Source organism: Acinonyx jubatus, chromosome A3, assembly GCF_027475565.1.
Source record: "Acinonyx jubatus isolate Ajub_Pintada_27869175 chromosome A3, VMU_Ajub_asm_v1.0, whole genome shotgun sequence".
Lineage (NCBI taxonomy): Eukaryota > Metazoa > Chordata > Mammalia > Carnivora > Felidae > Acinonyx > Acinonyx jubatus.
This window is the reverse complement of record NC_069388.1, coordinates 46,029,827-46,101,915: the sequence shown is the minus strand read 5'-3', so window position 1 is coordinate 46,101,915 and position 72,089 is coordinate 46,029,827. Positions and strand designations below refer to the sequence as shown.

The window sequence follows — 72,089 nt, the reverse complement described above, 5'->3', positions numbered from 1 at the left end:
CAATCAGTCCAGTCACAAGTTTAGAGGCCACTCAGGGGGTGATTATGACTTCTTGCCGACTCCGTCATGAGTGTAGGCTTCTTGGATTGTGAACCCACATCAACTTTCACCATGGAGTCTCTGAATCTTTTATCAATATATGTAGAAACACTAATGTTTTTGGAAGTGATGGAAATGCCAGTTATTCTGTGAGAGAAAAGTGATTCTCCACTTTTTTTCCAGACCCTGACATTTTCCAGCCCTAAGAAGCTATGATATCATGCAGAACCCCTTTTGTTGGGGATCACACCATTATTTTCTGCTCAGAATAACACTGACTTATGTTTTGATCAAAGTTGTCTGTTGGAGAGAAGAAGTTCACAAACCTTTAAGGATGAGATTGGAGATAGCACAGAATGAATCCAGGGATGCTGGCATCCAATGATGTCTTATACTAGTATTATTTTTTCCAAGTAAGGAAGCCTGAGCAAAGTACATTGTACAAAACTCTGTGCAGCGATAAGAAAATAAGAATGAGTTATCGTTGAACAAAGCTGATGTTCAATTCACTATCAATAAAGCATGATCTAATTCTTTTGGAAACTGTCTTACTATATGTTAACATTCTTACACACTTGTTCTATGTGCTTGCTTGGCATCTGTCCAGAGCAGGAAAGCGCACACAAGAGGTCTGGTTTGGGGCACAGCAGTCTATTTTTATGAGGTGAAAAAGTTGCGATAAATTTATATCAAGATTCAAATTGTGTCTTTGTCTCATGCCGCTATGGTCAAAAGAGGCCAACCAACCAGAGCCAGCCCTGCACCTTTTGCTTCTTGTGAGCAGGGCTGTGCTCACCCATTCAAAGGAGTAACTTCATATTGCCCTAACCAACACTGTGTTATCCATGGAGACAGCAGGTGGGAACACCTGGGAAAGATGATTCTTGTTTCCCCCTGACCTATGTCTCCTCTGGGTGTGACAACTCAGAAAAGTGGTCTACAGTTTCCCAGGGGTGCCCTGCAAGTTTGCCCACAACAGAATGTTCTGTTGGCTTCCTCCCCTTCCCTCACACTCCTCCCTGCTCCCTCATCCCTCACATTACCAAGGATAACCTCCCAAGAGTTATTTGTACCCAAATCCTGTCTCACAGTCAGTTTCTCAGGGATTCCAACGTCAAGACAGAACTTAATTCATCTTTTTCTATGTTTGTCCCTCTTTGTCTTTCCCCAACCATCAGAAATGTTCTCTAATCTTCTGACTGGTCTTAGTAAATTCAAATTCCATTCAATGACATGGACATTCATAATCACCTGATTGCAGGGATCTTGTGATGTAATTTCTGAGAAGTCGACTCTCTAATTCTAGAATGTCAGGCAATTTGGAAAAGCATGTGCATATTCCTACTTTATGCCCCAGCTCTGAGCCAGAGGCAGTAGGGTGCATAAAGGAAGATGCTTTTTCATCCTGTCACTGATTTTTATGGGGATTATCTCGGATAAAATGTTTCGTGCTCCTCATGCTTTCGTTTTCAATTCATTGCCTATAGTTATCACTTTTAGCCAACTTTTTCTAAAACTAATATTTCTTTGCAATCAGAAAAATAACACAATAAAAAGAATGCATCCCGACCTCTTGGATTTCCCCCATAGAGTTTCTATCTCCAAACATTTTGGAAATGACTTTCATATTTCTTCCCTTTATAGTCAACCATGACCAAAAGCACACTTGTAACTCTGTGTAAGACACTTTTCCCTTTTCAAGTTTCAGTCATGCAACCCGGTCATACAAACAAGCTTCAAGATTTATAATCAATTTAGCCTTCGTATCCCATTTCTGGCTTTGTTTATGCTAGCTTAGTCTTCATCAAAATGATGTCTGAAAAATGGGCATTTGCCTTTACCCTCCCAATGACTTCATTCTACTGTGGATATGCATCTAATGTACTTATGACATACACACATGAGCTGTGTTTTTGTTTTTTGTTTTTTGTTTTTCCTGAAGTGAGCCTGTATTTTCCCTTTTTAATAATTATTTTTGGAACTTCTTTTTGAAAATCCACTTATTCATCATGTTCTAAAACCACACCCTAATGGAATACCACAATGGCTTTAAACCAATATCTGGTTGGAAACTTACCCCTGATAACACACTAGCTCTGACAATTAAGGGAGAAACTGGAGGAAGATGCCGTCCAGAAACCACATGATTAGCCTGAGCCTGTCCGCACCATCCCCTGTTCTTCAGTGCTGTACCTCTCTGCTCGAGTGGGTCTGTATCCCATGCTTCTCAAAGTCCCCTGCCCCCAAATAAGGAACAGAGGCAGTTAAAATGTGGAAAATTGAGAAAATGCAGAACACATCATTAACTCATACACTCAGGAAGCTGTGGCAATCTTTACTTCTCCTCACATAAGGCCCACTATAAATGAAATATATATTTTAATTATTTCCAGTTTAGATATTCCCAGTGCGCAATTCGCAACCTCAACTGTTCGCTGTAGAATAAAGGAAAATTGGGCGGTAAGAAAGCGAGAAGAAAGTTGCAGCTAATGCAGAACAGTTGCAAGGCATCGTCACATCGCCCTGAGCAAAAGTCTTCTTTTTATTTTGCAGAAAAAGCAATTGATTTCCCCTACGTGCAGCGTCTGTATTCAGATTCTGTTTACTCATGAGCTCTGACAGGTTTACCCGAAGCAGCTTTGCAAACCAGCTGCTCCTTCACGATCTCTGTGGTTATAATTCTTTTAAGTTGCGGGGATAACTGAAAATGTACATGGCTCTCCAGGATGCAAGGCAGGCAGCAGGAACTGTTGACATATTTTATTTTTTACATAGCATTTTCAATTACAGAGAATGGCATAGCTATGAACTTTCATTGGGTGCCCCCCCCACCTCCACTTGACATTTGTCAGGCAACATAAAGCATGCAAAGTCACTTCAACTCAGCCTCTCTGGAAAACTCTGTGGATTGCCCAGTAATGTCATTCATGACTCAATGAAAGCCAACCCAGAGTCCCTTCAGTGCACTGAGTATACGTCTTTTCCAGTAAATCACTGGGGGAGCTCACCCGGGAAATGGAATCTGTAGAAATAGCAAGGCAGTGTGCAAGATCACTTTTAAAGTCTTTTGGCTACTCAGCCAATCCAGAAAAAAAATCTAATTTCCTCAAAAGTTCTTGTAACTTGTTATTGTTTTTAGTAAGTCTCTACTCTAAAACTTTATCACAATTGCTTATGTTTAAGAATTTTGACATTGGCTTCAGCAGCAGAGTAGCCGGGGGAAGTTTAAAATTGGTCTTGCATAAGACAGGTTTAGTACTTCCAAGAACCAAAGAAGGTTTTCCTTTTTTTTTTTCTTTTGTAGAAGTGTTTATGAGCCCTGCTTTGGCCTGCAGCCCATATATGATTATTAAATAAAAGTATACTAGTATTATATCTAAATATGCACTCGGGTGAAAAATATCCTAGAAAATTAAACTGTCAGGGAGTAAGGAAAAAAAATGGTCACGAAGTATCCCAAAATGTTTGGAGAGAATTTGTTTTTAAGACTGAGGTTTGATGTTGTAACCCCTTCCCCCTCAAGAGTGGTACTTTGTGACTATTAGAACCTCTCAGGGTTTCCCAAATTCACATTTTTCTTTGTGTATCTGAGCCTCTGCAATATTGTTCCAGTTGCCCAGGGTGCTCCACTGTCTCTTCCCAGCCTGAGCACTCATCCTTTCAGACATGGACCAGAAAGCCCAACCTCCCAGACACCCCCCTCCTCCAAGGACCAGCAGTACCCTCCACAGCTAGTATAAAGGACACATTATATTAGGCACCTATGCCTTGGCTTCCTGTGGCTCTGTGCATGCATCTTTTCCCCAGTGGCCAAGTTCTCAAGGGAATGAGTTAATCTACAACTTAGTGTCCACAGTATCACTAGCACCCTGAAAAGTGCCAGGTTAAAAAAACATTTGTTAAATGAATAAAAATAAAGTAATAGTGGAAATACAGACATACATATTTATATACCATTTTTATTAGGTAAATATTTTCAAATCAGTTGCAGGAAGAGACTCAGCACACAGCTCTTAATTCACTGTGAGAAGCTCACATTTTTCATTTTTTTAATTGGAAGACCAGTGGTTTTCTCAGAAAAAAAAATTGTTTCAGAAGTAACCATTATAGTGTCAAAATTATTATTATTATTATTTTAAGTAGGCTCTACACCCAGCATAGAGCCCAATGCAAGGCTTCAATTCATGACCCTGAAATCAAGACCTGAGGTGAGATCAAGTCAGACGCTTAATTGGCTGAGACTCCCAGGCACCCCTCAAAGTTATTTTTTAAATACACGTGTTTTATCATCAATTTCCAGGCTCCATTTGATTGTTTTCTTGTACCTTTTTTACTTGGCTTACACCCTCTCTGCTGGAAAAATGTTCATTTGAACGTGTGTGTGTGCGTGTGTGTGTGTGTGTGTGTATGTGTGCGTGCATGTGTGTGTAATCATCAGCACTCCTACATAATTTGTCCTAGTACAGATGGGTCAGATTTCACAGAATAATTAAAAATGTGACATGGAAGTTAATACTCATGTCTCTCATTATAGAAGAAGTATAGGAAGGAGAGGGAGAAGGAGCAGGGAGAGAAGAATGAGAGCAAGAAGATGGAGGAGAAAAAAGAGGAGGAGGAGGAGGAAGAAGTGGAGCAGCAGGAGGAAGGGAAGGGGAAAGGAGGAAAAGAAAGACAGAAGTCTCCTCTGATCCCACATATAACTGCATTAAGTGCTAACATTTATTAAACCCTTGTAAGTCAGGCACTGTTTTAAGTACTTACCATGTACTGTCTTATGCAATCCTTACACTCTGTATGGCAAGTCCTACATTGTCCTATTACTACTTATGAGATAATGGAGTCATTAATAAATGGTAGTGTCAGAATTTAAACTTGGGCTCTTGGCTCCAGTGTCTATGTCACCCTTACTCTTTTGAAAGAGTCCTCCATACTTGCTCTCTCAATGTCCTCACTCCTATGCACCATTCACCAATTCCACACTCCCTCTGACCCTATTATTAAAATGAAACAACCCTTGGGATCAGTGGTAACCTCGAAGTCACAGGGGGTACTGCTCAGGCCTCATCAGAACCAATTTGTTGACCAAACTCAACACTGCTGACTTCTTTGTCCTGCTTCTATTTATTCTGGGTCATAGTTCTTTCTTGTTTTCCTCCTACTTCTCGGCCAGCTCTTTCTCTGCCTCTTTGCATACTCTTCTCAAAGCAGCCATTTAGGTGGTATAGTCCCAGGGGCTCCTTTTCCTCTTCTTACTCAATGTTATCACCTTAGAACCCAAGACTCAGACCATCTCATTTTCATCCAGTTTTGATTATCATGTACATGCACATAATGCACAAATGTATAGTCCCAACAGAGATGTCAGACCTACATCCTGAGCTCCATATAATATATGTCCAAATGACTACCTGATATGTCCAAGAGGATGTCATGAAGATACTGAGAACTTGCTCATCAAATTATGTATTGCTGAATCTCTAGGGCCAGCAACAATGCCTGATACATTGCACACAAGCAGCACATTTTGGCTGAATGAGTTAGTAAGTAAATGGATGAAACTCCACATGTCTAAAACTAAACTTGTAATCTCCTATCTCCCTGAATGGTACCACTTTGAAAATTCTGTTTTCTGTTATCATAACACTGACTTCTCTCAATTTTATTTCCTACAAATGTTTAAAATCAATCAATCCACTTTTGAGTTACCTGGGTGGCTCAGTCAGTTGGGGGCATCCAACTCAATTTTAGCTCAGGTCATGATCTCCAGGTTCATGGGATTGAGCCCCATGTTCTGCGTTGACAGAAGGGAGCCTGCTTGGGATTATCTCTCTCTCTCCCTCTCTGTCCCTTGCTCACTTGCACAATCTCACTCTGTCTCAAAATAAATAAATAAACTTAAAAAAATAAAATAAAACCGGTCCTTTCTCTACCTACACAACCATCTGTACATGCTACCTCCACTAAACCCACATCCACTCACACCCTTTCCAATCATCTTACCACAATGCTGTCAGAGTGGTCTCCTTAAAAGATAAATTTGATCATTTGCCAACATGTTTAGAACTCTTCAGAAGTTTTTGATTGCTCTTATTACCAGGATTAAAAATCATTAACATGAGCAACAGAACCCTGAGCTACCTGACTCTCCTGCCCAAGTCTCCAGATGCTTTTGTTACAAAAAAGTTTGTGATTCTCTATAGAAGCCAATGTTCCCTGTGCTTAAGGGTCTTTACATACAGAACTGCTGTAGCCTAACACCCTGAGCATCCCCCACTACCCTACTTCAATGAGTTGATTCCCACTCATTTTTCTTTGTTTTTCCAGACTGGTACCATCCCCCCATTAAAGCTGTAAGTGATCATATTACATTTATTTGTGTGATTATTTGATGAATATCTTTCTTTCCCACTTGACTGTAAACTCCGTGAAGGTAAGGAATGTCTTTATTCTGCTTAATTTTATCCTCATTTCCTATTACAGTGTTAGTTCAATAAATAATTACTGTACTATTGAAGGAATATGTTGATGAGTAAAACCAAAACATGAGTTGAAAAGTTACTGGAGCTTGAGAGATGTGGAGAGAATACAACGATCATATGTAAAGGGAAAAGCTTCCAGATTTGGCTCGTTAATGTCTGGAAACAGTTTACACTAGAAGATATTATAATATTTTAAGCTTTGAGGAAAAAAAATTCACCCAAAGAGATACAGTGAAGATTCCATTACATTATTAAAATATAAAAACAATAGAAAGCCTTTCTTAAATATATGAAACAGAATCATGTTTATTATTGTTCACTTTTCATGATTTATTTTGTGCCTATACTACCTAAGAGTTGGAAAAAAAAGCAGAATGGCCAAGAAAACAGAAATATACAAAAAATAAAGTAACAAATAAAATTCAGCATGTCTTTTATGATGGTAAATTAAAAAATGAATTGATTTAGGCAAACAAGTATTCTCAAGTTGAATACAGAAACAAACCCTATTTTTCAGTCCACAGATCAGTAGCATGAAGTACATGCCACTAAATGATTAGAAAAATTTGCAAGCAAAATAAAAGGAAAAAAAAAGATGAAAGATCCAAATGTGAAAACTAAAGCCATAAAGCTCTTAGAAGAAAACACAGGAGAACAATTTCATAAAATTGTATTTAACATTGGTTTCTTATATATGATACCAAAAGAACAGGCAACAAAAGAAAAAAAAAACCAGAAGTCAGACTACATCAAAATTGTGCATCAAAGAACACAAAGAACAGATTGAAAAGGCAACCTATGGAATGGGAAAAATATATACAAATAATATGTATGGTAAGGGATTCATATACAGAATATATAAAGAATTCCTACAACTCAACAACAGAAAACAAACAATATTATTAAAAAGTGGGCAAAGGACTTGAATTGACACTTCTCCAAAGAAGATGTACAAGTGGCCAATAAAGCACAAGAGAAGATGCTCAGCATCACTAATTATTAAGGAAATACAATTATAAACCACAAGATACCATCTCAAACCCATTAAGATGTCTAGTATCAAATAAACAGAAAAGAGCAAGTATTCATGAGGATATGGGGAATTTGGAATCCTTGTGTATTATTGGTGAGAATGTATGGTGGTACAGAGACTATGGAAAATAGTATAATAGTTCTTCAAATAATTAAAAATAGAATTACTGTGCGATCCAGTATTTCCATTTCTGGGTATAAAACCAAAAGAATTGAAAGCAGAAACTCACAGGAGTTATTTTGTACACACATGTTCATAGCAGTATTGTTCAAAATAGTCAAAAGGTAGAAGCAACCCAAGTGTCTATTGAATGAGTAAACAAAATGTGGTATATACACACAAGGGAATATTTAGCTGTACAAAGAAAGGAAATCCTGACACCTACTACAATGGGGATGAACCTTGAGGACATTATGCTAAGTGAAATAAGTCAGTCACAAAAGGAAAAATACTGATTTCACTAATATGAAGTAACTAGAGTAGTCAAGTTCATAGAGACAGAAAGTAGAATAGTGGATGGATGGTGGTGATTCACAGAACAATGTGAATGTACTTTATTGCCTCATTTTAAAAAAAAGTAAAGATATAACATGTAAATTGGAAGTAAAGAGAAAGTAAAGGTCATGAAATGAATATCAGATAAACCCAAGGAAAACTGATTTAAATTGGAGAGAAAGGCCTGTTTTGTAATCATGATAGTAGCAGTCCTCTGCAGTGAAGAGAGAACTTGGAAATTTCTATGCACCAAGTAACCTGACTTCAAAATATATATGTAAAAGCTGCAGGAATCACAAGGAGAAAAGAAAAGAAACAGAACTTTAAACCAATAATGGGAATCTTTTTTTTTTTTTATTGTTCATTTGTTTCTGAGAGAGAGATACCATGAGCAGGGGAGGGGCAGAGAGAAAGGGAGACACAGGCTCCAGGCTCCAAGCTGTCAGCACAGAGCCCAATGCGGGGCTCGAACTCACAAACTGTGAGATCAAGATCTGAACCAAAATCGGACACTCAACTGACTGAGCCACCCAGGTGCCCCATAAACCAATAATGGGAATCTTAAACCTTTTCTTGTTCTTGGAAGACCAAGTAGATAGAATATAAGAAAGGATAGAGAACTTGAGATTTTTTTTAAGACAGACAGAGAAAGAGAGAGAGCAGGAGAAGGGCAGGGAGAGAGAAGAGAGAGAGAGAGAAGCCCAAGCAGTCTCTGCACTATCAGCACAGAGCGCAACATGGACGCAAACTCATGAACCATGAGAACTTGACCTGAACCAAAACCAAGAGTTGGACACTTAACTGACTGACCCACTGAGGAGCCCCAGAGGACTTGTTTTGTTTTGTTTTCAATTAAATTGAAGTATAGTTTGTGTACAGCAAGATACACAATAAATCATTACTGATTATATACATTTATGTAAACTCTACTCAGGTAGAGGTTACATGGAGACATTTTCACTTCCCATAATGTTTCCCTGTGTTCCTTACCAGTCAATTTCCAAGGTAATTATATTGTGACCTTTATCACCAGAGAATAGTTTTGACTGCTATTCACTTTCATATAAATAGAATTATACAGTATGTAGTCTTGTGTGTATTGCTTCTTCTAGTCAACATTGTTATGTATATAAACTATTCATTTTTATTGTTGTATAGTATCAGCTGTATGAAATATAAGATTGTTTTGTGCAAGGCTTTTGTGAATGTACGTTTTTTTTTTTTTTCATTTCTCTTTGTGTATACCTAAGAGCCAAATGGTTGGGTGTTCAGGTAAGTGTCTATTTGTCCTTATTAGAAATTGCCAAATAGTTTTTCAAAATGTTTGTTCCATTTTAAACTCCCAAACATCAAGCTACGAGAATTCCATCTGCTTCACATTTTTGCAAACACGTGGTATTATCTGTCTTTTCCAGTAGATGCATATACTATTTCAGTGTGTTTTACTTTGTATTTCAGTGTGTTTTACTTTGCATTTCACTGATGAATATGACATTTGAACATCTTTTCATGAGTAAACTAACTATTTGGATGTTATAGTCCTTTACCCTTTTCTTAAAAATTGGGTTATTTGTCTTTTCCTTGGTTTATATTTCTCTATTCTAGAAAAAAATTCTTTGGTAAATATATGTATTGAGAATACTTCTTTTGGTCTGTGGCTTGCCTTTCACTTTCTTAAAGGTGTCTTTTGATGGCCAAGTATTTTCAGTTTTGATAAAATCAAATTTACCAATTTGTGGGTTTTTTAATGGTTAATGCATTTGCTTCTGTTCCAAGTAATCTCTGCATATCCCAAGGTCTTAAAGATAATCTCCAGTATTTTCCTCCAGAAGCTTTATGGTTTAACCTTATATTTAGAACTATGATTCACTAATATTTTATTTATTATAAGCAAGTGAGCCAGGAGGTAAACATATCAAATTCTCTACTTGAAAAAAGGGGAAATAAAGGTTTTTGTACATCAACAAAAAATTTACAAAATGACCTTAATTTAGACCACTAAAAATCCCTCAATGCTGAAACATGAATAACAAAACCACATTCTGCATCTTCAATGCAATAAAATAAGAAATAAGTTTTAAAATGTTTAAATCTACTTATAAATCTAAAACATGATCTCTTATTTACATTGGGTGAAAGAGAACATCAGTATTCCAAAAAGAAATATCTAAAACATAATGACTCAAATTTTAAAAAAATCCCTGGAACAAAGTCAATTTTGTACTCAGATGAAAGTTTGTCTAAACTAAAAAAAGAAAAAAAAAAAAGGAAGGAAGGAAGGAAAGAAGGAAAGAAGGAAGGGAGAGAGAAGGGAAAGAAAAAGTGAAGGAATTACTAACAGTAACAAAAAAAAAAACAAACCTGTGAACTTGAAACTAGAACAGCCCTCTCTAAACTTTTCTCTCACACTATGTATGAAATGTAGAGAGCTACCATAAAATACAGAGAGTTATCTGAGCATCCCTTGAAATTAGAGAGAGCCAGGAGACCCTACTTTGATTCATATGATGGGGTCAGAGCCTGCTAATGATGACCCTGCCCTCTTTCTTCCAGTTTCTTGCCTTGAACAGGACACAATGGCTATCCTGTCACCATGTTGAAAAAGCGAAAAGATTCAAGGTAAAAAAAAAAATGAACTAAAGAGAGGGCATGAACAACCACCTTCTTCTTGACTCTGTACCTCTATAGTTGGCCAGAAAGCATTCTTAACTGACAAGAGTAAGCCATGAGATGAGAACTGGGGCCATATCCATGGGACAGAATGGGGTTAACAAATAGAGGCAAGTACAAATGGGGGTTTATTTTATGATAAAGCAGTTGTTTCAAATTAATGGTGTTAAATTGGGACAACTTCCTAGCCAGGTGGTGTGAAGAAAATGCTAATAATGTCATATTTTGCTTCTTACCACAGAATATAATCTAATGGATCTGCCTGGAATTTTGTCATGCAAACATTAGTAAATGTTATTTTCTCCTAAAACACATCTCTCACAACATTTAGAAGAAAATCCCTGGTTTAATGTCCATTGTTTAAACAATTGTAACTGCTTTCCAAGTATAGAAGAGGTCAATGGAGAGTATTATATTGGCTTATTATGCATTTAAAATCAGATGATTTTACTTAAACTCTATTAACCACAAAGATGATTCAGTAGTCCTCTGAAGTGAAATCAGCAAGGAAATGTGCTGTTTTCTTTATATTTATAGTTTTGAAACAAAGGCATTCATACTTGTGTTTCTCTTTTCCAATTTTCATAAGAGCATACTTCAACCTTACAAAAATGACTTCTGTGGCTTCAATTTTTTCTTTCAGAAACAGTTAAGATATAAGGAGAAATACATTTCTTGAATTTTTGCTAAAAAGTTGCTAGAAAAACCATCATAGCCTGATGTTTTTGAGATGAGATATCATGCACCACCATTTTGATAAGCATTATTATTTACTGATCATGAGCCTTCTTTGTTGTCTCCAAGACCAATCTTGTTGGGGTGCCTGGGTGGCTCAGTCGGTTAAGCGTCCGACTTCGGCTCAGGCCATGATCTTGCAGTCCGTGGGTTCGAGCCCAGTCCGTGGGTTTGAGCCCTGCGTCGGGCTCTGTGCTGACAGCTCAGAGCCTGGAGCCTGTTTCAGATTCTGTGTCTCCCTCTTTCTCTGACCCTCCCCTGTTCATGCTCTATCTCTGTCTCAAAAATAAATAAATGTTAAAAAAAATAAGACCAATCTTGAAATTTATACTTTCTTAGAAAATTGTTCATTTCATGAATTTTTAATTTATTAGTATAAAGTTGCTCATATTGACCCTGCATTTAAAAAAATACACGTCAGGCTCTGGGCTGATGGCTCAGAGCCTGGAGCCTGTTTCCGATTCTGTGTCTCCCTCTCTCTCTCTGCCCCTCCCCCATTCATGCTCTGTCTCTCTCTGTCCAAAAAATAAATAAACGTTGAAAAAAAATTAAAAAAAAAAAAGGGGGCTCCTGGGTGGCGCAGTCGGTTAAGCGTCCGACTTCAGCCAGGTCACGATCTCGAGGTCCGTGAGTTTGAGCCCCGCGTCAGGCTCTGGGCTGATGGCTCAGAGCCTGGAGCCTGTTTCCGATTCTGTGTCTCCCTCTCTCTCTCTGCCCCTCCCCCGTTCATGCTCTGTCTCTCTCTGTCCCAAAAATAAATAAACGTTGAAAAAAAATTTTTTTTAAATACTTCTGCATATGTTTGTATCCATTTTTTATTACTAATATTATTTATTTGCTTACTCTCCCTTTCTCCTTCTTTTTTTCTTCCTACCTCTTTCTTTCTTTCTTTCTTTCTTTCTTTCTTTCTTTCTCTCTCTCTCTCTCTCTCTGTGTGTGTGTGTGTGTGTGTTTCATCTCTCTTTTAAATTAATATTTGGTCTTGGGCACCTGGGTAACTCAGTCAGTTAAGTGTCTGACCCTTTGTCATGATCTTGTGGTTCATGAGTTCAAGTCCCACATCAGGCTCTGAGCAGGCAGTGCTGAGCCTGCTTAGGATTCTCTGTCTCTCCCCCTCTCTGTCTCTCTCTGTCTCTCTCTCTCTCTCTCCATCACTCTCTCTCAGAATAAATACATAAACTTAAAAAATAAATAAAACATTATATGGTCTTATCAATCAACTGTACTTTTTGTTTATTTGCTATTTAATTAACTTCTGCTTTTATTCCCTTCTTGCTATTTGATTTAAATTTTTGTGTTTTTCCTTTTTCCACCTTTTGAGTTTGAGATCCTAGTTCAGTCATTGTAAAATTTTCCTCTAAGTCCAGCTTGGTGCATATCACTTGTTTTTATATAGGGTGCTTTTGTTTTAGATATTTTATAATGTTTCTTTACATTTACTCTTTAATGAAAGATTTTTTTTTAGAAATACACCTTATAATTTCTCAAGGATATTTTTGCTATTCTTTGTTATATTCTAATTTTGTGTATTTTGTGGTCAATGTTCCGTCTCCAAAACCCCAGTCTAACCATGAGAAATGACCCCAGTCCCATCATGAGAAAACATCAGGCAAACCCAAATTGAAGGATATTATACAAAATTCTGACTCGTATGCCTTAGAACTGCCAAGGTCATCCAAAACAAGAAAAGCCTGAGAAACTGTTACAGTCCAAAGGAGGTTAAATTAAGGACACGTGACAACTATATATAATGCAGTCCTTAGATGGAATCCCAGAAAAAGGACATTAGGAGAAAACAACTGAAATTCAAAGTAAGGGTGGAGTTTGTTAGTATGACTACACTAGTGCTAGTTGCTTAGTTGTGACAAGCATACCATGGCCAGTGTAAGATGTCAACAATAAGGAAAACCAGATGAATGTTATATGGAGCTCTCTGTACTATCTTTATCACACTTGAATAGATTTAAAACTATTCCAAAATTTAAAACTTATTTTAAGAAAGCTAGACAAAACAAAACAAAACAAAAATCCTCTTGTAGTTTGCTTCCTCCATCAGTCTATAATACCCTTACATCATTAACATGGCTCTTAGGACCCCAAATGGCTTGTCCTTCTGTCTTTGACTGTATTGTCCTCCTCATACATTACCCATCCTTCAACTCATCCTACATCACCCCACCCACATGGAGGGTACCCCTTCTGCTTGTTCCTCCAGCATGCCAATCATGATCACTCTCCAGGGTGTTCACACATCCTGTCTCTTACTCCCTTGTCCACTTATAATTTTATAAAAATGTTGTCCTTGAAATGATGGCTTTCTGACCACTTTATTTAAAAATATAATTCCTTCAGGCTTCCCCCTCCTTATCTCTTTTCCCTTGTTTTTTCTCCATAATACTAATCACCTCCATCTAACACACACACAAACACACACACACACAATTTTCTTTATTGTCTGTCTCCACTCATTAGAATGCAAGCTTCATTAAGGCAGAGATATTTTTGTGTTTTATCCACTGATGTATCCCCAATACTTATCACACATCTGGCACACAGTAAGAACTCAGGGTATTGACTGAATACAATTAATTAGGCAGGACCCTTTGGCAGTCGCCCAGTGAGAAATGGTGGTGGATTGCACTTGGTTTATAGCAGTGGAGATGAAGGGGAGCGGTCTGCTTTAGCATGTATTTTGGATGTGGAGCAAACAGGACTTCTGGATGAGTTAGACACAGGTGTTTTGGAACTGAGAAGACTAAAAGATGACCGTTGAGTGTGATAAAGGTGGCACCACTTAATGAGAGAGAAGAAATTTCCAAGAAGTATTCAGAAGTACAGAATCCAGAGCCAAGTTTGAGACATGTTGGATTTAAGATGTATCTTATACATCCAAATGGGGATATTCAGGATGAGTTTGGGGTTTGAGGAGACTGGAGATAGAAATACTGCCATGGGAGTCATTAACATGTAGATTATGGTCTTTAAAGCCATGATTCCAGGTAATATAACATAGGGATAGAACATAAAAGAGTAGAGGACCAAAGGCAACGCCCCAGGCACAGCCCACAAATTTAATTATGTAATTAGAGGAAGAGTTAACTGCAAAAATACCAGGAGGTAAGACAATGAGAGTGGGGAAAAAACTAGATAGAAGTAGCACCATGAAGATTTTCAGATTTTTGAAGAATAAAGCAGTCAACCAGTCAAATGCAGCTAACAAGTCACTGGTATGAGGACTGGAACACTTCTCTTGGCTTGACAAGATGCAGATCACTGATGTGAATTATGAGGTTTGTTTCACTGATTGGATAAGAAACCTAACTGGCACAGATCAGAAAGAAAATGAGAAAGATGCAGAAGTGCTGGCAGGGATTATATCCAGGGAGGACAGAGAAACACAGCACACCTAGAGCTTCTATGTTCTCCTATTGAAGAGGCTGGCAGATGGTATGTTTTGTGACAATGCAGTGGTCAAGTAGAGAATAGAGTCTAGGGACACAGAAGCATGAAACTTGGGAGATGTTATGGCGGAAAGTTAAAAAGCTATATTCTTGGGGTGCCTGGGTGGCTCAGTCAGTTGAGAGGCCAACTTCGGCTCCGGGCATGATCTCGTGGTTTGTGAGTTCGAGCCCCGCGATGAGCTCTGTGCTGACAGCTCAGAGCCTGGAGCCTGCTTCGGATTCTGTGTCTCCCTCTCTCTCTGCCCCTCCCCCGCTCATGCTCTGTCTCTCTCTCTCTCTCTCTCTCTCTCTGTCAAAAATAAATAAATATTTTAAAAAAGCTATATTCTTTGTAGTAAGAGAAGAAACAGAGAGAAAGAAAACAAATGATTCATCAAAGAAACATTACAAAGAGATTTCAGATTAAATGAGAGACAAAATTAGTAATTTATATACAGGCCAAAGTGAGTTAAATACTTCCACTAATACAAAAGTTTCTTGGTTTGGATTTAAAAACGGCTCTACTCAATTTTGCTGTCTATAAAGGCAATACTTTATACAAAATAATGAAGCTGTTATAAACAAAATGGTGGATAAACGATAATCAATACAAAAGCAAAGTAACAGGAAGCTGGAATGTCAACAGTGTCCTCCCCAAAATTTTACTTCTTGGTTGGAGTTTGAGACAAAGGATAACTGAAAGAAAAGTACTAACCTTGTTGGACTCCACCCCCTCAGATACAATGGAATCCACGTGGGTGGGGCATGCTAAGGCAGTGGGGGTGGAAGGACATACCCAACTTAGCTCTTGCCAATGTCAGCCCCAGCCCTTTTTGATTTGGGGTGCTATAAAACCCAAAATCAAGGCACAAAGAACGCTCCCTGGGGCTCTGGGGTTATAAAATATACACGGTAAGAAATAGAGTTGGGATGTGTTTGGGAGATAGAATTTGCAAGAAATATGGATATATTGGATATATATTTGTAATATCAAACCCAGGACAAACTTTTATTTCAGTGTCCGTGAAACATTACTGAAAATTGAAAATTACAAAATTCCCAGGAAGAATGTTTATGGATTCCTAAAAGTATCAACTTATAAGCACTTGTTTATAAATGCAACCAACTCAGAAATTGATGCAATCAGTAATGACAACAAAATCTAACCCCTTGGAAATTGGAAAATAAAATATCCAAATTAAAGCAAGGGTCAAAAAAGAAGTTAAAAATTCAATTATAATCCCCTTAGAAATAATAATGTTTGGAAAACAATAAATCTCAAACCATGTCATGTGGTAAAATAGTACTCAAAATAAAATTTATAGCCTTAAGTATTTTTATTAATAAAAAATAAGAAGAAAGATAAATGACATGAAAATGTACCTTAAGAAACTAGAGATCAACAGCCAAATGGAAGTTAAATGAAGGAATCAATGAAGACAGATGCTGAACTTAGTGAATTTAAAGGACAATCAAGTTCATAAATTAGTTCAAATGTTTTGGGGAATTAGAAGAACCTGACACCAATCTAATGGGTACATGAAGATGTACGTGACTGTGGGAACCAGGGCACCCCAATGAGGCAGCTGGTGAGGTGAGCTGTATCTCATCATGGCTCTGAGACAGGCCCAGACCCCATGTGCCTCCCTACCCCTACCACAGTCCTGAGGCCATAATGGACCTCACCTCCAAGAATCTCAGGTACCATCCCAAGAAGAAAGAGGAAAGTGTAGAACTTGAGTAGAGAGAATTTCAAACAAGAATGGACCATGTTTACATTAGTGAATTGAAGGGAGAAATTCCTGGATTGGGCTGATTTTTAAGCCTGAAAATAAACAGAATCCTTCCATTGGGCAATAGGAACTAGGGAACTAAATTAAGCCCAGATATATATATACTTGGTTTTCATAGCTGGGTTAAAAGATACATGAGTATCATACCCGCCACAGTTATGAGACTAAACGTTGAACTTCTATAGTAATAAAGGAAATCCAACTTACGGTTTATGAAAGTCACAATTGTCTTCCCCACTTGCCTGTGAGCTCCATCAGGGCAGGAGCCATATATCTGTTTTGTTCAACATGGTAGGTGAGGTGTGTGGAAGATAGTGGTGCTCAGTAAGCATATGTTGAAAGAAGCAAAGAAATCAGGTAATAAAGAGGGAGAGACAGAGAGGAGGAGGCAGGGAGGGGAAGCAGAAGGAAGAAAGGAAGAGAAGGAGGAAGGAAGAAATGGAGGAAGGAAAGGAGAAGAGAGGGAGGCAAGTGAGTTGGTTGGTTCTGTGGAATACCATTTGGAAAACATGGATTGTGTTTTCTGAAGTCCTTTGCCCTATAAATATTTATGTTGGAACTCTCACATGTGTGTAACACCCAAGGGAATTTGGGGTGGGATACAGAACTGGAGTTCAGAGTACTGGAATTCTTACTTAAGCATCTGGGGTAATGGCAGGAGTTAAAGCTTTAAACCTTGACAACCGCAAATTATGGGTTGCACCCAGATGACATTTACAGTGGTGAGGCCGTCACAAGGCGTATGTATCTGCTTCTCCTAACTTCCATATTCTCAGCCCCTTTCACAAATTTTCTTCTCTCCTTTTAAGCTTATTCATCTCCACTTCTGAAAAAAAGATTCTCTAAATCATAACCACATGTCATCACTTTATGTGCTTTCCTCATTCCTTCCCTCTCTCCCGACCTCCTTTCTCCTCTAGTCATTCTGCTTCTCCCCCTTCTTTTCTTGAACAAATATTTATAGCAAATCAACTCTGTGTCCATTCCTGTTCTGTTTCCCCTCATCTGCACATTCTTTTACTTTGTCTCCAACCATCCTAAATATGGGACTTACGGAGGTACTACTCCAGACGTGGTCAACCAGCCCATACAGTGGGGTGGTCAGATTTCTGAATTTGACTGTTAGGTATTTATTAATTCAGGCAAAAGCACACTTGCATTGGGGCAGACCATCACATTTTTGGCTCAAGACGTGCTCACAACCAACGGAACTCTCTTGGATGTTTCCGGGACACCAGTGTTTCCATTCTGGACTCACAGGACCAACTCACTATCGCCATTATGTTCTGACAGCCTATTGATCCCTGTTACAGTTCACCTTGTAGTTTTCTGTCTTTCTGAAGTCAATGAAACCCTTTGTAATATTACAAAGTTTATTACAGTTTATAATATTATAGTTTATTTTCCAGATGACAGAATGGTGTGAGAATTGAGTTTTGTAGGCTGATAAAACCAGGGCGTAGAGGGTTGGAATATTTTATTCATATCATTCCATCATGGATGCCATTAGTTTTCTAATGCATTTGTGGTAACTCCAGGCTTTCGAAGGGGAAGCATGGGCCACTTCAAGGCAGGAGAGGCTAAAGATGCATCTTCTACTCACCTTAACAGAAACAACCTGGATCCCATTTTTGTGTACTTCAGCATTCTGCAGGAGATATGATATAGAAAAAAACAAGGACTGCACCAAGTGAATTTTACAATGCACTCCCTTATTTACACTTAAAAGTCCAAATCCCTGCTGTCTTTTCTTGCAGGGCTGGGATGAGGGCATGTCTTTTCTTTTTGATTGTCCCCTGCTCCATGCCCTCCAGCCTCTTTTGCATCTGTGATTTCTTTCTCTAAGCATCTTCTTCTCAACCACTCTGTGTCTTCACCCAAGTGCACCATATCTATTTCCCAACACTTATTTTCCTAATCCCTCTGTAGGACCTCTTAAAATATGTAAGTAATGAATCACTAAATTCATCTCCTGAAACCAACATTACACTATATGTTAATTAATTAGAATTTAAATAAAAACTTGGGAAAAAATCCAGCCACCAGCCCTGCTGCCTGCTACTAGATCTTTCTTGAAACCTCTCCTCTCCCACAACATACATGCACATGTATTACTGCAGGAGTGGCCCATGTTTCAATGTCATCACAGGTACCTGAATGCAAATTTACAAATTTAGGATATATCCACATAGTCTAAGCCAGCCAAACTTGTGATTTGGGGCATCTATCTATAATGTACTACATTGGACCATGTAAAAATTACCATTATGTAGATAAAAAATGCACTATAGTTTTGTAAGATGTACAGATAAAGGGTAAAGGTATGATTAAAGTATACATATAATCTTTATTAATTCTCACAATAGCATGTTGTATAAAAATGTATATTTTTTCAATAAAAATTTTAATTAAAAATCATCAAATAATTTCACATGATCCAACCTAATAGCATCTTAAAATGTTCAAAACAAATGAATTTTTTTTCTCCTTGTGGATTTTTCCATGTCCTATAAAGTCCTAATTCAGACAGCCTGACTTTACGAACTCTAAATAATTTATAAAGATAGAGAATTTTTCTAGGAATAAGTAAACCTGATCATACAGTAATTAAGTTTAAACATTTAGTAGAAGTATGGAATTTACTCAGTGCCAAATTCTTTTTACAAAGAGCTTCCCTTAAAGGATTTTCATTTTGTTTACAGATATGTTTTTCTCATGTGTTACATAATTTGTAGGACACAGGAATCAAATGTCAATTGCATGACCCTAGCTTGGTTTTGGATAAAAGAATCTAACCAATTTGTTTTTATTGACTTATTGTTTGTAAATTTAAAGATTAAAAAATTGACTGTGGATTGGGTCAAGCCATGGATCAAATGTTCAAGGCAATTACAGGTCCTCAGTGTAAATGGGACATTAAGGTCGTATAATCTGACCACACATACCTTTCCTACAACACCTCCAGAGCATCTCAAACCATCCTTGGACACTTTCAACTGCTAGAAGTATGCTTTATTCCTCATAATAAGGGTAGTACCTATCACCATAAAACTTTAATTCGCTATTAGCTACTCCTTGAGTAGCTAAGGAAGTTAAGTTCAGAACTCTCTCCCTATCAGGCTTGTGAATAGTCCTACACAGCCATCCTGTTCCCTTTATTTTAACTCTTGGCCAAGTCCGGGGCTTCCTAAGTTCCTAATCATTTCTAATATGGCAGGACATTCAGTTTCTTCTTGTTTTGCTCATTCTTCTGGGATTGGTTCCTGTCTGTGTTTGTTCAGTTAAATGCACAGCCTGGAGTCCCAGCTGTGGTCTAAGCAGTGCACTGGCCCCTCCATTTGCCTAGACACTATTTATAATTAATCAAGACTGAGATGATCATACCTGATATTCTTGGCTTTAGCACTCAAATTGCAAATTAACTCTTCCAAATATAACTTTAAAACCAAGATCACCTCCCCTTTCCCCTCCTCTCTTCCATTTTCAGGCCTGCTGTGAGCTCTTGATAGTTAAAAATGATCAATAACAAGAGGAAACAACTTGGTCCAAATTTGAATGTCACCAGTACATCTCATGCCCTTATACACTTCTAGGAATATTGCACACATAGGCAGTTACACAGAACATATCAGACCTGGACCCTCCTGTTTATCTTCTATGATTTTCAGGTTCAGATTTCTGATTAGTATAGAGGAGATCAAAAAACTCTTTGAAGAAAACAGTTTAGTCAGTGACCAGCATGATTGCAAGATGATAGAGATCATTCCTGAGCGTTTTCCATGGTAGGAGGGGAATGCCAGCCTTTCTCTCAAATTATATAGCGAGACAAACAGTTCTTATTATTTCCAGACAAACAATGAGGCAAACACTGGAACAAGTTAAGGTTCCTAAATAACTACGTTATAGAGATGAAAGGACATTAAGCAGCAAGATGATGGGCCAGGCAGTTCTGGTAGGGCCAGTGGGTGCCCGGTGCCCTGGGGCACTGCCCACCCTGACCTGCCCAGTGGGATGCTGGATGTTATGGTGGAGCCTGATCACAGCTCTGGTGCTTTCCATCCCTGAATTAGGAGTTCCAATCTCAGGTGTTCTTAGGGGTTGAACTCCTCGGACCCATGCAGCCCTGCTCTTCTTCAGATGCTCCCTAAAGTCCTCACCCCAAGCTTCACTATCTAACCAACTCCATCTCTGGAAAGCTTAGATTTAACTTTCTGTTAAGTAACATTTGGAAGGCATCAACATACAAACCGTGTCTGGGGACTTGAATTCTAAGGAAAGCATTCCCTCTTTTTCAGCAGGTGGCACTGTTGCAGTAAGGCTGTATTCCTTCTGGTTTCCTGAGAAACCAGGGGAAGCAGCAAGTCTTAACCATATAGCATATTTAATTCAAAGATGTGATTTAAAAGTAAAAGTAACTGCCTTAACCAAATGATGAAATTATTTGCACCCAAAATGGGACAAACCAAATTCACGTGCCTCTGGGTAGGATGTGCTGGGGCAAGCTACCTCATGTGGTATTGTCAAAAATGCATAACTTGAACCTAATCTTAAGGAAACAGACAAACCTAAAGTAAGGAACTTTCTACTCAATAACTGGCTAGAACTCTGTAGGACAATGAAGAATCGTTAAGGTATTGTTCCAGATAAATGGAACTAAAACACGTAATAACTAAATGTCATGAATGATCCCTGATTGGATCCTGGACAAAGAAAATAAAACCGCTGTGCAGGGCACTGCCAATTATTGGAACAAATGGCAAAATCTAAATGTGGATTATTCTGACCATAGGACTGTGAGCAGTAAGAGAAAACCCCTGGTTCTTAAGAAATGCACACGGAAGTAAATGGAAGAATAAATGTCATAAAATCATGTCCTCAACTTATTCTCAAATGTGTGGGAAAAAATATATGGTTTTGTATATTTTGTATGTATTAAGATTTTATCAAAATTTAAATTACAGGGGTGCCTGGTGATTCAGTCGGTTGGGCATCCAACTTTGGCTCAGGTCATGGCCTCAGAGTTCATGGGTTTGAGCCTTGCATCAGGCTCTGTGCTGTCAGCGTGGAACCTGGAACCTGCTCAGATCATCTGTCTCCCTCTCTCTCTGCTCCTCCCTCACTCATGTGTGCCCTCTCTCTCTCTCTCTCTCTCCCTCTCTCTCTAACATAAATAAACATTAAAAAATTTTAAATGACAAAAAAGTCACATTTTCCCACCTCCTTACTGACTTTCTCCAACCTACTGAAACATGCATCCCCAAAATCAGTCACACTGAGAATAACTGTCATGTCAGTCTTTCAGCAAGTGTGTGAATTGTTTTCCTTACTTACTGTTCCCCTTTGGTTCTCCACGTTGTCAGTATCTTCAGAACCAGCCCCTGGGATGTGGTTTGTTCAATGATGTCATCCACTGCTAAATCTTTTACTCTTTTAAATACTTTTTGTCAATTCATTTCCAGTAATAGTTGTATGCTCAGTTTACTTAAACATGAGAACATATTTGTAAAACATAAGCAGAGTATATCAAATCATACAAGTTATGATTAGAATGATTAGAAATTATCACTCAAATATTGTCCCATCCCACCCCACCCCCACCTTTTGGCTGATGAAGAAAAGGAAGAAAATAGAATCACAATGAATACTTACTCAAATTCCCAAGGTTCCAAATGTGCAGACCAGGTAAAATGCCCCCAATTCGTGTCCTGGGTCCTCTACATTGTCCCTTACTTTATTTCTCACACTTGGGAAATAAAATGATACAAGGTCAGTTGCCAAGGACATGAAGCCATAGAACAATATGATGTAAGTCCTATTTAATGACATTTGAAATATTGTATTATACTAAAATTAACATACACAAAATTTACCTAAGTTTTCAAACATAAAAAGAACCGGCTTGAAAGACAGTTCAAACTTGTCAGGGTAACCTGAAACTGTATGTACCCTCAGTGCCCCAGGAGTAAAAGATCATTGTCCTTCTCTGCCCTAAAAGTTCTCAGTTAGAAACACTAAAAGGCCCTGGGACCATATAACCAACAGAATGGGACTTCAACCAATGATTCAATCTGCAGAGCTCCTCTTTGGAGGGCAGCATGCTAAGCCCTCCTGAGTCTCCAGTGCACCAGCAAGAGCCCCCCATGCTACTAACAAAACCAGATTTTCAGTACTTAGAGGCACTGCCTGAGTGGCATTTTCAGGAGTTTGTGTGACCAGGAATGGAAGGAAGGGCCTCTTCCACGACAACTAGCTTTGTGTGTAAAATGCCTGCCATCACCACACACACACACACACACACCTGCGCTATATTTTCCCCTCTCTGGTCTGAGGTATTTGAAAACCTGGAGCTTGTCAGGCCCGGCATGTTGGAAATCCAGAGGGGCTTCCCCTGCTAATCTTTAGGCAAATATTTTCTCTGCTCTGCTGACTTCATGGTGAGTTACCAACCTTGTGCCTCTGTGACGAATTGAAGCAAGCCAACTTGGGCGGCAAGGGCACCAGTGCTTTCCATTAGCAGGGAGCCTTTCCATGGACTGTGGTGGGGTCTGCCCTGGTCTCCGTCTCCCTGCCCCAGCTTCCCAGATGGGAAAGGACAAAGAGCTCCTGCCACCTTCAGGGTAAACTAGGCAAACACCATGGGAGAAGGGCAGTCCTGTAGAATGGATGATCTCCACTCATGCATCAGAGAAGGCTGGTGCTCGAGGCATGCTGTTCTTACTTGTTCCCTGCCTGCCTCTTAAATTTTGAATATAAGAAACAGGAAACTGCTGGCCCCTCATGGTTTCTGCAGTTACTCTTGGTATTTATGGCTGGCCTACTCACTGAGTTAGACCAGCCAGGCTTCTGAACTGGAGAACCTCACACTTCGGCTTCTTGGGTGTTTTGACTTAGCTCTCTATTTGAAATGGTCTCTTGTATTTCCACTATGAAGTGCCTCTATACACACAGACACACACACACACACACACACACACACACACACACACCTGTCCTGCCTCCGCTCTCCCACCCCTGCCTGGGTTACTAACTGACAGAGACTCTCACTGCCTCCTCCACCCCCAAAATCATCCTACCTTCCAGCCATTAGGAAGCATATCTTACAATGCCAAACAAATTCTTTCAGGTGTTCTGGTAAGCAATTTTGTTGCCACCGTTACCAACACTTTGCTAAATCAAAGGTATGGTTTAATCTGGCATTGGCAACCTCTGTTTCTACCATACCACTCCCACAGGTACCAGCCTGAATTCACGTTGTAATACCACAAATGGGGGTGGGGAGGGGGGTGTTGGTGGCATGTGTTTGTAAGACCCCAAAGTGGAAGAGGCTGTGTCTCAAATTGGGTAATCCCCAAAGCAGTCCTAAAGCAGGGCTTGGGGGCAGGTATTGATTTGAGAAGTGATCCCAGTTATCTGGAGTGGGAGACTTGGGAAACATGACAAGGAGACAATGCCAGTAAAGAGGGTATTAATCATAGTGCTGCTGCTGTGAGCAGTTGGGGCTCAAGCCCCTCAGGATAGGACATACCTCAGAATAAGTAGAACACAATTCAGTTGTCCCACCAGGAGGCTTCAAGGAAGCTAGGGGTGTTATCCTCAACTACCATCTGTTAGTGCCTTAGTGTTGTTCCAGGGCTGAGGTGGGCCCTCCCTACAAACCAGTGGAGAACTTGCCGGTTGGCAGGGAAGAGAGATCAAGAAAGACAGAAGAGACAGAGGTCAAGAAAACAGAACAGCCTTGTCTTGGGGGCCTGAATAGGTGGCAAGACCCAGAGTTCTTCTGATTCTTTTGGCATGATATGAAATTAGCAAAATTTAAAAAGGCTTCCAATGGTATTTAGATAGATGAGCTAGTGAGACCGCCCCCCACCCCCCCGCCACAGAGCCTCGAAGCACCCCAGTGGTCCTGGTAAAGGCCAGTCACCACTTCTCCAGGCAGCTGAGGACATGTGGAAGTAACTGATAGAAATGAACTTTAAGAGTCCTTAAAGGCATGAAGACTAGAACAGAGCCAAACCTATGTGGCAGGAGGCTTGAAGTCATCATGAGGCCATAGGCATATTGTTGGATGTTGCTAGAAGGGATGCTGACAGTGAGGGTACAAACAGGCACTGTTGCTCAGCAACTGCAGTGGACAGGCGCTTGCCATTGGCCAGGTCCTCACATCCTGCCCCTGGGAATTGGTGCCTTGTAAGTTTCCTGGAATTTAAACACAGCCCCAGAGAGACAAGCAGAGGTGGGAGAGGAGAGGACCAAATCAATGTAGATTACCTAAAATGGGTTGAGATTAAGCGCTTGTTACTTGATAAAATGAGGTGTAAAATCAAAGTTAAACTTAGTACTAGAAAAATAAAGTTCCCTTTTTTTCAGACCTGGATTTGGGGCCTGAAAAACTCATTCCTGGGGCACCTGAGTAGCTTAGTTGGTTGAGTTTCTGGTTCCTGATATCAGCTCAGGTTATGATCTCACAGTTTGTGGGATTGAGACCAGGGTCGGGCTCCGTGCTGACTGTGCTGAGCCTGCTTGGGATTTTCCCCCTTTCTCTCTCTCAGTCTCTCATAATAAATAAATTAACATTTAAAAAGTTACAAAAAATTCATCCTTACTATACCTGAAATGGTACTACTTTCTCTCTTTGGTCGTGAATTTTACCAGCTCAACTACATTTGAGTTTTTTTCTTTGAATTTGGTTGGCAGTTAGGTTAGATTCCCCTACCTTGAGACAAGGTGGCAGTACTTAACTTGGGAGTGATCCCTGTAACCACTCATAAAGTAGTATGAAAATGAAACAGAAGGGAAGATAACAAATAAAGGGTGTAAATCAAACCTGTTTCTACATTAATCCTGCTGAAGACCTCTGAGAGACTGTGTCAAACGTGCCTCAGCACTGCCATATCCACCAATCACATTGGCAAATCCACTTATTCCCAGAAGTTATTGTCTGAGGGCTGCTCCTGGCAGACAAACGTGAACTCCACAGCCTTTCTGGCCTGCCCCAAGCATGGGCTAAGAAGCTCTGGTGCAGTTCCAGCACTTGAGGTAAGAAGCCAGCAATGATGCAGAAGGAGCATGTGTCAAGGGGGTGTGGATGGAGCACTGGCAGTATCAACACTAGTAAGGCAAAGCATATCCTATTAAAATGGCAGAGCACATAGAGGTCATCCCCTGGATGGCATAGCATCAGTTTACTCTAGGTGTGTTTTCTCCCCACCTTCAGATTCAATGTGGAAAAATGAGAAAAAAAAAAAAAAGAAATCACCAGGGTAACAAATCCCAATCCACTCTGCATAGTCTTATATGACATTTTATTCCACCAATGAACCGTGTGGCCACAGTGAGAAATGGTACTTGGAACCTGATTCAGGGAACATGAGGAGGCCACTTTTGCATTCTAAGGGGTAAATCACTAGAGTTACAGAGCAAAACATTTGGAAATACACAAGGTTAATAATCCCCCACTTAAGGCTTCCCTTGACCTAGGGCACCTTCATGGCTCAGTCGGGTAAGCGTCAACTCTTGACATCGGCTCAGATCATGATCTCACAGTTTGTGAGTTTGAGCCTCACTTTAGGCTCTGCACTGACGGTACCTGCTCTCTTTTCCTCTCTGCTCCTCCTCTCTTCTCTCTCTCTCTCTCTCTCTCTCTCTCTCTCTCTCTCTCAAAATAAATGAATAAATAAGCTTAAAAAAAAAAAAGACTTCCCTTGGCTGGCAGGACACAATCCACTAGAGGTATCCCTCCAATGTAAATGGAAGATTCAAGAAGTCACACTCACTGAACTTGCCCAGCTTGAAGTCTCAGGAGAGACTTTATCTGATAATTTATCTTTTGTGCTTATGACACTAAACATAGCCTCCATAAGGTCTATGTAATGCAGGGCTGTTTGTCATTGAGTCTCAAACCCAGCCCCTTTGAGGACTCCTTGTCTTGCTTGACCAATCTGCAGAATATAAAACTGGCCCCATGTGTCTTAGAGCTTTCTCTGCTCTTGCATTTGGGACTTTATTCTCTGCTGGCTTTCCTCTCTATGTGCCACCCTCTGATGGCTTTCTGAGTTTCTCCACCACCTCAGCCTGATCTTAGTACTGTCTAAGACTTTGTCCCCAAGCCTTGTTTCTTTTCACTTGACTTTTTCTCTTTGGTCTGTTTCCCTCATCTATACTCCAGATTATAACCATTCCCCTAGACTAATGACCCCCCCCACTTTATCCTCAGCTCAGAATTATGTTCCAAACTGTCTGCCAACCTTCCTAGCATTGGCACACATCTCATTTTATTACCTTGCCCTCCACAGCTTCCCTTCCCTCTATCCTTGTCTGATCAGCAAGAATGGGGCATTTTCCCCCATGCCTCCATCTCTCCACCCAACCACTCGGGCCCTGAGCCCCATGATTCTATTGCCATGAAGTTTTTCAGTGCATCTGCCCCAACTCACTTCTCACTGTGATTACTGTGATGACCTCCAAAGCCATCTCCCTCATCTGGCTTCATCTTTGCTCCACTCCATTGTCCACACATCTCCAGGTTCTTTCTAAAATGTAAGGATAGAATTCACCTCTTCTGCTTAAAACTGTTGGTGGCTTTGGCTTTCTGGCCCCAGTCTGTCTGCCTCCTCCCCATTTACTATATAGGATTGGGAACTACCTCTCTGCCATCTCTGTCTGTCTCTTCCTGTCTCTCTCACTCTCTCTCTTTTCCTGTGTCTGTCTCCTTCTCTCTCTCTGTCACACACACACACACACACACACACACACACACACACACCTCCACACCATTGTCCCTGAGGTTTTCAGTCTAATGTGCTGGTCCTTCTCTTTGCCCTTATTCTATATCCAAACCTCAAGGCTGATCTCACTTGTTGCCTCCTGGGGAAAGCATTCCCAGACAAACTCTCTAACTCTTCCAGACTTAATGAGATGCCTCTTTTCAGTGCTTCCATAAGATCCTTTACATATTTTAAGGAATCTCTATGACATGCTACTGCAATTGGCTGTTTAATTGTGGTCATGTTGTGATTCCATCTCAATTTTCCCAGCCTATAGCATAGCACTGGGCACAGGGTTGGAGCCTCAAAATGTTTGATGAATAAATGAAAAAAAAATCAATTAATGAATGCCACCCGATAGTTCCATGCATGGACATGCAGAGACTGACAAGGGGCTACATGCATGTTCCTCACCCCTTTTCATTCCTGCTAGACCCTGCTCAAAACATCTAAGACTCAGGACTGACCCAGGCCTCTGGAGCGCCTCCCAAGCCTGCTCTGAGTAAGAATCAGCAGGAATGCTGTCTGCCTCGACTATGGAAGACTTCACAAGTTCCAGAAAATTGATTTTTCCAGGCCTGCATGGCTTGGCATAAAATCCAGACAGATTTTTATTGAATCTGGCCCTAGAAGGCTAGATTTTTGACCTTAGCAATGTGGCCCATAGATTCAACCATGAATACTTTGTCTTTTCTCATTTTCACCACACGGGCTGGCTTTCACAGATTGGCCAGTAGGTTCAGCCATCATTGTTTTCTTCTCCGGGCATCTGTTTCCCTGTTCCTGTGGCATCTATAATTGTGAATAAGCTGTGGGTGCATTTTTGAGGAATGGCACGGTGGCATGTGCTGCAGGAAACGAGTGCCCGCTGGTGCTGAGTTGCTGTTTATGTTTGTCAGTGGTCCCTGTAATTGGAAGGCTGCATTGCCTTGCAATTATGCAAAGGGTAATAAAAAGAAAATTAGGGAAAACATGTGAGTATAACATCAGATCTAGACCACTGATACTTTGTAATTTTACACAAATACAATACAGATTTCCACCCCCCCAAATCCACTCAACTGTAGTGAATACCAAACAGAGAGAGCTCAGAAAGCTTAAAACCAGGCACAAATGAATATCTAATCTTTCGGTCTTTGAACATGATACAGTCCACCATAAGCACCAATTCAATTAAAACAGAAACCATAGGTCATCATTTCTTTTGATGAAAAGCATTAATTAAGAGGACTCAGAAGGCAGCATGCTTGCTACAAGGAAAGCAGATACCTTTTAGTGCTGTAGGGATTCCACCACATCTTATGATTGTCTCTGCAGTATACCTCATGCGTTCAGCCTCCACTGCTCAGACACTACCTACTGTAGAAAGGAAAGAAAAGAAACTCTCTCATTCTGAGAAGATGCAAGGTTCAACTTTTTAAAAAGGAGAGAACAATCTGAACATCCATCTTATCAAAATAAAAAATGAAAATTAAGGTTTTAGCTGACAGTCTGTCCCCTGTGGATTCAGCAAAATAATATCATTGAAAGAGGTTATTTCTTGGCAAAGGCCTGAATCTTATTAGCAAATAAGATGAATTATAAATTACCTAGCATTTCTTACAGTAGGAATTTTGTGAAAATTTATTTGTTTAATTTAACTTAGCTCTCTTTTATATTATACTTTATGATATGAAATCCCATTGGAGGAAAAAGATATACCTATAAGTGTTCTATTAAAAAAAGTTGTTTGTTAGACAGCATCTCACTGCCTGCTTGTATGCTTACATACATTTCCAACATTCCTACAGAATTTTTTTTTTCTCTTGCTGTACAATTGTACGATTTTCAGGATAGTTCCATAGCTAAGCATAAAAAACAAAAGCTATTCATTACGGTCCTTTTCAGTGATACTGGTCAAGGTTTTAATGTTCTCATTTATTATGCTGATGGGGCAAGAAGTGCCTCTGTCATTATCTATGCATTTGTTTATACTTAAAATATTTATTTTTACTAAAATAGCAAATATTTATTTGTACTGATTTATTGCTCTGGTGGCTTTCTCTCCTCAACACTGTCTTCAAGGGTAACACATGGAACTCTGAAGAATGGCTCTGTCCTGAGATGGTGGGCTGCTTCCTCTGGCTGTGATGCTCTCCTTTCTGGAGGAGGCATTCTTGACCTCTTTGACTCCCACCCATATCTTTTCCAGAATTTTCCTTCTATGAACCAGAATAAGGAGAAGGGGCCAGCCTCACTGGGCTCAAGCCTAGTTCTTGAACTCTACAAGCAAGTTAGTTGCCTGCCCCTAGAACCAACTGGAAACTAACCTAGATGAAGTGCAACCCTAACATTTTCTTGGCAGTCTGTAGGGTTTCTGAACTCCTTTAGACTTAACGTTCTTAGCATCTGGACTGGTTTAACTTTCTCTCAGCAATGTTTTGGATACTTTAATGGATAGGAAGTGCCTTCTCATTTTCTCTCCTTTGGGGAACCAAGACTCACACACAGATTTTCCTCTCAGGTTTGAGTGAGAGGCCTCAAGTCAAAGCCAGGGTTTCTCTTCCTCTGAAGCATGCACAATGCCCAAAGTCCAGGAATGTGTCTCTGGTGAAGGTGGAGGACAGCACTCAGCTCTGATGTATGTACAGCATTTAGGGAAATGGGCGCCCACCTTCCACTCACAAGGCCCCTGATACAGGTGTCAAGGGGAGAGGGGAGCATGAGATTAGACTTCCTGCTTCATTATAATTATTTTTAAATTTATGATTCTTGTCCCTTTCAGTTTTGAAGGGGTGTTCTTAAAAGTATTTTTCTTGGCTACCAGCTAAGGTTTGTTGAAAACCAAAGCCAAAGTTAGGGAAAAATTTAGAGGATAGGGAAGTATATGTCCTCCTGGGGCCAGTAATACTCATTTCCCGCTCTTGTGTAGAGGCTAAAGACAGAGGACATTTCAGAGTTGATCGTCTTCAGCCATCAAAGATGGCCAGCGTTGGCAGATGGATTAAAACATCTAACAATGATTTCAAAAATGGACAGAGGACCTGAACAGACATTTTTTCAAAGAATAGATACAAATAAATGGCCAACAGTGACTTAAAAAGATGCTTAACATCACTCATCATCAGAGGAATGCAAACAAAAACCATAATGAGCTATCACCTTACATCTATCAGAATGGCTAAAACCCAAAACACAAGAAACAACAGGTTTTGGCAATTTTGTGGGGCAAAATGAACCTCATGCACTGTTGGTGGGAATGCAAACTGGTGCAGCCACTCTGGGGAACAGTATGGATGTTCCTCAAAAAGTTAAAAATAGAACTATCCTACTATCCAGCAATTGTACTACTGCTATTTACCCAAAGAAAATGAAAACACTAATTCAAAAATATATTTGCACTCCTATGTTTATTGCAGCACTAATTACAATAGCCAAGTTATGAAAGTAACCCAAGTGTCCATTGATAAATAAATATATAGAAATGATGTAGTATAAATGTATACATAATGGAATAATATATAACATAATATAAATGTAATATATAATATATAGTGAATATTACTCAACCACAAAAAAAGAATAAAATCTTGCCATTTACACCAACATGGATGGACCTAGAGAGCATAATGCTAAGTGAAACAAGAGAAAGATGAATACCATATGATCTCACTCATATGTAGAACTTAAGATACAAAACAAACAAACAAAGAAAAACATGCAAACAAAAAACAAACTCTTAAAGACAGAAGAAACTGGAGGTTGCCAGAGGGAGGGTAAATGGGGGGATCGCTGAGATTAAGAGTACACTTATTGTGATGAGCACTGAGAAATCCATAGAATTGTTGGGTCACTGTATTGTACACCTGAAACTAATATACCATTGTATGTATGTTAATTATACTTCAATAAAAAATAAATAATAAAACTCAAAAAAAGAAAGAAATCTCACAATGAAATCAACTTCAATCAAATGCAAAGAGGATTCTCTCCCCTATTTTATGTGGAAATAACCCCAGAATGAGAAAGAAAGGCTGCTCAATAAGGAACATGAAATCTAGTCTCTTGAAGGAAAACAAAATCCTGAAGCTCCAGGACCAATGGTCAGTGTATGTTGGTGGGGCCTCTGATGTGGAGAGCTGACCCACAGCAGGGTCCCTTCCAGGGGAGAGCTTCAGCCTTCTGAAGCTTCTTTAACCACTTCTTTGCATAGCAGATACAGCTCAGAAACCCAACGGGACTTTTTTTTTTGGAAAATGACTTCAGCTTTGTTCCTTAATTTGTCTGCTTCAACATCAGTAACAGAGCCAGAGAGCCCAGTGTGACAAATGCCACTGAAAGTTTCTCTCCCCAGGGGGCCACCTGCTCTACCAGATGAAAGCAAGGTCTAGTGACAAAGGGCATCCCCACTCTGGAGGATACTCAAGAAATTCAAAATACCCGGGGATTTTGACAGAGGACAGAGAGAAAAAAAAAGGAGCAGAGTGGTGGGAAATTCATTTCCAGAGTAAGTAGAATTGAATGGAAGTCATTTCAAAAAAGAATGACACATGCCTATACATTGTATAAAACAAACATAGACTGACAGAAACATGTTTGGCTTGCTTGCTGGAACACCTTTTATTAGACTCTCATGTAATAATTAGTGGTCGCATACAAATTTAGTCAAACAACTCATACCAATTCCCATTTCTGTTATTTTAAAGGTACAGTCTTGACCATATCCATCTAATTTTTAAAAACATTTTTCTTTGAAAAATAGATGAAATGAGTTTCATAGTTATATTTTTAGATGAACTAATTCCATACCTGAGAAACTTCTCAATGCATGGTTATGAAATTTTATGTTTACTTTTATACAGATAAATATCTAATTTTAAAAGTATATTTAGATTAATGGAGGATGAGTTCAATTATTTGAAATTCATAGATTTTTGTAAGCTTAAGAAATACCTCCTATCTAGAGGTTGCAACTTCATTGTAACTGAAATAGAAGAGAAAGAAAAAGTGCAAAGTAGGAAAAAGAAATCTTATACTGGGGGTTGGGAGGATTTGAGGGAATTTTCTAGGTACAGGACGTGATTTGCTCCAACACAGACATACTCTGAACTCAGACTTTGTCCAACACATTGATGAACTTAGGTGTCAAATCTTTTTGTTTTGTTTTGTTTTTTGTTTTGGGGTTTTGAGGGGGGTTCTGTTTATTTATTTGTTTGTTTGTTTATTTAAATTCAAATTAGTTAACATACACTGTACTATTGGTTTCAGTGATTCATCACTTACATATAACACCCAGTACTCATCCCAAGTGACCTCCTCAATGCCCATCACCCATTTAGCCTATCCCCTCACCCACCTCCCCTTCAGCAGCCCTCAGTTCGTTCTCTGTATTTAAGAGTCTCTAATGGTTTGTCTCCCTCTCTGTTTTCATCTTGTTTTTCCTTCCCTTCCCCTGTTCACCTGCTGTGTTTCTTAAATTCCACATATGAGTGAAAAGATATATCTTTCTCTGCCTGACTTATTTCACTTAGCATAATACACTCTAGTTCCATCCACATTGTTGCAAATGGCAAGATTTAATTCTTTTTGATCGCTGAGTAATAATCCACTGTATATATTTGCCATGTGTTATTTATCCATTCATCAGTCTATGATGGACATTTGGGATTTTTCCATAATTTTGCTATTGTTGTTAGCATTGCTATAAGCATTCGGGTGTCCAATCATGAACTGACTTTTAAATATTAAGTGAGTAGCTCATGAAAGTGTAAAAATTTGCCATAATGGCAGTTAATGATTACAACAAAGATTTATTGATCTCAAATTCTAAATTTCAATAATACTAAATTAACTGGCAAAGGAAAATAAAAATTCCAAAGATAAAATTTCCAAATAAACAAAGATGGACATTATTGCTAAAAATTTCCCTTTAAAGAGGAAAAGTTATTTGGCAATATTAGCTATATTTCATCCTCGTGATGCAGTGCTTTCTTTTTAAATATATTGTTAAATTTGTTTCCATAAAACACCCAGTGCTCATCTCAACAAGTGTCCCTTCCTTGATTGGAATACTGTAAGGTGTCCAACACATGAAAGAAATTAATGTGAACTGCTGTGGCTGCAGCAAGATCCCAGAGACCAGAGTCCACACCTCAATGGCTGAGGTCCCCAAGGGACTGTATTCCAGTCACCTCCACCCCAGGAGTCAATTATGCAGGCACATCTCATTTTATTGCACTTCCCCTTATTGCACTTCACAGATACTGCATTTTCCTACTAATTGAAGGTTTGTGGCAACCTTGAATCAAGTAGGTCTTTTGGCACCTTTTTTCCAACAACATTTGCTCACTTGTATCTCTGTGTCATATTTTGGTGATTCTTGCAATGTTTGAAACTTTTTCATTATTATTTTACTTGTTATGGTGACCTGCGTTCAACGATTATGATTCACTAAAAGCTCAGATGATGGTTAGCAATTTTTATTCAGTAAAGTATTCTTAATTAGAGTATATACTTATTTTTAGACATAGAACTATTACATACTTAATAGACTATGGTGTAATATCAACATAACTTTGGTATAAACTGTGGAAACCAAAAAGTTTTGACTCACTTTTTTGAGATATTCACTTTATGGCAGTGTTCTGGTACCAAACCCACATCTCCGAGGTATTCCTGTATTCAAAATTATTCATGAATATGGAAGGAAAAATCAATTCCAGCAAATAAGCCATAATAAATGAAGGTTATGTCTATATATTACTATAGACTGTATTCTAGGATGTATTAATAAAAAGGAAAAAAGCAAAGTACAGAAAAAAAATGTATTTCATTCTCATGATACCCAGAAAAGTAATATGAATACATGTGTACGTGGACTTTCTTTTTTAAGAAGCACTAGAAAAATAAAATGAAATAAGTTAAATGTCAATCTATGAAGAAGGAAGAGAATAAGGTGGAGGATACAGGGTTACCAATTAAACTATTCCAGGGGCGCCTGGGTGGCTCAGTCGGTTAAACGTCCGACTTCAGCTCAGGTCACGATCTCACGGTCTGTGAGTTCGAGCCCCGCGTCGGGCTCTGGGCTGATGGCTCCGAGCCTGGAGCCTGCTTCCGGTTCTGTGTCTCCCTCTCTCTCTGCCCCTCCCCTGTTCATGCTCTGTCTCTCTGTTTCAAAAATAAATAAACGTTAAAAAAATAAATAAATAAACTATTTGAATCCTTTTTTTTTTGTAGATTTGATTTTGAAACCATTTAAATATTTGTATATAATTTGAATAAAGAAATAAATTAAATGATCCCTAAAAATCAAAGGCAATTGTGTAATTAGTGGTATAAACACTCTAAGAGGAGGTATTGCTACGTTAACACATTATTTGACTGTACATCAGTAGTTGGATATCACCTAAGGACAAAAAGAACTAAAAAACAATATTAAAGAGATTTATTTCTATTCTGGTATTATTGGTGATAACGATGGTGTTGTGTGTGTGTGTTGAGGGATAAAATACATTGTTGTGTTAGTCTTGTTGAGAATAAGTCTTTCCAATATGGCCTCATGATGTATTTTACCTTAAAAAAAAAGCATTTCCTAGTTGTATAAACTGCAAAGGACCAGATATAATAATATGCCTAAGAAAAATTAGCAAATCTGTCAACCAAACCATGATCTTTAGATACTGTTTCTAATTAAAAGGAACAAGGACTCCTTTGGAAAATGAGTGCAGGTCTCGTAAAAGAACTGTACCAAATGAACCTGAGATACGCTATTATATTAAAAAGTAAGAATGTAATCAGAGCTTCTGGAATGACTATATGAGGACTTCTACACATTCTCCCCAGAGTGAAACTATTTAACTTGTAAAAATCATAAATCACAATCATTTAGAGTCTCTGGAAATTGACCTAAGGTCATACAGCAAATTGAAAAGCACTTATTCAATAAAAAATACTAAACCTTGGAAAGAAGGCTGGGTGTCTATGGTGTTTGAGTCAGGACCTATTTCCACCAGCCACCCCCAACCCCACCTGTGTTACTGAAGCTCTACTCCTGGTAGGTGTGACCAAGAGGACGGGGTCTCCTTTTATCCTTGTCCAGCTCCCAAGTATATAGCTATGATTTCACCCCAACCGGGGTTGCCAGAATCTTCCTCCTCTCTATTCTAGGAGGGGGCAGCCAAGAAGACTGAGGTTCCCTTATCCCAGCCAACTCCCAATCCTCTGATGGAGAATGGATCCAAGCTTTTGTAGACCAAGAATACTGGAGCCCTCATCACTGCCCCTCTTCAGTTTCTGCTTGTAAGACCTAGGCTCCATTTGAGAAGGGCAAGCTGAGAATACTACTTGTCCCTCCCAACTCTCATTCCTAAAGTGAAGGTATCATTCTGCAAGAAGTGGGACACTACCTATATATCCAGTTCTGATGCAATAATGCACCAGAGGTTCTGCCCAGGGACAGAGGCAAGATAGCTGTTGCTGGTAGTTCCACAGATCTGTTAAGGAAATTATTTTATTAGGTACAAGATCTGGAAAAACAAGTGGAGGGAACTGAGCTGTGAAATCACAGGCAGCCTACATTGGAAGAAGTATGTTTCAAGAATTCGTCCAGGCAAACACTATACAAATAAAATAACAAAACCCAGAAACATCAACAAGCCTCTGGTGAGAAGAGGGCAGTAATCGGAATCCAGAATTGCTACCATATATTATTTTAAATGTCCACTTTTCAGAATAAAAAGAGACATGCAAATAAACAGCATAGTGTGACCCTTATAAAGGAAAATGGTGGTTAATAGAAACTGCCTTTGAGAGGGTCAAAGATGTTTAGTGGAGCAAAATTTTTTAAAGTAGCTATTATAATAAGTTGAAAGAATGAAAGGAAACTATGTTTAGAGAATTAAGGGAAGTTGTGACACTGATGACTTATCAAGTAGAGAATGTCAATAAAGAGGAACTATTTTAAAAACAAATGGAAATTCTGACATTGGAAAGAATAATATCTGATATTGAAAATTCATAGAAGATATCAAATGATTTGAGCTGCTAGAGGAAAATAAAAGAATCAGAATACTAGAAGACTTATCATTTGAGATTATTAAGTTTGAGTAATAGAAAGAGAAAAGAATGGTTAACAAGGAATCAATCTCCTGAGAGTAATGGGAAACCTGTCAGCACACCAATACACATGTATTGAGAGCATCAAAAGAAGAAAGGTAAAAAGGGACAGAAAAAAATATTTGAAGAAATAATGCCTGAAAACTTCCACATACAAAGAAAACCATTAATCTGTACAAACAAAAAGCTCAACAAATTCCAAGGAGGATGAACACAAAAGGATCCACATTCAGATATATCACAGTCAAAATGTTTCAGGACAAAGACAAAGATAAAATCTTGAAAGCAATAGGGTAAAAACATAGCTTCACTATAAGCGAACCCTAAAAATATTAATAAGTGACTTCTAATTAGAAATGATGGAGGTATAAGGCAGTGGGGCAACATACCCAAAGTGCCGTGGTCAGGGTGCGGTGGGGAAAATTTATCATCCAAAAATCCTACATCCAGCAAAATTATCTTTAGAAAAATAAAGGCCAGGGGAAATCAAGTTGTGGCATGACAACATGGGGAACTCTTGTGACCTGCTCCCCCAGAGAAAGTGATGAAAATTATTTTTTTAAAAAACATATAGAGTTTCTAGAAATGGCCCTAAAGGCAAATAACAAAAGAAGAAAATCTATGAAAATTCAGTAAGATATGTGAGAGTGTGTGGTGGATGAACCCTCTTTGCCCCATTCCCATTTCGGGAAGGCCAAGAATATAGAATTTCCTCTCCCCCAGCTCCCAGTCACAGGGCTTTCTTCCCAGAAGGAGCAGGACTTCATTTCTCAGCCCGCCTCCAGCTTCTTATGGCTGAGGCTAAGGCCCATGCAAATGTAGTGGAGAAGTGGGGGCTCCCTTTTTGCATCCACACCCCACTTATAGAAAGAAGGCTCTGTCATAGGCACTTCATGCTGAGAATACAGGGAACCCATTCACACTTTATCTGGCTCATGAAGTGGTGGCTCCATGACAGGAGGGGCAAACTCAGAGGACCTCAGGCTGCTGTCCCCCTCCACCTAGTGCCAACTTGCTGTAATGAAGGTGTCACTCAGAAGGAAGATTTCCATTTCTGCCTACCATCAACTTCAGACCACTGGCACAGAGAACTTGCATGGGGAGACAAGCAAACTATAAAACAGGTAGCTCCTAATCTCTTCCCAAAGAAAATGACTTCATTGGCTACAGAACATGGAGAAGCTCAAACCTAAGATCACCTACTCTCAGAACAGTGGAGGCTGTGGTGAAAACAATTAAGAGAACAATCTTGGATTTAATGTAAATACAGCCTAGACTTCAGGCCAGTTAGTTTGCTAGATAGAAACATAGAATAAGACAACTGAGGTCAGAAGTGGGGTCAGAACAAAGATCACACATGGGCACTGGAAAACATTCCTTCAAAGGATCAGTCCAATCTGTAGAGTGATTGCCCCAAGGCATTATTGAAAACAATAAAGAAATCAGCCAGCATTAGTGGAACATAACAGAGAAAGAGGGAAAGAAAACCCAATTAATACCACTGTCATCCCAGATGACTGTATACATACCCCCAACTGACACCTTCCTGAGAAGAAACAGCATTTACAGTGTGAGTAGTAAATAGACTTTCACAAAAATAGCCAGTCACTAAAACATGAACAAGTAAATAACAATAACAGGCCTGGGGTTGGGAGAGGATTACTATCCAGATTTCTTACAATATATTATCTAAAGTGTACAGTTTCCAACAACAACAAACTGAGACAAGCAAACAGGAAAGGATGGTTCATGTACAAGAAAAAAGCAGTCAACATAAAAACTTTTAACAACAAAAAAACTTTAAAACAGCCATTATAAATATATCAAAGTATGAAGTAAAGAATGAAAAAAGAATTAAAGGAAAGTATGATGAGAATGTTGTATTAAAGAGAATACCAATAAAGAAGAAAAAAATTCTGAAAGAGAACCAAAAGGAAATTCTGGAGTTGGAAGTACAGTTAACTGGAAATTTTAAAATTCATTGGAGGTTTAAATGGTAGATTTGAACTGGCAAAAGAAAGCATCAGCAAACTCAAAAACACATTGAGAGAGATGGAACAAACTGAAAAACAGAAAGAGGAAAGAATGAAGAAAAATGAACAGAGCCTGAGAAAAATGTGGGACAACATCCATTGCACCAACATAAGTGCACCTGAAGAAGAGGAGAGACAAAAAGGGGCAGAAAAATATTCATACAAATAATGGCAAAAGATTCCCAAAATTTATTGAAAATCAATAATCCACATATTTAGGATGTCAACTAGGATCAACAAAAAGATCCACAAAATAATATAGTAAAAATGCTGAAAGTCAAGGTCAAGGAGAAAATCTTGAACACAGCAAGAAAAAAATCTCATCACTTATGATGAAACCCCAATAATATTAATGGATGACTTTTCAGCAAAAATAATGGGACACAGAAGGCAGTGGCATAATATACTCAAAGTGTTTTGAAAAAAGAAGTCAACCAAGAATCCCGTATCCAGCAAAGCAAATGATATCTTATATCATTCAAAAATGAAGGTGAGGTAAAGACTCCCCCTGTTTTAAAAAACAAACTAATAAAACAAAATTGGGAGAAGTTGTTGCTATCAGACAGACATACAGGAAATGCTAAAGGAAACCCTTTATAATGAAAACAAGTGACACTGAACATGAATTTCAGCTGATATGCACACACACAAAAGAGCAGTAGTAAAGGTAATTTTGTCATTATATGAAACAGAATAAATGCATATTTTTCTAATTTCTTTTTACATGGGATTTAAAAAGCAATTATATGAAGTAATATGTATATAATATAATAATGGACTTATCACATATAGAAATGTGACATGTGTATAATATATTTGCCAGTAAAACACAAAGGAGATGAGAGGGAGCAAAGTTGTACTGTGCCTAAGGAAGTGACCACAGATAATAAAGGAATAACTATAGTGTATTTTTTTACTTTTAATATTAAACATATAATACACATAAAATATCACAAAAAGAGGAGATTGAATCTATACAGACTACAATAATGCAACTGTAATCTGAAGATAATTCCAATACATTAAGATGTATAAACTGAACCTAATATAAAGTTTAGTTTTTAAAAAAAAACTCCAAAAATATAATGAAAATATCACTTACTGAAACTGAAATGCTATATCAGAAAATATTCACTTAACAAATCAGTGAAGGAGAAATAGAAGAATAAAAAAATATGAGACAGAAAACAAAAACTAAGGTGGCAGATATAAACCCAACTGTATAAATCATAGAATTAAATATGAATGGGTTACATAGTCCAACAAAAAGTCAGAGCCTGTCAAACTGGATTTAAAAAAATGACCCAGCTCTATGCTGGCTACAAGAGACATACGTTCAAAGATAAAAATAGATTTTAAAAAAAGAATAGAAAAAAGATATAAAGAGGTATAGAAGAAGATTAAAAAAATTCTTGTGTACCTTATGGGATTAAATATTATATACTTATTATTACCAATTATTATCTTTAAATATTAAATAGTAAACAGTACTACCCTTTGGTTGAGCAAGAGAGATCACACTTTAGAGGTCCTAAATATCACAAACAAACCAGGACAAGTGAACATATGCCACACATTGATCCTTCCATCTTGAGATGAACAAAGTTCAGGCCCCAGGCAAATGCTTCTCTACATTTCTTGCCTTACACCCTCAAAACAAAGAATGACTGATGTAAAAGTCATGAAGGTTTGTGGGTCGTGCCATTGCCAACATCTGAGGTTGAATAGACTTCAAAGTATAGGGCAGATTTAATCAGTGGAAGCACAGAGCCAATATAAGTAAGTAAATAAGGACCAATTAATTTTCTCTCAGAAAGCATGAACGCAATAAATTCTCAGATAGCAAAGCATTATCTCCCAATGATGCCAAACACTCACTTTCTTCCTTCTGTCTGTGTTCCATTTGTTTCCAGAAGTATCCATGAATTTTCATGCTATTTGCCACACTTGCATTTTTGTTGAGGATGAGTTATAATATTAAAGAATTCATGACTTTTAAATGTATATATATATAAAATGTGTATGCATAAAACATGTATGTATAAAATATATATTATACACATCTATACATATATACATGTATGTATATATGTATACATTTGTATATGTACATATTTATGTATGGATATAGCACATACGATTCTTTATATTTAGGAATTATGTGAACATTGAATGTATCTATTCTAGGAACTGAAAATAACACAAAGTGGTCCAAGGATGCATATGTAATCTGCTGTTTTGCTTAATATGCTAGAATGAACATTATCTCTTACAACATGACTAATATATAACTAATTCCGTATTTCTGGACATCTATGTTTTTTTTCCAATTTTTGCTTCCATAATCAGGGTTCTGATAAATAACATTACTGTCAAAACTTTGCAAACATTCTTGGGATAATTTTCTAAAAATTACTTGCTGAGTTAAACACAAAATTTTTAATATGGACTATGATACTTTACAGTGATTAGTACTTGTTTTAGTTAAGTAAGTTTAATAGACATTTGAGTAATAGTGTCTTCATTATAAAAAGTCTTGTGCATGACACTCCATCATCTTTTTTGGATTTTTCACATAAATAACCATATTTAATTCATCACAGAAAAAAATCACAAAAGCCAGAGAATCAAATTATATCCCCCCAAAAATGTCTCTCCCAGACAATCCTAGATTCCTGGGGTGGCTCAGTTGGTTCAGTGTCTGATTTTGATCTCAGCTGAGGTCATGGTTCCAGAGATCATGCCCCAAATCAGGCTTTGCATTGATGGCTCAGAGCCTGGTTGTAATTCTGTCTCTCCTTCTCTCTGACACTCCTCTGCTTGTGCTCTCTCTCTCTCTCTCTCTCTCAAAATAAATAAACTTAAACACACACACACACAATTATGGGGCATCTGGGTGGCTCATTCAGTTGGTTAAGTGTCTGACTTCAGTTCAGGTTATGATCTCAACATTTGTGACTTCGGACCCTGCATTGGGCTCTGTGTTGACAGCTCAGAGCCTAGAGCTTGCTTTGGATCCTGTGTCTCCCTCTCTTTCTGCCTGCCCCTCCCCTGCTCATGCTTGCGCTCTCTCTCTCTCTCTCCCTCTCAAAAATAAACATTAATTAAAAAAAAACCACAATATTAAAAAAAAGATTATCTCTCCTACTCCTTCTGCCCCTCCCTTTTCCTCTCTCTCCCTCTCCCCCATCGCTCAAAAAAAGAAAAAGTAAAAATAAACAAATAAATAACCATGGACAATCCTAATAAACTTGGAATCTTCTAAAAGATGTCACACACACTTGGACAGAATAAGTGTGCATATATCTACATGTGCATGTATTTGTATTTGATATTGCACTGATATATTTTATCTATTCATTTAAATGACCATTACAATACATATGTCTTATAAAGACATTTGAGTGGGCAGCTACACACAGAAATGAGCTGTGACTTGGAGCATTTCTCTCATGTGAAGCTTCTGTAGTTCAAAGAGAAATTTTATGCTTTGGATAAATATTTATTTACGAAAGGAAACTAACAGCAACAAACTTCTTACCACTTCTTTTTAAAATCAAGCTTACTTTAAGTGAAAACACAATAAATATTCACTAATGGAGAACAGAACCTAAATTCCTAAATAAAAACTATTTAATACCAGATAACAAAACAGTCATTCAAAGGAAAGCTCATCTTAAACTATTTATAGCATAACCATCTTGGGTTGTAGGAAGGCTTTTATGTGTTATTTGGTTCTTCGGGTTATTTCCACCAACATATGTATAATCCTTTTGTGTGATTTTGAAGGGAACTCTACAACGAAATAAATATATTGGCTATTAAACTTTAATATTAAACTTTAAAGTTCATTTACACAAAATATTTACACAAAAATATTATTGCCATATTGGCCAAAATATGGCTCATCATCTATAAGCATCATCTATATTTTGCTACTATGTTTTTTAACAAGAAAACAATTAATACTTGTCTTCATGTAACACCATACTAAAAACTAGTGACCATTCGCTCATTAATTAGGAGTTTCAAACAAAAGCATACCTGATGCAAAACTGCATTAAATAGAATTCCTGCAAAAATGGACACATTTTGGGATGAGCACTGGGTGTTGTATGGAAACCAATTTGACAATAAATTTCATATATTGGGAAAAAAAATGTGCTGATTTACAGGTCGTATAGTTTAAATATTTGCATACTAATTTGGTACTCATCCTTCTGACTTAAGTATGATAAACATGCAGAAATGATGCATAGTAGACAAAATGGAGATGTCATTTTTCCTCATGCCCCCACAGCTCACTCTGCTACCTCTTTTCTTCAAAAATCTCTCTGCTAAGGTCTGAATGTATGTGTCCCACTAAAATTCCTCTGTTTAAATCCTATGATGGTATTCAGAGGTGGGGCCCTTGGGAGGTGCCTTAAGCCATGAGGGTGGAGCCTTCATTAATGGGATTAGTGCTTTAGAAAAGAGACTCCCCTTCTACCATGTAAAGACACAGCAAGAAGGCACCTTCTATGAACCAGAAAAAAGGGCTCACATCAGAATTTGACATGTTGTTGCCTTGATTGTGAACTTCTCAGCCTCTGTAACTGTGAGAAATAAAACCGTTGCTCATAAGCCACTATCAGTCGGTAGTGTTTTCTTAGTGACCCAACCACACTGAGAGACTGACCCTATGCTGCTCACTGAGAAATCCTCTGGTTAAATGAAGTGGTAGTAAGTTATTGAAAGGGGACTTCCATTTGCCAGACCATGTCGTGACTTTTAGCCTCATCTTGGACTGTTTCAAAACAATGCTCATGGTGAATCTAGTCCAGGTTAGGCCACACCTCACACATCAGTAAAACCCATGAGCTGTAACTTCAGTCAAGAAACCCTATAATCAGAACCTAACAACTAATCTAATGCAGGCACACTTGGGGTAATAATTATCAGAGTGAGGGTGAGTATGTGAGTGTGTGGCAGGGCAGGAGTCTTGATTTTAGTAAGAAAAGCTATCTGTGAATATTCTGTTCTCAGATTATTCAGGATTTTCTCTGAATTCTAAGACATTTCTCTGCTAAAGCTTTGGCTTCCCAAAACAGTGGTTGTCCTGAAAATAAAGACCCTTTATATCCTGGCTTCACTGTGACCAGAGCTACTTACACTTGTCCTTGGCCTTTTTTTTTTTCTCCAAGTTAATTTCATACTACACTAAAATCAGAAAAGCACACTGAGTCTAGATGCCTTCCACCCGCATTAGTGGTAGCTGGACAGAAATGTCACCACCTCAAAGAAATGGCTCTGCCAGAGCATCTAGCAAGGTTTCATATAATGTTTTAACTAGGCAGAACTGTACAAAAAAGTATTTTTTTTAAAGCAGAGCATTAATATAAAAAGCAATATTTTTAGGAACTATAATTATTTTTTGATTAACTTCATACTATTGCATTTGAAGTAAAATGGTCCAATAATTACATCCCTAGACATTTCTAATCTATATTTTCATAAAGCACATAGTGCTTTTGTTCCCCTCCTAAAGTAAGGAAATCATACTGCAGAAAAAGTACAGATTAAAAAAATGGACACATTTAGCTTCAACTTGTTACAAACTGAAAACATTTGATGCATTGTAAACTTGTCTATTAGGAAGCAAAGGTTTTTATGGCCCTCTTGACATGCTTTGAGTTTCTCTTTAGACGTGTCCTCTCATAGCTAAGAGAAGAAAACGTGTTTAAAATTTAAATGGCTATTTATTTGTTGAAACTAAGATGTGCTGTCCAGTTTCAGCAAGGATGGCAGACTGAGAATAGAAGCTGAAACACTGACTTGGTTTCATGGGGTCACTCAATCCATTTTCCTTTGCGTTGCTTTGGATTCTCTATGAAATATGGAAATAATTACATTGATCAATGTGAAAATAGTATGAGATCACATTGTCTCATCAGAAGATCAGTAGAATAAGAATGGTGATAAAAGCCTAAACTGTCCTTCCTTCCACATGACTGTAGATAGATGAGCCACTTTACAGTGAGGCGTCCCTATTTTTTTCTCAGTAAAATAAAGAAGTGGAACTTAACATTGACCTTCACCCCACATTTTTCAACTGCTGGCAAAGTGTGGCAATTATGAGGTCCTGGGACAAGTCAACTTTCTTGTACTTGACCTTTACAGTCCTTCCCAGCCTAATAATTGTATAGTGTTTATGACAGCCAGACTCTGAGATGATCCTCAGTGATCTCTACCTCTTGGAATTCATACCCTTGTGTAGTTTCCTTCCGTCTCATCCCAGGATTGGTCTGTGTCAATAATGCATATGACAGAAATGATTGCCTATTATTTCTGAAATAAATAAGGTTATGAAGGATTATCCCTTCTCTCTCTTCTCTCTCTCTCTCTCTCTCTCTCTCTCTCTCTCTCTCTGTCTTTCATGGATCTCTTGCTCTGGAAAAAGTGAATGCAGCTACCAGAGCAGAGACTCACAAGTGGAAACTACCATGGAAACTACCATGGGAAACTACCGGGGATGGAGAACCTGAATTGTAACTGAAGAATTGCAGAAAGTTTAGCGCAAGACAACTCTGAGAGTTAAAAACTCCAGGGGAGGGGAGGCTCACTCAGTTAAGTGTGCAACTCTTGATTTTGGCTCAGGTCATGATTTCACAGTTTGTCACACTCTGCACTGACTGTGTGGAGTGTGTTTGGGATTCTCTCTCTCTGCCCCTCTCCCCCCCACCCAAATAATAAACTTAAAAAAAAAGCTTCAGGGGACCTAGTCATAGAGGTGACTCACATATTATAGGATTTAACTCCACGAGTTAAACCAGGCTCCCACAGTAAATATCAGAGAAAAATCACTTGGGATTCTGGCAGGAAAAGTGAAGGAGAAAGAAATTCCTTCTCAGATAAACAAAAATTGAGGGAATTTTTTTCCAGTAGACCTGCCTTGAAAGAAATGTTAAGAGAAATTCTTTAGAGAAAAGGAAAATTATATAGAATGGAAATTTGCATCTAAAGAAAGGAAGAACATCAGAAAAGAAATAAGTGAAAGTAAAATAAAAACTTTCATTTTTCTTATTTTTAATTGAGCTAACAGATAAGTTTCTTCAAAATAATAATAGCAACAAAGCATTCAATTATGTATGCTTTTGCATATATCAGATATACACAAGATATATGTATAAGTATATATATGTGTGTGTATATATATATATATTCACATATACCTAATACACAAATATACACATATGTCATATATACACAAGATATATATAATATTTCTATATTAGAAGTATATATATACACTTAATACAGAAATATACATATGTATGCTTATATATAAGTAAAATGAATGACAGCAATGATACAAGGGATGGGAGGGAGGAATTATGATTATTTTGTTATTATAGGGTACTCCCACTTCCTATGAACTGATATAGTGTTATTTCAAAGTGAACTTGAATTTGTTATAAATGTATGTTGCAAACACTAAAAAAAAACTATTAAAAGTGTTTTTAAAAGAAGTATAACTGATAAGCTAAGAAAGGATAACAATATATGTGTCAGAGAAGAAATATCAAGAGTAATTTTAAAATAAAGAAAATATGGGGCGCCTGGGTGGCTCAGTCAGTTAAGCGTCCAACTTCAGCTCAGGTCACGATCTCGCGGGTCCGTGAGTTCGAGCCCCGGGTGGGGCTCTGGGCTGATGGTTCAGAGCCCAGAGCCTGCTTTCGATTCTGTGTCTCCCTCTCTCTCTGCCCCTCCCCATTCATGCTCTGTCTCTCTCTGTCTCAAAAATAAATAAAACGTTAGAAAAAAAATTTTTAAATAAAGAAAATAAAAACGGAACATCAAAATTTGTGTGATGTAGTGAAAGCAGTGCTTAGAGGGAAATTTATAGCATTGAATAAATATATTAGAAAAAAAGAAAGATCTAAAATCAATCATTTAGAAGTTTCTACCTTAGGAAACTAGAACACGAAGAGTAAGTTAAATAGAAAATATAAGTGGAAGAAAAAATAATTAGAGCGGAAATTAATGAAATTAATTTTGAAATTGAAAACAGGAACTCCATAAAGATAATAAACAAAATCAAAAGCTGTCTTTTTAATTTTTTAAATGTTTATTTATTTTTGAGAGAGACAGAACACGAGCAGGGGAGAGGCAGAGAGAGAGAGGGAGACACAGAATCCCAAGCAGATTCCAGGCTCTGTGCTGTCAGCACAGAGCTCGACACAGGGCTCGAACTCACAGACAGCAAGATCATGAACCTGAACCGAAGTCAGCTGCTGAACTGACTGAGCCACCCAGGCACCCCAAAAGCTGTCTTTTTAAAAGATCAATAAAATTTATAAACATCAGCCAGGTTAACTAAGGAAAAAAGGGAAAGGACAGAAATGTTATGAATGAAAGAGGGGATGTTACTACAAATTCTAAAGACAATAAGAGGATAATAAAGAAATACTACAAACAACTCTATGCCCATATATTTAATAATCTACATGAGATGGACTAATTCCCTAAAAGATCCAATTTGCCAAAATTCACAGAATAGAGTATCTGAATAAGCATATATCTATTAAACAAATTGGATCAATAATTAATAATCTTCCAAACAGAAAGCAGTAAGCCCAGATGGATTTACTGGTAAATTCTACCAAACATTTAGGAAACAAATTATATCCATCCTCTACAATCTGTTTTATAGAAGAGAAGCAGAATAAATAGTTACTAATTCATTATATAAGGCCAAGATTATCCCCAAACCAATACCAAAGACATTACAAGAAAAGAAAACTACACGCTAATATCTCTCATAAACATAGATGCAAATATCATCAGCAAAACAGTAGCAAATTTAATACAACAATATATAAAAGTAGTTATATACCACAATCAAGTGGAATTATCCCAGATATGGAAGGGTAGTTCAACATTCAAAAATTAATAATATGTAATCCATTACACCAGTAGGCTAAAAAAGAAAGCTCATGGTCATATCAATAGATGCAGAAAGAGCATTTGACAAACCCAATACTCATTAATGATACATACTCTTGGCAAAATAAAAATAGATGGGAACTTCCTCAACTTGATAAAGAATATCTACAAAAACCTATAGCTAACATCATATTAATGATGACTAACTTGAAGCTTTCCTGCTAAGATCAGGAACAAAGCAAGGATATCCCCTGTCACCACTCCTTTTCAATATCATACTGGAATTCGTAGCTAATGTAATAAGATGAGGAAACAAAAAGTATACAGATAGAGAAGGAAGAAATAAAACTCTCTTTATTCACAAATGAGAGAATTGTTAATGTAGAAAATCTGAATCAACAAAAAAGCCTGCTTCAACTAAGTGATAATAGCAAGGTTTCTGCATATAAAATTAATATATAAAAGTCGAAAGCTTCCCTAAATACCAGCAGTGAACAAGTGGAATTTGAAATAAAAAAACAGCATCACTTATATTAGCATCTCCCCAAAATGATATACTTAAGTATAAATCTTGTACAAAATATGTACAAGATCTATATGAGAAAAACTGCAAAACTCTGATGAATGAAATCAAAGAATAAATAAATAGTTACTCTATGTTCATGGAAAAGAAAATGTCGGGTGGCGCCTGGGTGGCTCAGTCAGTTAAGTGTCCAACTTCAGCTCAGGTCATGATCACATGGTTCATGGGATTGAGTCCTGTGTCAGGCTCTGTGCTGACAGCTCCAAGCCTGGAGCCTATCTCAGACTCTGTGTCTCCTCTCTGCCGCTCCCACTCATTCTCTCTCTCTCTCTCTCTCTCTGTCTCAAAAAATGAATTAACATTAATTTTTTAAATAAAAAAAGAAAAAGAAAGAAAGGAAGGAAAAAAAAGGATATCAAGATGTCAATTCTTTCCAACTTGACCTATATATTGTGTTAAATTTCAATCAAAATCCCAAAAAACTATTTTATGGATATCAACAAAATGACTAAAGTTTATATAAGCCAACACAATGCTGAAGAACAAAACTGGAGGATTGACATGATCTGACATCAAGCCTTATAATAATCAAGACAGTGTGATACTGGTGAAAGAATAAACAAATAAATCAATGGAACACAATAGAGAGCCCAGAAATAGACACATCTAAATATAGTCAGATCTTTGACAAGAGAACAAGGGCAAAAAACAATGGAAGAAAGATAGTCTTTTCAAGACTATCTTTAAAGGTCTTGAAGCAACTGAACATCCACAAGGAAAGAAAGAAAAAGAAGAAAGAAAGAAAGAAAGAAAGAAAGAAAGAAAGAAAGAAAGAAAGAAAGAAGAAAGAAAGAAAGAAAGAAAGAGAAAGATAGAAAAGAAATAAAAGAAAAGAAAAAAACCCAGAAATCTAAAGACAGATTTTACCCCTTCACAAAAGTTAATCAAACTGAATCATAGACTTAAATGTAAAACACAAAACTATAAAACTTCTAAAAGATAACATAGAAGACCTAGATAACATACCTATAGCACCTATATAGGTGTTTAGATACAACACCAAAAGCATAATCTATGAAAGAAATAGTTGATAAACTGGACCTTATTAAAATTAAAAACCTTTACTCTGTGAAGGACAATGTGAAGAGAATGAGGGAAAAAAGCCACAAACAGGGAGAAAATATCTGCAAAAGACACATCTGATAGAAGATTGTTAGTCATAATATGCAAAGAACTCTTAAAAGCCAACAATCTGATTGAAAATGGGCCTATGATATTAATAGACACCTTATCAAAGAAGATATACAAATGGAAAGTAAGCATATTAAAAGATCCTCCAGACCAAATGTCACCAGGAAAGTGAAAATTGAAATGACTATAAAGTACACTAATACCCCGAGAATAGCCAAATTCTAGAACACTGATAATATCAAATACTGGTGAGGATATGGAGCAGCTATTTCCAAATGTTGGTTCAGTCATGCTTAAATTCTTCTGTCATTTTTATCAAGTCTAATCTTAAAGACAACCCCTCCAGGTAGGTAGTCCTTTATTATTTTTCAAACTGAACCATCATTCATTAAGTGCTTATAGTATGCCCTGGACAGTTCTCAGTGTCTATGTGCATTTTATAATTTAATTGTAAGCACTCAATGAAGTATATGTTCTCACTGTTCTTATTTTACAATTAACTTTATGAGCAGTAACTCTGAAAATCACATAACTAAGAAGTGCCAGAGCTAAGTGGGCTTGTGGCCAGAGCCCATACTATTTAGTTGTATGCTAAGAAGCAACCCTCAGTGAATGTAGCCACAGAAAGGATTATGTCACTCTATGCAATGCCCAACAGTTTTGCAGAACATATGACTTTGAGTGGAAGAACTCTATCACAAGTACATAAACAACTTACAAAGGTCAACACCCAAAAAACAAATAATCCAATTAATAAATGGGCAGAAGACATGAACAGACATTTCTCCAAAGAAGAAATCCAGATGGCCGGCAGACACATGAAAAGATGTTCATCGTCACTTGCCATCAGGAAAATGCAAATCAAAACTACAATGAGATATCACTTACATCTGTCGGAATAGCTAAACTCAACAACACAAGAAACAACAGGTGTTGGCAAGGATGTGGAGAAAAAGGAACACCTGTGCACTATTGGTGGGAATGCTAACTGGTGCAGTCGCTGTGGAAAACAGTGTGGAGATTCCTCAAAAGGTTAAAAATAGAACTGCCTACAATCTAGCAATTGCACTACTGGGTATTTACCCATAGAATACAAAAACACTAATTCAAAGGTATTCAGCATTATTTGTAATATCCAAATTATGGAACTAACACAAGTGTCCATACATTGATGAATGGATAAAGAAGATGTGGTATATATACACACAATGGAATATTATTCAGTCATAAAAAGAATGAAATCTTGTCATTTTCAACAATATGGATGGAGCTAGAGAGTATAATGCTAAGTGAAATAAGTCAGAGAAAAAAATACCATATTATTTCACTCATATGTGGAATTTAAGAAACAAAACAAATGAACAAAGGGAGGGGGTAGGGAGAGAGAGCAAGACAGAGACAGAGACACAGAGAAATCAAGAAGCAGACTTCAGAAACAAACTACAGAAAACAAATTGATGGTTACCAGAGGGGAGGTGGGGGGGGGGTGTGAAATAGGTGATGGGGATTAAGGAGTGCACTTGTGATGAGCACCAGGTAATGTATGGAATTGTTGAATCACTATATTGTACATCTGAAACTAATATAGCACTGTATGTTAACTACAATTTAAGTAAGAACTTTAAAAAATAAGCCCTACCATGATCAAGCAATAAAGAGGCTTTAGTGGTGAGATTATTGAGTAGGAAGGAGGGGCATCCTGACTGGGCAGTTTTTTCTCCACTAGAATCTCAGCTGGTGATACAATAAAGCTGACTGAGGATTGGAGATTTTCTGATAAATATGATCCTTCTGGTTGAAGTCCCTGGCTAAAAAAACAAAACAAACAAACAAAAAAAAAAAAACTAGTTAACACATAAGTAATGACTTCAATTTATAAAAAAAGGAATTAATTTTTAATTTTTTAATTTTTATTTTTTATTTGAGTTTAATAAATAATATGACTTTAGTTTGGGTGTACAACAGAGTGATTCAGCTTCTCTGTAAGTTATGCTATGCTCACCACAAGTGTAACTACCATCTGTCACCATACAAGACTATTAGAATATTATTGACTGCATTCCTTATGCTGTGCCTTTCATCCTTATAACTTATTCTGTAACTGGAGGCCTGTATCTCCCACTCTCCATCCATGTTGCTAATGCCCCCATCCCCCACTTCTCTGGCTACCATCAGGTTGTCTTCTGTATTTACAGATCTTATTCTGCTTTTTGTTTGTTTGCTTCATTTGCTTTGTTTGTTTTTAAGATTCCACATGTGACTGAAACAATATGCTGTTTGTCTTTCGCAGTCCAACTTATTTCAGCATAATACCTCCTAGGTCCGTTCATGTCACAAATGACATAATTACATCCTTTTGTGGCTGCATAATATTCCATTTTATTTCTATTTATGTGGTATATATAACATATCTTTCTTACCTACTTGTCTATTTATTGATGGGCACTTTTTTTTTTCAATATATGAAATTTATTGTCAGATTGGTTTCCATACAACACCCAGTTGATGGGCACTTTGTTTGCAAATCTTGGCTGTCGTCAATAATGCTGCACCAACACAGGGGTGCATATATATTTTTGAATTAGTGTTTTTGTTTTTTTTTTTTCAATAATTTCCCAGTATGGAATTATTGGATCATATGGTATTTCTATTTTTAATTTTTTTGAGGAACTTCCATACTGTTTTCTATAGTGGCTGCACCAGTTTGCATTCCTGCAACGCTGCGCGAGAGTTCCTTTCTCTCCACATCCATGTCAATGCTTATTATTTCTTGTCTTTCTTATTTTAGCCATCCTGCAATTAATTTTTTTAAACAAAAACTTCCATGGAACACAAGATCAAAAAAAGATAAAGCAAACCTACTCTGCTCTGTTGAAACAGATATGGGAGGCTTGGAGCTTCATCTGTTAGTTTCTTCATCTCCAGTTTCCAGAAATCCTTGGGGGACTTTAACACATAAGAGAATACACAAGTTTTTATAAAGCAGGAGTGCTCCAAGCTGGCTACATGTTCAAATCTCTTGGTGAATTTGTTAAAATACAATTCAATGAGTTAAATAAAACCAGGAGTACAATGTTGAGCAAATAGGAAATATCAATAAACAGAGATAAATTATTAAAAGTAATCAGAAATTCTGGAGCTGAAGACATGGTAACAGAAATGAAAAACTCATTAGAGGATTTCAATAGAAAGTTTGAGGAAGCAGGGGAGCCTGGGTGGCTCACTTGGTTAAGTATCTGACTCTTGGTTTTGGCTCAGGTCATGATTTCATGGTTCATGGGTTTGAGTGAGGAGCCTGCTTGGGATTCTTTCTTTTCCTCTCTCTCTGCCCCTCCTCTCTCTCACTTTCTCTCAAAAACAAATAAACTTAAAAAAAAAGAAAATTTGAGTAAGCAGAAAAATGAATCCACTAACTTGAAGATAGATCAATTGAAATTATCCAGTTCGAAAGGAGAAAGAAAAAATGAAGAAAGATTAAGAGTCTAAGAGACTTGTGAGACACAAGTATATACCATATACATGATGGCAATCATGGAGATGAGAGAGAAAAGCGGGTAGAGAGAATATCTGAAAACTAATTGCTGAAATTTTCCAAATTTTATTAAAAAAAAAACCTGAATCTACCATTACAAAGCTCAATGAAACTCAAGAATGACAAATGAAAGAGATCTGCACCAAGGCACATTCTAATCAAATTATGAAAAGGCAAGGACAAAGAGAAAATATTAAAAGTAGCAAGAGAAAAATAACTCTTTACATAAACATAATCCTCAATGAGATAATCAGCAGATTTCTCATCAGAAATCAATATGATGAGAGGGGAGGGTAATGATATTTTTTAAATGCAAGGAAAAAACAGGGGCGCCTGGGTGGCTCAGTCAGTTGAGCAGCTGACTTCAGCTCAGGTCATGATCTCGTGGTTTGTGGGTTCAAGCCCCATGCCGGACTCTGTGCTAACAGCTCAGAGCCTGGAGCCTGCTTCAGTTCTCTGTCTCCCCCTCTCTCTGGCCCTCCCCTGCTTGCACTCTGTCTCTCTCTAAAATAAATAAACATTAATTTTTTTTAATGCAAGGGAAAAACAAAACCCTGTCAACAAAGAATTCTATATCTGTGAAAACTGTCCTTCAAAAGTGAAGGAGAAATGATACATGAGTAGCAAAAGAATAACTGAATGAAGGAATCATGTATCCTTTACAAAAGTTCCATTACCTTCACTGACAAATATATCAAAGTCCGAAAAGCATTTTTGATGGAAATTGGCAAACTGATTCTCAAAGTCATTTGGAAATACGACGGACTAGAAGAGTCAAAATAACTTTGAAAAGGAAGAAAATGTTTAGTGGACTAAAATTCACTAATTTTAAGACTTGTTTAAAAACTACAGGACCCAGCAGTAGCACTGCTAGGAATTTACCCAAGGGATACAGGAGTACTGATGGATAGGAGCACTTGTACCCCAATGTTTATAGCAGCACTCTCAACAATAGCCAAATTATGGAAAGAGCCTAAATGTCCATCAACTGATGAATGGATAAAGAAATTGTGGTTTATATACACAATGGAGTACTACGTGGCAATAAGAAAGAATGAAATATGGCCCTTTGTAGCAACGTTGATGGAACTGGAGAGTGTTATGCTAAGTGAAATAAGTCATACAGAGAAAGACAGATACCATATGTTTTCACTCTTCGGTGGATCCTGAGAAACTTAACAGAAACCCATGGGGGAGGGAAAAGGAAAAAAAAAAGAGGTTAGAGTAGAAGAGAGCCAAAGCATAAGAGACTCTTAAAAACTGAGAACAAACTGAGGGTTGATGGGGGGTGGGAGGGAGGGGAGGATAGGTGATGGGCATTGAAGAGGGCATCTTTTGGGATAAGCACTGGGTGTTGTATGGAAACCAATTTGACAATAAATTTCATATATTAAAAAAATAAATTAATTTAAAAAAATAAAATAAAATAATAAAAAATAAACTACAAGAATTGGGGTACCTGAGTGGGTCAGTTGGTTAAGTATCCAACTTCAGCTCAGGTCATGATCTCACAGTTTGTGAGTTTGAACCCTGCATCGAGCTCTGTGCTGATAGCTCAAAGCCTGTAGCCTGCTTTGGATTCTGTATCTCCCTCTCTCTCTTCCCCTCCCCCACTTCCACTCTCTTGCTCTCAAATAAATATTAAAAATAAATAAATAAAAATAAAAGCTACAGTGATCAACATAGCATAGTTGGTACAAAGACAGACAAGTACGTCAATGAAAGAGAATAGAGAATCCAGAAATAGACCATACACTGGACAATTGATTGTCTACAAAGGTTCAAAGGCAATTCAGTGGAGAAACAAATGGGTTTTTCAACAAGTGGTATGGAGCAAGTGGATAACCATATGCCAAAAAAAAAAAAAAAAAAAAAGGAACTTCAAATCCATATACAAAAATTAATTAAAAATGGATTGTAGACCTAAATGTAAAACCTAAAACTATAAACCCTCTAGAAGAAAATATCAAATAAAACCTTCATGGCCTTGAGTTACGCAAAAATTTCTTAGGTATGGCAGCAAAAGTATGGTCCATGAAGAACAAATTGGTCATTGTATTTCATCGAGATTAAAACTTTTGTTTTCTGATCCACATTGTGATATTCATAAAAGAATGAAAAGGCAAGCCACAGATTGGGGAAACATGTTTACAAAGCATGTATCTGATAATGGAGTTGAACGGAATATAGAACCTTCAAAACTCGATAACTTTAAAAAAAATTAACAAATGGACAAAACAGACACTTGACCAAAGAAGATATATGAGTGGTAATCACATGAAAAGTTTATCAACATTATTAGTCTCTAGAGAAATGCAAATTAAAACCACAGTGACATATCACTAGACATATGTTAGAATGGCTAAAATTAAAAAGACTGATCATATCAAATGTTGGCAAGAATATGGCCCCATTCACCAGTGGTGGGGATGTAAAATGATACAATCACTTTGGAAAACAGTTTGGTAGTTTCTTCAAAAGTTAAATTTACACATTCTATTTAATGAAGTAAAGATGAAACCGTATATCTGTTAAAGACTTGTAATAAATGTTCACGGTCACTTTATTTGTGTTAGCCTAAAACTGGAAATAAACCAAATGCCCATAAACTGGTGAATGCATAAACAAATTATGGTCTATCTATACAACAGAATATTACTCAGTAATCAAAAGGAAAAAGGAATATTGATAAATGCAACAGCATGGATAAATCTCAGAACAATTATGGTGAGTGAAAGAAACCATATCAAAAAAAAAGAGAGAGAGAGAGAATACCCTATATTGTTCTATATGTATAAAATTCTAGAAAATGCTAATTAATTTACAGATCTATAGTGTCATAATGCAGAAGGGTGGTTGCCTCTTGTGGAGTGGTGGAGAGTGGAGCAGTTGCAGGAAAAGGCAGATGGAGGAGTATACAATGGTGCACAAAGAAACTTTTGGAGATAATAGATTTGCTCATGATCTTAATTGTGATGATGGTTTCATATGACAAAAAGAATCATTTTACACACTTTAAATAAGTATGGCTTATTATATGTCTACTAAACCTCAAGGATGCTCTTAGAAACATGTCAGAAAGAAGAATGCAAGTCTTCATTGTTCATCAAACATTTACCAAATTTCTGTTCATTTGTTTCTGGTCCGAATCTTCTCTTTGTTTCCTATTGATGCCTTGAGGGTGACAGGTTTAGTACTTTATATTTTAATCCTTCATTTTGATATTTAGTTCTATTTACAAACTTAGGTTTCACTATAATATGAAGCAATAAGTAGACATATCTAAGCCTCTAAAGATTGTTAGGACCATGTCCAGCCAACATCAAGGCCAATATTCTTGATGCCTAGATCTGTATACTAAAGTGTTACTGAAAATGTATATTTCTGGACCTCAGCCTGACCTACTAAGTCAGGATCTACAAGGGTTGGCCTCAGGGTCGGTATTTTTAAGTAAGCACCCGAGATGATCCTTAGATACAGTGAGGCTTGAGAGCATTTGAACTCCCTTTTCCTTTCACTGTGAAACTACTTAATCCAGATACTTTTCTGACCTCTACACCACAGGTAAATAAACTTCCTCTATAAAGGGCTACATAATTGCTTTAGACTGTCACACCTCCTCAACTATGCCATAGAAGCAAGAAAGCAACCAAAAGCTAAAGTAAAAGAATGTCATGCTTTCAGCCAATAAAATTTTATTTACAAAATAGCTATTTACAAAATAGCTACCTGGGTAGCTCAGTCAGTTAAGCTTCCAACTCTTGATTTCAGCTCAGGTCATGATCTCACAGTTTGTGAGTTTGAGCCTCATGTCAGGCTCTGAACTTCCTTCCAGTTAAGTCAGAACTGCTGCCAAAACCAGTAGCCGCTCCTCTGCATATTGGGACTGCACCCGCAGTCACTGCAGGGGGGATTCCTTTTTAATATTTGTTGCCTGAAATCCAGGGGAAAGGGAAAGCTCCTCTAGGGCCGACCTGGACACTAACCCTTGGGGAAAAAAGGGGCTGCAGGAGACTCCTCAGGAAACTTCCATGTCTCTGGAGGTCAGATACAGAGTTTCTGAGTTCCTGCCCTCCCTAACCCCCCAGTCCCTTCCCATTTTCTCCAACCTCTGCCCCATCTCTTGAGGTCATGTTTCTGGAGACCAGACGGACACCTGAAATAAATGTGTGCTTTAGAGTGAGGCAGACAAGGGTTCAAATTGCAGGCCTGCCACTTTTAAGCCAGGGAATTTTAATGAAAATATAAGAGATTATTCTTTCTGAACCCCGGTTTCTTCATTTTAAAAACTATGAATTGAGGATAATAATAAATATCTCAAAGAATTGTCCTAAGATTTGAACAAAATGATACAGGTGAAAGCCTGACAGAACAAGACACCCACTTGATGTCAGTTTTTATAATTATATTTCAATAACAAAGAGCATCAGAGACTAAATGGACATGATCTCTATACTTTTTAATAGACTTTTTTATTGTCTAGACAGAACAGTTCTAGATTTATACAACACTGGTGAAGATAATATAGAAAGCTCATGTATACCCCCAAACCCAGTTTCCCCTATTGGCAATATCATACAGTTGTATGGCACATTTGTCACAATTAACAAACCCATATTGGCACATCCTTATGGACTAAAGTCCACACTTGATTCAGGTTTCCTTAAGTTTCTTACTTGTGCTCCCTTTCTGTTCCAGGACCCAATCCAGGCACCACGTTCCATTCAGCTGTCATGCTGTCACCTTCACCTTCTCCAGACTGTGACCACTTCTCAGACTGTCCTTGTTTTTCATGACCTCATAGTCTTTGGGGAGGGCTGACAAGGACTTAGTAGGAATATCCTTCATATGGGTTTGTGGTGGTGTTTTCTTCATCACCAGACTGGGGTTACATAGAGTATTTGCATTTGTCTTCTCTCTGTAACTTCTACCTTCTATCATCCAGGTCTTCAATGATAGGTCCACACTTATTTGCATAACTGCCTTAAATTACTCAGAATAATAGGATGGGGGATGAGAAAATGAGCCATCATTTAGAGAACTAGAGTAGCAACAAGAAGGCATAAGGCGAATAGCATAGTATCATTCCATGGAGCATTCATTTGCAAACAAAAATGTGGTTCTCACTTGTTACACATGTGCTTGTAGTAAAGTTAATTGGGGATTTTTGTCCTAGGAATGGGTACAACATAACAGTTCTTACTAATTCCTTAACTGGAGGCAATCAATATTAATAAAATTTCTAACATTCATTGTTCATCGCCATTGTGTTGCATAATTTGCAGGCAGTTTACGTCTCTGTGTCATAAAATTTAAACAACAAGCTACTCCTTCAAGGTCAGTTAGCACAAACTTGAAAGATCTGAGTCAGGCCATCAATAAAATGTGGTAAAATGAAATCCAGGTGGACAATCTGTCACGTTCAAAAGTCTGAAATGAAATATGATCACCAAAATGATACAGAAAATTTCAGCAGCTAAAATCCAGCTACATTACTTAGAAGAAGTTGCCTAAACTGGGATAACATCTGTTATAAATGCCAGAGATGCAGTCGCCATTAAACTGTATAAAATGTCCTTTAAGTGAAAACATCACACTTCTTTTCCAACTAATGTCAGGAGCCAAGGCATTTGCATATTATTGCAAAAGGCACACTGTCCAAAGGGTATATATGACAGACTTTGATGAAGCTAAAGCCAATATCAAGGATGACTAAAGAGGAAAAATCTATTCTTGGCTTCTTTCATCCACACACGTAACTCCCTATATGGGAATAGCAACTAAACATGCATCTCAAAATCTGGGTATCTGCTCAAGTTCTCAAGAGTGAAAAAAAATACAGTTTCCTCATTTGTAAAGTGAGCAAGCAATGCTAAATGATCTCCAGGGTCTCTTCCAGATTGAAAATCCTAATGTTCTGTAATTCTATTATCCCAGGCTTTGATATGGAATACTCAATGAGAAATAAGCTCAAATCAGACTTGACAGCCAAAACATAATGGGAAGAATCAGTCTTCCTACTTTTAATGCACTGAGTTAATGGTTTAGTAGTATTTGACTTTCCCTGAAAATTTCCATTCTGCATCTGGCATCAATGCCCAGTCAGAGAGAGAGGAGGCCTTCTGGAAAATAAGAGTGTGTGTCCACAATGATAATGCCATTGAGCACAGTTTAGACAGTACTAAGTTTAAGATCGACCCATATATATATATTTTTTTAAACAAAAATACACATCAGGAGATTTTCCAGGAGATTAGGTGGCTTTTTCCACACTTGAACTTAGGGAACCTGGACATCAGCCCAAGAGCTCATAATGTGCCAACAGAGGCAAGAGGGAGCCAAGGGCTGAGGAGTCAGGGGCAGAGGGGATTTGGATCAACTTTACTTCCCTGTTTCTAACATTTTTTTCAATATCCAACATTGTTCCACTTCCTTTAACAAATCAATACACCCAAGTCCACAAACCCCAGAAAACCCACCAGTCTGTAATTCATTCTGGCCTGCTGCAGTTACTACAATGAAATGATGCCTTTAACTAGGCCCTGTCCCATCCCACTCGGCACTGAGATTTCAAATCTCATACAGCTGCCCATCAACCTGGAGACTGCAGCCTGGACATCCCACTTGGGCTTGACTCAGAAGGTCCCGAAGATGGTCACTCAGCTTCTTTGCTTCCCGCTACTGGAATGGAGCTGAGCCTGGCATCAGCAGCTTCAGTATCTCCAGGGAGCTGGCTAGAAATGCAGAATCACATCCCACCCAGACGGCTGACTCAGGAGCTTCCTGCTAACAAGCTCCCCAAGTGATTCCCCAGAACATTGAAATTTGAGAAGTACCAGCTCAGAACCCCCACTTTTCTCTCCTATTTGGGAGAAAAAGCAATGAGCCAGCTTTAGGTAGTCAGAGCCTTCGGCTTTCTGGAAGAGTGCCGGGTCCTGAATATCATGACAGTGGCCTACTGAAGGAGTATGGAACCTTCTTTCTGATTCTTCTCCACGTAGGTGGATTAGTGTGAGATAGCCTTTTATTTTTCATTTCTCAGCCATACAGAAGCAGATGTAGAATCATCCTTTGGGGGATATAAAGACAAAGGACATCCCCTTCTCCCCAGAGAGCTGGGCTCCCACATGTGTCCCATGCACCACATGATCCTGAGAATGATTCTTGGCCATCAGACTAGGTCAGGGTGCGAGAGCATCACTGTCTCTGCTACAGCATTCAGCCTACCTGAGTGCTGATCCTGCACAGCAGGGGAGTCCAGCAGGTCCCCAGGGCCTGAAGTGGAGCCAGATTCGATGTCAGAGGCAGCCCCTGGAGATAGACCTGCCCTTGCTTCTTCCTGGAGGGATCTGGTTCTACCTCCCGGCTACCACACACCTGACATCCAATCACTGGTTATGCAGTTTCTTCAGTGAATGGACCCTTACTTTCATACTGCCCCTTCTAACATACTACATTGTATGTAACTCTTGCTATTCATATTGTGGTCTCAGGATGGAGAAGCATCAGCATGCCTGGGAGCTTATTGGCCACCCAGAAGCTCAGGTCCACCTGGACCCACTGAATCGTAATGTAAATTTCAAACATTCCTAGAGGATTCACGTGCACATTAAAGTGTGAGAAACACTGATGTAAACATATCTTGAAAGCCTGTTGGACTGGGACTCAGAGGAGCCCTCCTCATCCTCATCTGGCTGCTCCCCAACTCAGAGCTGGCCATGGAAAGACATCAGTTTGTGGGTGTGTCTGTTTGCTCATTTCCCAAATTTCTGTTCCTCTGACATTGTTTTGGGGGACTATTTATTGTTTGGGGTCTGTCTTTAATCATGGGCCACAGGTTAAGTAGTTGTTCATATTGTAGACTATACTCAGCTTAATTCCAGGGCACTTTTTACAAAATATCAGTCTAACTAAATATGGAATGTTATATGTAACTTGATAGTTTCTAGTAATATATCAAATTTGGTCCAAATCAGATTGTTCCTTTGGAAGATCTAGAGCTAAAAGCAAAATGCTAAGGAGAGTTAAAACAGAAACCTCACTTCTCCAGTTAGTCACACCCAGAAAGTGACACACTCAATACTTGCTAAATTCTGAAATCTGAAAAAATACAGAACTGACGTGCCTGAAAATTAGAAGCAATTAATAGCACCACAATCATTTACCAGGAGCTCCTTTTATCTTTTTAAATCTTTGTATGTGGATGTTAGCCTTCCAACAATATGACTAGTTTCTTGAAGGCAGGAGTCATGACTCAAAGTTATTTGCCTTCCCAGTGCCAAGGAGTACCCCATATTCAGCAATGATGGTTATGCTGGAAATAACGTGGCGATGATTATCGTGATGGAGGTTTTATTGTTCCCACAACCAACTAGACTCCTCTAGGGTGTAGATTTCTCCTTGCAGTTACTCTCTTTCTCAGGAAGAATAAAATTTAAAGACAACTATGAAGATAGAGACATAACAAAAAGGTTTCTAGGTCCTTTAGGAATGAATCTTCTACTGCAAAAAGGTTCTTCCACTTCAGAGAGGAAAGAACCCAAGAACTTAAATTTGGCCTAACATAATCTCACCAATCATCATTTGAGAAAAGGAACCAGGTACTCCAAAAATAGAAAAAAAAATCATTCTCCAACTTGTCGCAAACTCCTGATTTTCCCTTCTCCTTTTTCTTTAAAGGTCATATTTCCCTATAGACATTTTCATATTTATGTTATCTATTTGGAAAATGAATTTTTAACTAGAAGAAGGAGACTATGCAGTGGTCACTTCAAAATAAAGCCAGAAGAAAAGGAGTTAGGGATGGAGGGAATAACACATCCATGACGAGGAAATGAGGCAAAGCATCATAAAAGGACATGAGCAATGTGGAGGAAAGAAAGAAGAGTCAACAGGAGAGAGAAAGAACCCTGAACCTACCCAGTTACTTAGCTGCAGGTAGGCATAGTTTATTCCATGATCCACCATCCTCTCCCACCAACAAAAAGAAAAGCCTTTTAAGAAATGGAATCTGTTCTGAACCAATGTGTTAAAATAAATTCAAAAGGTAACTCTCTTTTTCCCTTCCAGCTTCAATTCTAACTGCCAGTCATAAAAAAAACTATTAAAGTTTTATGAACTTACCTGTTTGAGTCTGTCTCTGCTGCAGAGTCTGAAAAGAATAGCCTGTTTTTCTGACCCAGTCTCCACTAGTACTTGGGGCCATTCCTATCCACAGGGGATCTTTGCTGATCCTGGCATCCTGCATGACTGCACTTCTGTCATGGTACCCTGTGTTCATCCCTCTTGAAACTCATAAAACCACCTGCTTATTTGTCGTCTGCCCATCTCCACTGGAAGGCCCTTAAATGTGGAGATAATCTCACTATGGTTTGGTTTTCTGGTGCTTCACACGCTGCTGGAATGTATTAGGGCACCCAACACATGTATATTGAGTGAATTAATCAATGCTCTGTGATACTCATTGATTACCCTCCTTGAATACAATTAGGCTGTCATTAAATGGCTCTTATGTAAAAATAAATTATTTCCTTTTTTTCAATATATGAAGTTTATTGTCAAATTGGTTTCCATACAACACCCAGTGCTCATCCCCAAAGGTGCCCTCCTCAATACCCATCACCCACCCTCCTCTCCCTCCCACCCCCCATCAACCCTCAGGTTTTTTTTTCCAAAAATAAATTATTTCCTAAATTACTGTTATGTATTTTTCTTTACCTCCATCACTTATTCTTCCAACAAAGTAAAGGGAGGAGAAAAAAAAAACCTGTTATGGCCACAGTTTCCTGTTCACACTCATAAATGGCCATTATACATTGCTGGTGGGACATAGGTAGTTTGTGCCAGCACTTGGAGTGAAACAGAAAAGACAGACCCAAGAAGTTTTCTCTCCTTCCCACTTCAGAAGATTCCTTCAGTACTTATTTTTTCCCTTTCTTTTCAATTTTAAGAGGGATCTCCTAGATGCTGACATAATCCATTTCTTCTCTAACAACTCTTGAGCTCTGGACATAGCCTATCAGAACTTCTCTTGGCTGCATGCCCAGAAGATCTATCGGGGAAGTACAGAATGCAACAGTGGGAGGGATTGGTAAACACTCTTTGTGTAGCAAAGAGTTTCTTTTTTGTTGTTGTTGTAAAAAAAACTTTGAGGAGTTTCTCTCTCCTTCCCCTAAGCTCTTACTGTCCCCACTACTGTGTCTCCCCAGCCCTGTCTACTCTTCCTTGCTGTTGAGAAAGTACTGGGCTGGTGTGGCCTCAATTCTAGAACTAGTGCCTAATAAATGAAGACATTATTATAAAACAGTACAACCTCCAGATTAAAAATGTTGTTTAGGGCTCCTGGGTAACTCAGTTGGTTAAGCATTTGATTTCGGCTCAGGTCACAATCTCGCAGTTTGTGAGTTCAAGCCTGGAACCTACTTCAGATCCCCTCTTCATGCTTGTTCTCTCTCTCTCTCTCTCTCTCTCTCTCTCTCTCTCTCTCTCTGTGTGTGTCTAAAATAAATCAAAACATTAAAGAATTTTTAAAATAAAAATGTTGCTTAATGTCAGATCAGTTTCTTCAAATTCGTAGCATCTAAAATATACCGCAGTCTATTGCTGCTCTCTGGCCATGTCTACTCTTTCTGCAGAAATTAGATATTGTCTTTTTAAACAACAGCTGTCTTGAAGAAGAAGAAGAAGAAGAAGAAGAAGAAGAAGAAGAAGAAGAAGAAGAAGGAAAAAGAAGCCTCCTCATGACAGTACAGTCCTCCCAAATAGAACTTGATGATCTATTGGTAGAGTTAGAGCATTTTAAAGGAAAGTTAAAGATCCTTTAGATCAAACCTGCCATTTTACATATGGTTAAAGGGAGGCCCAAGAGGCTTGGTGAACTGCCCTAGGTGCCAAGACCTAAGTCACTCAACATTCCTTCTAATTTGACACTCATTACAGCAACCTCATTACCTCATTCTAGCCTAGAAACTTGGTAGAAATGAAGACTTCTCACCCTAACCAGATTGATTGGATCAGAATCTCTAAGGGTCATCCCCAGCAATCTGCGTTTTCATGGGCTCCATGGGGGGTTGAGAAGCACCACAGATGCACTACACATCATCGAACTGTTGCTTCAAACTAACAGGCAAGTCTCACGGATCCAAGACTGTGATGACGAGGGAGTGGGGTAATGAGGAACGTTCTGGTAGTCAAGGGATCCCTGACAGTGATAAATTTTAAGGAACAGTCAGCCCGCACACAGATCCTGGATATAAAACAGAGACTTTTCTCCTTCAGAAAGTAAAACTTGAGAAGACAGAGGCAGAAAAAGGACAACTGTCCCTTTTCAATCCAATTCTTCCTTAAATCCTATGGTCTTTGGTTCCTATGAGATTTTACCAAGAAATAAGACATTAGGAACTGTAGTAAGTTCTACCCTCCTAACACTTATCTGACAGTGTCCAAAGCCATTAATTAACATTTCTTACCAATTCTGCCCCTCCCCATGTGTGTGCCTTAATCTCATCTTCCTTCATGAGGTGGACAGCATGATGTCTTTCTTACGATGGAGAATTACCAGGTTTATATCCTCATGGCTCATTTCCTAGGAGATTAAGAGAAGCTTGTGTCATAACTATTGACAATCAAAGCTTAAGGAAGAACTCTTATTGGTCCCGCTTGGTCCTACAGCCACAGCTTGGGCTATGTTCTATTGACAGACGGATACACCATGATAGACCAGGCCTAATTCACTGTAAGCAAACTAGGGTTCCCCACCAGTGTTACATAATTGAAATAAGTAGAAGGATAGTGCCTCCAAAAGAAATAATGATGGAGATGGCTACCATGCTCCTTCTCTCAGAAATGGTGCTGTAGACAAATAACACCCTGATCAACTATGTATGGGTGACAGACTAACTTTTGTTGTTAAGTATTTTGAAATCACAGAACCTACCTGTGTGATGAATGGATTAGAGGAGGTATGACTTGGGGGATCAAGTGGGGTTGGGAGAGTTGGAGTTCTTCATTAAATTAAAACAGCAAATTATGGTAACACAAAGTCCAAAGACAAGTATGGTTCATGCTGATCCAGAATAGAGATTTCAAGAACTGCAGAGCCACTGTATCCTGTCTTGTTTGTATATCATCTATTGTTCTAAACTGTGAGATGATTAAAAAAAGAGTATTATCATTTCCACTTTTCCAGGCAGAAATCTAACATTCAGAGGGCTTTACCAACACTATTACAAGTAACAGAGCTGGAACTTGACACAGGACAAGATCCTAGTTCAATGCCCTTTTGACTATATCATGCTGCTTTTACAAAAGAAGAAGAAAAAGATAATCAGATTATTGAGGTAAGTCCATTCTGGGTACACATAAGCATGATGATGACCTAAGAAATAAGAAAGATGGTTGCATCTTCTTGCATCTTCTAGGAACCTTTTTCATTCACGTGATGAGACTGGAGGTGGTGTGTGCCTCACACTTTCTTCCTCCAAGTGAATTTCCCATTAAGAGTTCAAGCCTGGTTCGATTGGGGGTGGAAGGCTAAAATATGGAACTTTTATGGATCTGTTGCTGTGTCTTATATTAAATTCTTGACCATATTCACAATTTTAGATCTGATTTATGGTGACTTAGGAAATTACATATAGATCTATCATTGCTAAAATATGTGGCCATGTAAAACCGAAGGTGGGGAAAGAACCTGAATTCACTCAAGGAGGTCATTTAAAATTTGCGGGGGTAAAATTCTCCTCCTCTCCATGGAGAAGACTAGCAGTGAAATGAAACCCAGCAATGTGGGTCCTGAGTGGGAAACCAGGGGCAGAGAAGCAGCAGCTGTGCACAGTTGGAAAATTCAGTGAGTGCTCATTTCGGTGGCCAGTTTTTGAACATGTCAGTTTAATTATGATGCATCACAGTTGACAGCAATGCATATGGAACCAATTACAGCACATGTTAAAATCAATTATTGCATATTTCAGCTATCCTAAACACTGTAGCAAGCGATCTGTGCATTGCTGCAGATTTCAACTCCACTAATCATTTTTACTATCATGGTTCAACTAGAAAAGATATATATATATATATATATATATATATATATATATATATATATATATACACTGAGAAAAGCACATTTCATAACCAATATCTAATGTAAAGCCCAGAAACAGTAGCATCAGATAAGCAAAACTTGAAATATTTGCTCAGACAAAAGTCTAACCTAACATCATACCCTTTTTCAACAGAAATAACAAAAAATTAAATTGTTTGCTATCGCTAAACCCTGTTTTCCTCAATTAAATCTGCTTCAGCCTCCTCACCAGCATTGAGGTCTGTATCCCAGCTGCAATATACTGGCTATTTTGGTCGAAAGTAAGTCTAAAATTTGCCTTAACTGTTTACCCTGCTTTTGTGGCCTTTTTCCCCCTTCAGATTTCTGGCTTAGAAAATTCTCCTCCAAATTCCACAGCATATTCATTTTCTGTTTACTTGTTTATAAACCAGCAAATAATTGGCATATTGAAAAGAAGGAGGAGGAAGGGGAGGAAGGAGAAGGATATGAAGAAGGGGAAGGGGAAGAGGAAGAAGGAGGAGGAGGACTAGGTGGAAAAGGAGGAGGAGAAGAAGAAGAAGAAGAAGAAGAAGAAGAAGAAGAAGAAGACGACAGTAAAAAAGTGAACTCGGGTGGCATTTTGCTCTCCTTGGAGATTTGAATGTTTTCCGGTTGCATTAACTCAGCAGTGGCCAGTATGCCTTGGTTAACTCTAAAATAGGTTTACTATGAAAAAGGGTTATATTCTACAAACTTGGATTTTTACTTCCTGTCAACTGTGCACAGAGTAAACCAGTTGCAGAAAACCCACAGTCTCTGACTGGTGTTGAGGGTTTGGAGACTCACACTGGTCCCTCATGGTGGGAATTCATCTACGCAAATCCTCCTGCCTTGGGATGAGGGGCCAGAGCTCCAAAGTGACTGAGCATTCCAAGAAAAGCCACATGCCTAACAAAACTTGGCTCTGGGGAACAGGTGGGTGTGTATCCTGGGAAAGGGATCAGTGGTATCTGAGTCAAGAAGAGGTGAGTGGTCCAAGGCAGGGCATAGGAAAACAGCCCATGTGGTTTAGTCAAGAGAGCATTGGGTTGGATGTCGGGAACCCGGACTTCTCTGCTCAGCAGCTTGCCAGGCTGGGATGAGGTTCTCAATGCCCCATTGTACTCCAAACATGGCACAAAGGGAAGCTAACCAAAAGGAGAATCAGACCTCTGAATCTGTTGCAGTATACCACTGGGACTACAGGAAGGAAAGCTGCTCCATTTTAAAATCTAGAAGATCAGGGTAGGGAACCATTAACTTTGTTTGTCTTGCAGCCCCAAGATGGACCCCAACTCATGCCACCATTTATTTAAAACAAGTCCTAAAGATACCCATTCTTCTGCAGTGTAGCTAATAGATTTCCAGGGAAGAACAGCATATCAACAAGCAGCACATCAATATTAAGGGAAGTAAAGTAACCTACAACCCCTGAGCTGTGGAAGAATATGCATTATACTCTAACATGTACCTGAGACCTACCACAAAGACTAGAAAGGGGAAACAGAAGAAGTCTAATACCATACCTTTCCAAAAAGTTGTTGGGTGCTTAAGTCTACATTACAATTCCAATTCATTTAAGGACGACTTGTGTTCCTATAAGCCAAGACTTGCGCTATGTGAGTAGTGACCATTTGTGAGTTAGAAGACAAGGCCCAGAAATAGTTTTGGGAGAAGGAGTTCCAGGGGCCCAAATCCCAACAGGATATAGAATTCACCCCTAAGGCTCAAATATGCAGGTTTTGATGAAGGAGGAGCAGTGTTATGAGCAGAGTGACCCAAGAGGGCTGGAGAAAAACCTCCAGAGACAAGCACAGTGGGGTGTTGGTATTCCCACTGAAGACCTGGAGCCAAGGAGGAGGGGTTGCCAGGTGATGGCCTAGCTTGGGAGGGAGGGACAAGAGACAGCTGTTTACCAGCGCTGTGGCACCAAGTCTGGGAAGAAGTGGAAGAAGAAATACCTCCACCTCTCACTGCTGATCTTGTTCAAGGGAGTCTAGTTTGGAAGTCCATACAGATCAGCTCCTTGGTCACAGAGCAGCTCAGAGAAAGGCAAAGAGAAAGGTAATCTTTATATGGCACACTGAAATAAACAGGTATGGCTGGAAATGACCAGAATAAAGGCTCCAGCATCCCTGGACCATTCCCAATTGTTTTAAGTGTTCAAGGACCATTATCTCAACATATTAGCAACCACATGAGGCACTAAAATTCTCTACAGGGAATTTACCCAAGTTAAAGGTGTGCAAACAGGGCATGGAACGGAAGGCCAGTACAAAATGAGGAGATGTTATAAGCAAAGATATGGAGTATGGATGCCTCTGGCATGCTTGGGGTAGTCCTATGTGTCTGGGAAGGGAGGCTGGGGAGGTAACCTAGGAAGGTCACATTAATGTGTTTGTATTTGATTCTTAAACAATGGAAAGAGATGAGAGGTTTTAAAGGAGGGCTCCCTCCCTTCACCTGTCTGTCCAGAAACGTGCAAGTGCTTTTGATTCCAGTGGATTCAGTAACAAGTTTGCAAGCAGCTTCTGCCAATCAAATCTCATCAGCAAAACAATCAGTTTTGTGTAGTAGTTAAGAGCATGGGGTCTGATGTGGAATACCTGGCTTCTAGTCCTGGCTACCACTTGCTATGTGACCTGTAACTTTACAGACTCTTTCAGTTTCTTCATCTGTAAAATGGGAATAGAAATGGCACTGACTTCATTAAATTGGTTTGAATTAATGAATTAATATTTTAAAAGATCTTAGAATAAGTATTAGCATTCATCTTTATAACAGCCACATGTAATGAGAAATAGTTACATATTCAAAAGGGATTATTACCGTAACACTTACCAGCTTCTTTCAAAAAACCTTGAAAAGGTACCCTGGAGAGCACCTATAGAGAGCTCTGAGTTACAATGAATCACCATGAGTAAATATATCCCCCCAATGTCTTGAAGAAATATAATACAAGGAAACATTGCTGAGCATGGACTGCATGGTTCATCAAAACTACCCAGTTCTGATAACAGAGTAAAACAAAGACCTCTGAGGGGTTTCAGATGCACTCGGTTATGAACAAGAGAATGGCCACATGCTCTCTAATGGGCAATGTCCACATGTGGTGACTATTTCCAGACCTACAAAGCCTCCTAGGGGCAGGTCACAGCATTCTAAAGGCAAGCTCTCAATGTTACAATACAGCTGTTTTCCTGAGAACAGCTCAGACCCAGGAGGAGTAGGCAGCTGACACCTGCCCTCAAGTTGCCTGTAACCCCCACTGTCAGGAATCACCAACAGCTTCTTTCATGGTGTCACTGACATACATCCATTCCAACAAATTATCCTTTCCATCCAATCTGACTCACTTGGCGTAACCAGCAAGTGCAAGCGCTGTGTGGTCTGATCCCTCGAATGAAATACATCAAATAAGTCATAGTGTTTTCATGACCCTCTGCCAAAATTGCAAAATCTTTTCTCTTTTCCATGTTTCTAGTCACATCCACAGCCCTACAGTTGACATTTGGTCTTCTAAAATGTCTTATGTCAAGGAACCAGAGGACAGAGGCAGCAGAGGGAATAGAGGCATGGGAGAGGTGCTTTGCAGTTTATCAAACTGTGAGTACTGATACCTCATTAATTCTTAATACTTCCTCAGTTCAAGATGAGGCAGCCATTTCCCTCTGGTAATCTTAATGACGCAAGCCCTGCCACTCATCACAGGTGTTAATGGCAAAGTAATTTTGAGGTTTCTGGAGAGAGCAAGCATTCCAAGTTTGTAGAATAAACATTGAGTGGGGTTCCAATGTCAATGTTTCCTAAGGATTTTTATTTAATGACTCAGCTGCCTGGGCTCACAGGGATGCTCTGAGGAGAAGGGCATTACTGTACTGTCAGGCCTCACTGAGCCCCCCATGCTAAATACATCTCAGACACCCACAATTGTCCTCTCTCCTTTCCAAACTCTGGTGTCAATATCTTCCCTCCACATGCTGTCCAAAAACCAACACAACAAAAGAGGAACCACAAGATACCAGGATGGACCACAGAAGTCCCAGAGCACAACAAAGGCATAAAGGCTTTATTAGGGCAAGTGTGCTCTAGAACAATTCTCAAAATGTGATCCTGCAGTTCACCCAGGAACTTGTTAGAAATGCACATTCTCAGGCACCATCTTACACCTGCTGAAACTCGGGAAAGAGACCCAGCGATCTGTGTATTAACAAGGCTACCAGTTCAAAACATAACCACCACAGACAACAAAGTAAAAATTGCACACATCAAAATGTGGTTTTGAGTAAGCAGGAAAAATAAATTATCCCCGCTGTGGAACTCAACAAAACATAAGTCACATAGGTTGCTCAAACTAGAGGAAAAGGAGCTGAGAGTTAGTTGAAATAGCAGTAGAGACTCCACAGCAGGATGGTGAGGAACTGTCCCCACCACCAGATGGAGAAAGATCAAGAAAGGACTAACACTTCTTCCTTGTCTAGAAAAACCAGAAGGTATGACCTGGCCTATGATTTAGGCAGAGAAGTTTAATGATTAGAAAGAGGCTACCCTCGTGGACTAAGAAGGAATGGAAAAGGTACATGCTCTGTTATGGGGGAGAAGAGAGCCACTTCGGCAGTGTGAGGCCAGATAGAGTATGGTTGTGGAGATTCTGGACAGCAGCTCTGGGACCCCCATCTTTGGAATGATGGGGCACCCCCTTAGCAGCCTGGCAGAGCACAGGGGCACAGAGGATGGAAACATATAATACTGGACCAATTATTTGGATTCCATGACTTGCGTGGGAGGACTTAGATAAAAGCTGGAACTCCAGCCACCATCTTGTGCAGGAGAAACCATCGAAAACCAGTTTATTATTATTTTTGACTCCTGGCTGGGGAGGTGTATGACCTGCCTATTTAACACCATGTAAACAAAGTTTATCCTGTATATGGTCTTAGGGATGGATCTTAGACATACCTGGAATTTTATAGTCTAACATTTTATCACAACTCCAAGAAGGGGATCTGCATGAGAACAAGAAGTTTGGAATCTGTTTCACAGACCTGCATTATGTGCCAAAGAAATAAAGTCCTCTGTATATGGTAGCCCATACTTGTCTTTACCTTTCCAGGGCCTTTTTCTTCCACTTCTCATGTGATCTCTTGGCTCAGACAGGCCAATTGTCCTCACTGTCATAGTCTCCACTGTCTGACGCTCTTTCCTGTCTTTGTGCCTTGCCTATTATGCTCCCTGGGTTAGATGCCTTCCTTTTCTCCCCTCTCAGGTTGCTTGCTCCCCAGGACTCTCTGATTCTTCTATATCTTCAATGTCCTATCTCCTGGTCTCTGGCTTTCCACTTGTGTTTGTATGGTGTTCATAGTGTTCTTATCTGTGCTGTTTACTTGGACCTGCACATTGAGTAAGCCTCCTGGGGTCCATGCAAATCACCACGTACTCAGCTATAACCCAAAAGAGTCACAATCAGTTACTAACATTTCAATTCCCAAATTTTATCAAAGTAAATTGATGAAAAAATAAAGTAAATATCTCTGTACAGTGACTTTTTAGAGACTTTTTCTTCAAGTATCTTCTAGGTTAGAAACTTACGTCTGTGTTTCAGGAAAACTAAAAATCTACTGGTATGCCAAGAGCCTAGCAGTGCCCTGCATCTGCTCAGACTGAGAAGAGAAGTTTGTTGTTCCTGCAAGGGAATGGAGGAAGGGAGAAGGAGAGAAAAGGCAGCAGAAGGGGATCTACTCACTATATAATATTATTACATATTATAAAATTATACCACTATACTATGCTATTATTAATTACGACAGTGATTCAGTTGCTACAAGAGCAACCAAAAAAATCCCACAAACGATGACTTAAACAACATAAAAGATTGTTTCTCTCTTACATCTGTGCTCATGCATAGGCAACTCAGGACCAATATGGTGGTTCAACAGCTTCAAGGTCCCAACCATCTTAGTTATTTTTGCATGGATTACATCTCAGTGTGTAAGAGATCACTTCAGCTCCCAGTACCATATGCAGAATGAAGGGACAGAGAAAAGAGAAAGGCATGACTACTCAGAGGTGGCTCTTACCACTGCCATTCACACACCTGACCAGAATTCCCTTAGATGGCCATGCCCCACCTCAAGAGTGGTTGGCACCTAGACCTGTAGATGAGGAGACATACTCTGCTTAAATGCTGAGAAAGTTATTAAGAGAAAGGGAAGAGGAGCAACATTTGATAACTAATATCTCTGCTACAATGGTTACCCTGAT

At 38.5% G+C, this 72,089-nt stretch overlaps 1 long non-coding RNA gene across 2 annotated transcripts; it reads right to left on the bottom strand.

Moving 5' to 3' along the window:
• Window positions 1-18,095: 18,095 nt before the first annotated feature.
• On the bottom strand, window positions 18,096-64,330 carry LOC113602580 (uncharacterized). Of its 2 annotated transcripts, XR_003424068.2 has the most exons (5): window positions 64,213-64,327; window positions 34,040-34,101; window positions 28,717-28,806; window positions 22,334-22,427; window positions 18,096-18,332 (listed from the first exon to the last, which is right to left on the bottom strand). It is a non-coding gene; the product is annotated as an uncharacterized LOC113602580 (long non-coding RNA). The 2 variants fall into 2 exon arrangements; XR_008289226.1 differs by lacking the exon at window positions 34,040-34,101 and having other exon boundaries at window positions 64,213-64,330.
• Between the last annotated feature and the right edge of the window lie 7,759 nt (window positions 64,331-72,089).